The sequence below is a fragment of the Gordionus sp. m RMFG-2023 genome, chromosome 5 (genome assembly GCF_954871325.1).
Source record: "Gordionus sp. m RMFG-2023 chromosome 5, tfGorSpeb1-WG-v2, whole genome shotgun sequence".
Classification (NCBI taxonomy): Eukaryota; Metazoa; Nematomorpha; class Gordioida; order Chordodea; family Parachordodidae; genus Gordionus; species Gordionus sp. m RMFG-2023.
In genome coordinates, this window is record NC_088779.1 from 4,825,859 (window position 1) to 4,897,947 (window position 72,089).

At 28.0% G+C, this 72,089-nt stretch overlaps 2 protein-coding genes across 2 annotated transcripts; both read left to right on the plus strand.

The window, feature by feature from the left end:
- The first annotated feature begins 4,162 nt into the window (after window positions 1-4,162).
- LOC135929417 (uncharacterized) lies at window positions 4,163-46,919 on the plus strand. Its single transcript, XM_065465982.1, has 17 exons — window positions 4,163-4,495; window positions 18,778-19,637; window positions 32,875-32,941; window positions 33,115-33,477; window positions 33,921-34,037; window positions 35,713-35,886; window positions 36,927-37,361; window positions 37,592-37,707; window positions 39,181-39,334; window positions 39,512-39,623; window positions 39,782-40,002; window positions 40,843-40,914; window positions 41,550-41,670; window positions 42,679-42,893; window positions 43,402-43,677; window positions 43,897-43,948; window positions 44,646-46,919. Exons 1-17 carry the CDS (start codon window positions 4,369-4,371, stop codon window positions 46,816-46,818), a joined length of 5,655 nt encoding a protein of 1,884 aa, XP_065322054.1. The 5' UTR covers window positions 4,163-4,368; the 3' UTR covers window positions 46,819-46,919.
- Window positions 46,920-51,214: 4,295 nt separating this feature from the next.
- LOC135930093 (uncharacterized) lies at window positions 51,215-57,595 on the plus strand. Its single transcript, XM_065466879.1, has 7 exons — window positions 51,215-51,219; window positions 51,462-51,573; window positions 53,573-53,792; window positions 54,367-54,537; window positions 56,023-56,184; window positions 56,419-57,003; window positions 57,255-57,595. The coding sequence occupies exons 1-7, from the start codon at window positions 51,215-51,217 to the stop codon at window positions 57,593-57,595; spliced, it is 1,596 nt and encodes a 531-aa protein (XP_065322951.1).
- The last annotated feature ends 14,494 nt before the right edge of the window (window positions 57,596-72,089 follow it).

Here is a 72,089-nt window from a genome sequence, read left to right on the forward strand (position 1 = left end):
AAATCACCTTCTGATTTAGCTTTAACAACTTTTACCGCAAGTTGCTTATTAACAAAACCTATTGATATCGCTCACTCTCTTGTGGACCGTCGTACACTGAGGCATTAGATATATGGAGATCTTAAATACTTGTTGACGCCCCTTTACCTGCCACTTTTAAACAAAAGGAATGGGACATCCCTGTTGTTACCTACTCCGTCGAAACTGTACTATCAAGCATGCAACCCCTAGCTATGTGCACGAGTTCCTCGAGGCTATCCCTCATGCTAATCTTCAACTAAGCTAACCAAAAATTAACTTACTCATGCCATTGGAATCCGTTTTATTGCTCAATTACCCAACCTTACGTTTGTTCTGGATGTAATGTTCCCGTTGATTCGAAGGGACAACATAGCCCGCACTGTCGTTCATGCAAAGGACGTATTCCCAAACATAATCATTGTAATGCCATTATTCAACGTGCGCTGAAATCTGCGCAGATTCCATCGATCCTAGAACCTAGTGGTCCTTTTAGATCTGATGGAAAACATCCAAATGGCATTTTGGAAGAGAAATAATTTCTAGTTTGAGAGTATTCCTATTTAGATCCCCTACAAATCTTAGCACAATCATCTTAGACATTAAAGAGCTATACAAAATTAATAAATATTCGGAAATATGCAATGAATACATTTTTATATCCATAATCTTCTTTAACATTAGCCATTTTTGGTAGCCGTGCTTTAACCTTCTTCAAGGAACTAAGTTCTCTTATTCGTAAAATCACTGATGAACCCAGGGAAAGTTTTCACCTTAGGCAATGCTCTCCATTGTAATTCTAAATCGAATTACATCAGTTTCATTAGGAGCCTCCTTTCTATGGAGCTAACCAAACTTTTTTTTATAAATCCTTTTACCATACTTTATTTTATTTTGAATATAATAATCCTTACATATTTTGATTTTATGTTCTTATATTTTTAACATATGATGGATTAAAATTAATATTATATATAATTTATTTTATTATAATAAAGTTTAAAATTAATATAAATATTAAATTTTACCATAATTATTATCTAAATATTTAATAAATACAAATTAGTATTATTTTAGGTATATTAAATTAACATAAAAAAAAATGGACCATCATTCATTTGTAATGCTATGGAATAAAAAAAAATTAATTTAATAATGTTTAGGCAGTGAGTCAATTTGATTAATAAAAAACTATTAAATACCCTATTGTTTCAATTATAATAAAAATTAAATCATTATATTGAATACATTTTAACTAAATCAAACTTCAGGTCTCGATTATATTAGTTAATGAAGTAAAGTTAAATGAATAATAAATTTTATTTTTAATTTTTTAGTAATTAAATTAAATAAATTAAATGGTTTGATAGAAAAATGTAAATTTAATTCAAAAAAATTCGAAAGTAAATAAATCTTCACTCAGAGATTTAATTCATTTTTCCCCTGAGCTAATTAAAAGGTTAGATAAATTTTCAATTAACATAATTAATTAAATATCAGATTAATCATAAATTAATTTTTCTTTTCTTATGACCACTCGATTTAATCATCAAATTGTTTTCTTTTAATACTCAATTTTAATATAAATATTTACATATTATTTTTAAAATAGGGTAGAAAAGAATGCCCAAAATAGATCGTTTTTTGTTTATCTTAGAAGGAAAAGGATGCCCAGAAAAATTTAATCAGATTGGGGGAGGGCAAGAGGAAATTCTCCCTTCAGAATTTTATCTGTTCTTGTAAATATCATTTTAAGCTGATGAAAATCTACTCACCCCGACACCCCTTCCCACCTCCATTTCCCCCAAAAATGTATAAAATATATCATCATAAGGAAGAATTTGAAAAAAAGAAGTATTTTTTATGGAAATTTAATAGAGCCAAAGGCCTACAATAAAATTTATGGTGGAAAACTCCATCTAACAGTGCTTCCCCGCCATCCTTTACCAAAATCCTGGATACGCCTATGATACCCAGATTATAAAAAAAACACTTCTTTTTTTTTGCCAAATCAGAATATACCTTTATTTTAATTTGTCATTATACATATCCGATTTTGCGGGAAAGGAAAATAATCCAAATTCTTGTCCAATATCGCATTCTGACAGATAATTTTTAATTCTTCCATTTTTTTTAAAAAAACTACTCATCAAAATAATTTAGTAAGACAATAAAATTAAAAACATGCTTTCCCCAACTTCTTATTAATAAAACAGATTCAAACACAATATAAATAAACTAATTTTGCCCACTTTTACAATTTTTTTTTTATAAATAGGTAAGAAGTGTCATATAATTAATTGCGTTGAGGAACGAGATGAGCTAAACTTGCCGATCAATTGATTTTTTAATAACATAATATTTATAATAAAAACTAATTTTGCTTAATGTTAGTGTGACTTGATAATAAAAGAGCCGAAATTTTTTTAATATTCAATGAAAAATAAAAAATTATATAATTTATATATATATATTTAAAAAAATATATATTCATTATATTATGAAATATAAAAATAAATCATAAATAGGCGGTCATTATAATGTTGACCCCAGTTTGTTCCTTATGCTTGCCTGTGGGGGTGAAGCGAATATAATTTTGTTTTTGAAATATAATAAAATATAATAATACAAAATAGATAAAAAAAATTAAAATTAAAAAAACCTGCTTAAGTGAGCAACCAGTCCATCTTGTGCTCATTCATTTTCGTATTATCATGTTGGTGATATTAATTTATATTTTTAAATATTGATGATATTAATGTTTATATACCCTTATATATAACATTTATATTCCATAGTATACAACATAAATATGATAATAATATATTAATAATAATATAATGGATATTTTTTTTATTTTTTTTTAAAATACCATGCAAAAATATATGACCTTTTATGTTAGGAGAAAATAGGAATTCAATATCATTTTCCGTTTATGTGAAGATATAATTATATTTATAAGAAGAAAAAAATTTGAATTATTTATGGTGATTGGCACACCGATCCAGCCTGAAGAATGATTTTGAAGAAGACTGTTTACCTTCACTACCTATAAGTTATAAAGAGAATCCTGTAAAAGGAAATGATGTATAGGGGCAGTGAAGTTCTGCAAGGTCCAACTCTATTCCGACATGGCAGGGTAACATGTACGAAAAAAAAATACCGGCTTGAGATTTTGTGTTAACCTTGAATAGCGCAAATGACTTCTATCGGACACTATCTTAGACCCTGTTGGAGCATTAAAGAAAATTTTGTGAATAAGAATCTCAAATAAATAGGGATAGGGGCCCACGATTGGTACCTGAGATATCTGCGTATAACTTTAAAACAAGTAATTTGTTAATTTTAACGAATACAAAATATATTTTATTCGTAGAATAATTTTATATCCTCATTCAATCGAATTATTCAGATAATTTCAAATTACCTGAATTATTTATAATTTAATGGGTTCCTTGCGGAACTTTTTATTATTTTTGCGTTAAATCCTCTATATTTAAAAAAAAAATTAATAATTCATTTTTTTTGAAATATTTATAAAAGAACACAATTTTCTAATCAAATATTCGTCTAATCGAATGCGCGAATTCGAATATCACTATTTTTATGATTTAAGGTATAATTCTTTAGTAGGCTTCTGGATAATATATGAGGAGAGTCCCTGCTATCTCTCATTTTAAACTTGCTTGAGAGTAAATATTTTTTGTGCCTACCTTTTACATATAGAAGAAATTAGTACATTTTGCCCTTTATAAGCGACGCCAAATGGATAGTGTAGCTTCTCTTCTCTTCTCTTCTCTTCTCTTCTCTTCTCTTCTCTTCTCTTCTCTTCTCTTCTCTTCTTCTCTCTCTTCTCTTCTCTTCTCTTCTCTTCTCTTCTCTTCTCTTCTCTTCTCTTCTCTTCTCTGATTTTTAACATATATAGAAAACTGACCCATTTATTTTCTTTTAAATAATAATTAATTTACGTATTATTATCATTATTATTACCAAAAATAATAGCATATATAGATGTAATAATTATATTTAAAAAAAATATAATATTTCCATTATTTATTATCAATTTTTTAAAAAAATATTATTTTTATTTTTTTCCCGCAAAATTATATTTAATATTTATTTTTTTAAATGTAACATTTTTTTTTTAAAAAAAGGCATTTTTATAGATAAATTAAAAAAATTTGTTAAAATTAATAATAAAAAAAAATAATTTTTGCTATATCATATTTTATTTTTTTCTATGTACAAGAAGAGAGGAATCAGTATTAAATGGATTCAGAAATATTCAGTCAGGATAACATTTTCTTAGAAGCCCGAACTTCTACTCTGCCTGCCTAACCCCACCAAAATATGTATTATTTGAACAAATCTACCAATCATAATATCACTAACGATATTAGTTTTCGTAAATGGGAACAACTTAGATATATAGTAATCCTGTCATTCCTTGTGATGTTAAAATTCGCTAACTCAACGGGTAAAGATAAAATATGGATAGATTTATAGATTTTAAATACTGTAATTTAAAAGTTATAGTGGTATTTCTCTATGAAAGTAAAATTAAGATGAAATTTTGACAGATAATTAGAAATATTTTTTTTTGGTCCAGAATTGGAGTACTCCACTCGACATTTTCAAAATTTTTGATTTAGAATTGTATAATAACTATTTATTCTCAATATAAAATATATATAAATTAGATTAAGAAATATTAATTTTTGCCAAAGTTATAGCTCTGTCAAAATTGATCAATAAGGTTTTTCCTACTTTTTGATTTTAAACTTTAATGTTGATTTTCTCATTTTAAACATTTGCGCAAGGGGAGCACTCCAATTCTAGGCCGACGATATATTGGTTTTATTTTCCTACTGAACATGATTTGAGGACTGATTAAATTTTTTTTAAAAAAAATGAAAGAAAGAATAAGGAAAAGAAGATAGAAAGGAAATACATGAAGAAAGAAAGAAAAACTTAGGATTATAGGTAGAAATTTAAGCTCGATATACTATTTAAAAAATGTCATTTTTTTTCAAAATATATCATTTTTTGTTTGGAAGTGAATATTAATCAATGATGAATGGTTTAAAGGAATTTGCACAAAATAATTTTTAATTTAACCCCCCACTTTCGTGTATAAAAATATGTATATAAGTTGCTTTAATTATTATTATAATGTTGTATTTGCAATTTGTAAAAGGAAGAGTCCTATTTAAATCATTTTATATATAATAAATAAATTCAACTGTAAGCAGATTTTCAATCAATTGTAACGTCCTTTATTAATTCATTTTTTTTTTTAAAAATGATAAACCACGATAAGGCTGGGGTAAGTGGTATCCTTATGATACCACTTATTTTTTTTTTAAAATATTTTTGAAAAAATTATAAATTGTATTTTATTTTTTCCTATGTACTATACCTTCATTATCTTACAGATTTGGTTGCTATGCTAGAATAAATAATACAAGAGAATAATTCATTAGCCTTCTTTCTTGTGGATTTCATAATATTTTAAAACCATATACCTTATTAATTAATAGTCATTAATTATTTTTTTTAGCAATAAAATTATTCAAAATATTTCAAGATTATTAATTAAATAAGTCTTTAAAATTAATATTTCTGTTAATTTTTTTAAAAAAAATATTCTCAAGCTTTTTTTTAAAAAAATTAAAAAATATTTTATTATATTTTACCAGTGGATCTGGAAGTAGGGAATTCAGTAGCATCATTGGAGTAGGGGTGTGGGGTGGGAGGGGCTCAAAAACCCGCTTAAAAATTTAAAGAGCCCTCTGTAAATTTTGAATTTATTTTAAAAATATCGAAATAAGGGTCATTTAGTAATAAAAAAAAGGATATCATTTTTTAAAAATATTAGCCAAAAAAAATTTAGAATATCTAAAAATGAGCCTCCCCCTCTCCCCAAGATTGTAAAGGGTAAAGCCACTGATTAGATCTTGTTCCGTTCCGATCTTAGCAATAATTTCAGAACATTCCTAACTATATTTGCTAACGAACCCATTTTTTTTCATTAATCTTTCATCTACCATTAAAATCATAAGTAGAGGTGATGAGCGCAGCTCGGGTAAAAAGGTTTTTATGCCGTTGACGTGAGGCAATTTTTAAAAAATGACGGAACTCAATATTCTATCCCGAAAAAAAATATTACGTTAGCCTTAAGATTTTGCTCATGGGCGGCTCAAAGATTTGATCATTCTATGTTGGGCAAATATTTTTCTGGCTAAAATATTGAGTTAGTCCTTTTAAATAAACAACACTAGCGATAATTAGCTCAAATATTTTTACGAGCTGGGATTTAAGTTGGCCAATTTTTTTTTAAACTTATCATTAAACAACTTTATGCCTTTTCTAATTATGAAAAAAAAATTATTACTGGATGAGCCTGACAAGTTGTACAAAATTATTTTTCTAGCCTGACCAGATAATACAATTTAGTGGCCAGGTCGAACAACTTTTCAAATATTGTATCGATCTTTATATTATATTAATATTCTCTACTTAATTATCATTTTATATTTGCGCATCGGCTTTAGGGAGTTTTAGTGTGAAATAATACCTTTTCACTAGTTTATCGGGACTGCACGGAATGCAGTGTTTGATTTATTGACAAATGATTTCCTCATAAAACATCTTCTTTTTTTTTATTGTATTGGTTTATCACTACTTTCAACCAATAGGAAAGTTTCATTTAACCTCAAAGTTATACTTTATTACCTCCCTATGTCACGAACACAAAATAAGATAATTATATTTTAAAAAAATGTTTTACATGAACAATAAATTATAAAATTTGTTCTTAAAATATAAAATGATAAAATTTGCATTTTTGTAGATTTGGAAATCATTATAAAATATTCTGAAATTTGACGAATTTATAGCATTATTTTAAAAAGTTCAAAAAAGGAAGAAAATTAATTATAACGAAATTATAATTTATGGTTTCTTAGCAGCTGAGATGTAATCCCAAAATTTAGATAAACCAATAGATTGGAATATTTAAATATTTGGGTTTTCTCTCAGTGTATTTTTTTACATTATTTTCTTTCCATAAATTTTTTTAAATTATTTTTTTCTAGATATAAAGGGGGGGGGGGTCATAAAATGAAAAATAGTTCATAAGTTAGAATTTGGCAATTTAAAATTAACCCCCTTCCGCTCTTCCCAAATACTGAGCTACTCAAAAATTTAAATATTTTCTATTTAAAAAAATGCAAAGACTATGTCGTAGCATAGACGTTATCCAGGATTTTGCTAAGTGGGTCAAGACCCTGGGTCTGAACCTCGGATCTGTGCTCGGGGTTCCTGCTCAGAGCTGATTTGGTCGATTTTTAGACCCAAACCCCTGGGCTGTGTTTTACACAATTAACCAATTAACAAAACTAGGGGTGGGTATGGATAAGCACTATTAGATAAATTTTTTCTCCAAAAATTTTACTGGAGATCTTTTAGGTACACTTATTGTAGTGGACCTTTGGTTACATTAGATTTTTACAAAAAATAATTTTTGAGTTTTCACTTTTTTTTTTCTAAAAATTTTGAATTATTAGTATTAGTTATTTTAAAAAATTATTAACTTTTTATACTAATTTTTCTTACAAATTCTTCCTTATAATGATATATTGTATACATTGGGAGGGGGGGGGGGTGTTTGGGAGGGGGGGGAGGGATTTTTATTAGCTTAAAATGATATTTACGAGAACAGACAATTCGTTTATGAGCCTGTGTCGTAACTAGGATAATAAAGAAAGAATGAATTGAAAAATTTTGGTAGTTAATTAAATTATTTATGTAAGAATATCGATTTAAAATGTATATAAATTTTAATTCTTTATTTAAAAAAAATATTTCAAGCATAATTTAGCATTTATGATTAAAAAGAATTAAGTAACGAATTTCTATATTTTTTAAAAAATTATATCAAAATGTAATCTTAAAAAGAAAGGAAGGGGAAATAATTTTATTTATAAAGTAAAGATAACCCACTTACATTTTTTAAATGGAAATAAAAGTGTTGAGTGGGGGTACACATGGAACATTTTAATACCAAATTGATTTAATAATATTCTCCGTCAATTATAATTATATAAAAAAAATTTCGAGATATCTTTATTGAACAACTGGTCAATTTTTTTATAAAAATGATAATCTCTCAAACGAAGCGGAAATATAATTGAAAATAATCTTTTTTTATTATTTTTTTACAAAATGATTTTTAGAAATTAATTTTAATGACTATTGCATTCTTTTACCAAATTGTATTCGATGTTTTTTTTGTTTCCATTTAATTCTTTATTTCTTTTTTTTTGTAAATTTTTTTGTTCCATTAGAATTTCTCTAAAAAAGTGTTCTGAATGCTGGAAAATAGGTTCGACGTAAATAAAAAGGCTTCTATTTAATACAACCTATCAGAGACTAAACCTCACATAAATCATAGCGATTTAAGCCCTAACCCCCTCCTACTCCCTTCCCCCGTCAATTTTAGCAAATATATTGCTTCAGAATACCTTCTATACGTAGTGAAGTTATTTTTTTCTAGACCCCCCCCCCCCTAAACCAAGAATGCTGAGTCCCCCTTGTCACTAAATAACATAATAGATAATGTATGTTGACCTAATCAGCCATACGTCTCACTTTACTCAGTCCCGTTAAATGAATTTCTGCCCCGTGAAAAATAACGCGACCAAATGTCTCGCGAAATCAAAAAAAAATTAAATAATCTTGCTAAGTAGTTAATAAAATATATCTAGTTTATTTATGAAATTTAATAATAAATAAATGAATATTAAAAAATCAACTGTATAATATCATTCAAATTTTATTAAGTATCTGTTACTTTTTTTGCTACACAAAAATCGGAGAAAAAATAGAATACATTAGCGGTAACGTCATCGGCAATGCCACCCTACAAAAATTGAATGTTGATGACAGCAGAAAAATTTTGAACTATTGTCCGAAGTTTAAAATCGGAAACACCATCTTTAACCAATAATGCAACCCTATGATATTGAATCAATAACGACGAAGTGTTATAAATAGATCGACAAATAAGGTTTAAAAATAAAATTAAAGAAATAATGATCATCAAAAAATTCCGCAACTCATATTTTGAATATGGCGGGTCTGACTAAAAGACCTAAAATTTCCGTCCTCTCGCATCCATATTAGAGGGCATCTCTGGCATCTATGACCTAATCTATGATTTATAAAAAAAAATGATACGAACATATATTCCAACATTTTAAATTTAATAAAATATAACATCTTATTTTTGTAGAAAATAGAAAAAAGAAAGTTGTTTTTTTTGCTATAACTTTATCAAATAGCCATAAATAAAATCTATTATCGGCATAACTAGATGGGCATTGGAATAATATAATAATAAATGTATTATAAATAGGCTACTTATGGTATCACAACTCTATTTTTTTTTTAACGGAAGAAAAAAAAATTAATATTCATTCGTTGTTGTATAAATTCAATTATTAATTTTTCGTTAACAATTTTTTATTATATATAAAAAAAAGGGGATCTTTTTTATTTTCATATTAAAACTTTTGAATATATTTTGTTGAATTATCACCGATTAAAATTATAATATTATAAATAAATAATAAAATAATAGCCACTCATAATATTCCGGTAAAAATCCCATTAAATTTTCATTTCTTTCTTTCTTTCTTTCTTTCTTTCTTTCTTTCTTTCTTTCTTTCTTTCTTTCTTTCTTTCTTTCTTTCTTTCTTTCTTTCTTTCTTTCTTTTTGAGTTATTTTATTATCCATTTGTAACCCCACTTAAACGCTTCGCGATGAAAGTATACAAAATATGATAAAATTATAAAAAAATATATATTTACTTTTTATTTTGTTTTTTTCACCTCTAATTCGCCCTAACTGTGATTCAGGGTAAAGGAGATAAATAAACCTGTATCGAGAAATGAGAATGATTTTGGCCGAGTATTATAATGTTCTATATCCATATTTATTTTTGCATTAAAATAGCATAATCAAGAAACATGCATTTTTTAAAAAAATACCTTTTGAATATTTTTTTTGAAAAATGGAGATAGAACACTATAATATTCAACAGAGGATATGCCGTATCTGGATATGGAATCCGTGTGGAATTCGGAATCTCTCTATTTTGAAACATTTACTTAGACGAGATTTTTTTAAAAAAATTTTAAGTCAGATTTAGTCGGAAATATATTCCGTAATAACTGAAAAGCATTTTCGGCCAAATCAGATGTTTTCAAAATTAAGAACCGCCTTCAGTAAATTATTTAGATATTACGAAATCCTTATTGATTCCCATATCTCGATACCACATTTATATGCATATATAAGAGAGCCCATCAGATTTATTTTTCCAGATGCTTCCCGACGGAGCTAGAGAAATTTTCCACTAATCCAATCCGAGTATTATATTTGATTTATTTAGTCCGATTTGAAATATTATTTTAGAAAGGGGGTTTAACTCCGACACGGGTCGAATTTAAGTTTAAAAATAAATATCCGATCCGGCTTATTGGTAGAAAATTGATACTCAATCGAACAGAGCATGGTTGGCTCTAGTCTATAATAAACTTCTGTTTTTTTTTCGGAAACAATACTTTGGAAAATTTAAGATAATTTTTTTTTTAAATATACGAATTTATATTATGGGCTAGGAGGCAAGTACTTATAATATCGTACGGTAAGGGGGGGGGGTGTATGATACAAGCTCGTCTCATTAAAATTGAGTAGGGGATAATACTGCGCAAAAATTGAGCGTTTCAAATCTTTGCCTTGCAGGCGCAAATGCTGCATTTCAAATGGCCTCTAAATTGGTAAAATTACCGTTTGGTGTTAGCAACCATTTAAAAAAACGCAGACAGGTTTGCTCTTTCGCTTTGAAATAATATATAAAAATACTTACTTATATCCTCTAAAAAGGAATATTTAGAAATTAAAGAAATAAGAAGGCAGACGATAATATAATTTTTCAAAAACAAATCCTTTTTTTTTAGAACTTATGCTAATTTTGATATCCTCCCTTCTTCTGTTTAGAATGGATAGGGAGTTATATCGTTATTGGGGAGAGTTGTAAAAATGCCTAGGGAGAGGGAAGTGTAGCTTAGATTCAATATAATGAATAAAACGGGGATAGTCAATTCGAGTCGATTAATATAATCGGTCCTGATCCGTGAAATTGGGTTTATTAAGATTGCCAGGTCAAAATTTTCAAATTGCGGGAGAAATATGGAATTGCGGGAATCTCCCACTGATGGAGAGAAAGACCTGGCAACCTTGGCTACTATATGGCAAATAATCTTCATTTTATTCCTGTTTTTGTTCAAAAAAATTATTTTTGTCATATATAGCATAGCATGAATAAATTTTATGACATTTTCATTATGCTTCTTTCTTTCTTTTTTACCAAATGTATATATTTTTTATTTAGTTGTAAAAAATTTTTTTTATATAACTAAAAAATGATGTACAATATTTAAAACTTGTCTAATTTGGGCAAATTCTATTATTTTATTAGAAATTAATTTAAATGCGAATCTCCTTCGTTGGACACCTTCTAACAAAAATTTGCTCTAACTTGCCTTATTTGAGCAAAAATTATACCGTTCCTTCTTAACTGGCGCCCAAATTAGAAATCTTTATTATAATTTTTTTTTTTTAAAAAAAATAAATAAATCAATAACTTAGAAAACTGTGTTATTTTTACGATTTTTTCCCCCTAAAATTTTTGTGTCCTTTTCTGTAATCTATCCATCTAAAACCAAATTCGTAAAAATATTATAATCATGACAGAAAAACAGAAAACTATTTTTTTTTATTTTATTTTGGTAAAATATTTTTTATTTTTTAAAAAATAAAATAAAATTTTATGACAAAAAATATATTAATCGAAAAATTTTTTTTTATGTCGGAGAATAGTTGTTGAATAGGGCTCATTTTGAGCCGATTTTAAAAATTATGCACACCTTGATTGGCTCACAAGTGACACGATGGTTTGAACATCTGTTTATGAAATCTCGAGACTTGGGCAATATTTTTCTGGCTAAAATATTGAGTTAGCCGTTTTTAAAAATTCGAGCCGTTAGGCTAACTATTTTAGCAGAAAAAGATTTCCTCAGACCTCGAGATTTGGCTAGATAGATGCCCTAACCTTTGTGTGCTAATGCTAATACCATAAGCATCTTTCGGATTGCGTAATATTTTTTGAGTTAGTCCGTTTTTTTAAAAAAAAATCGGCTCAAATTCGTTGCCGAATACTAGTTGGAGACTTGGTTTTATGTGTTATAAAAATGGTTTCTAAGCTTTTTCCGGACACATGTTTTTAGTCAGAGAGCGTAGTTTCAAATTTTTCTGGTCGGAGGTTTTTTTTAGACCATTTTTCCGCCTAAATTTAATTGAAGGATTAAGCCCGCTTATTGTAGACTGTTTGAACATACATTTCTTTGAGAATAATTTTGGTTAATTCCTTTTATTTTTCCTGAAAGTTTTCATTTATAATCATCATTTCTAAAAGAAATAATTTATTAACTTTATACTTATTTTTTTAAAAAAAAATTAATCTTTATAATAAGATATTATATTCATTTTTGTGAGAATGGGAAGGGAAGTTTGTTAAGTAGTGTTGTTAAAAAGTCCTATTTGGGTCGATTGTCTGGTAATTAAAATGTATCTTCCTTTTTTTTTGATTGCGATTTATAGTTAAGTTCGATAACTATATCCTTGCTTTATGTCTCTTTTGATTCTAATAAATTGAATAGTTAAAAATGAAATATGGAAAGAGAGAAAGCGTTATATTTGAAGTAATAGGATTAGGTAGTACGAGATGTGGGGGGGGGGAAGAGAGTAGTCTTAAGATTCGGTGCGCCTACTAGCTCTTGGTAAGGATTAGAAAAAAGTAGCTTTGACCATTGAGGACTGATGAGGTATGGTTTACATTGAAAAATAAAGGAAAGTTTCTATATTGACATTTGCCTTTAACTCATGCTTTTTTTTATATTTTGAATTCTCTAAGGCTCATCTACCCCGACTACTCTAATATAAAGAATAAATTCTATATTAACATATGTCGCCTCGTTTATTTTTAGGTACTATCTATTGAGACAATAGTCAAAGCTACTCCTCTTAATCCTAACCCATAGCCAGAGCACCAAATCTTATGACTATCATCGTCCCCCCCCTCTCCACGTCACATAACTCTAATTAATTATATGACTTCAAATGCAACAGAAAGATAGATTGAATTTTATTTTGCCCCAATTTTAATCATGTTAATAATTTTTGGATGATTTATTGATTTTTTGGATGATGTATAAACTTGATAGTTATCGTATATACATTTTTTTTTCTCACAATCGTCATAAAATATCTAAAAATTTTATTTCTTTTAATTAATGTCATTTTTTTTTACAATATTTTCTTTTTCGACACCCTTTCTATTGTTCAATTTTTTGAATATATTTGTTTATTTCTTTTCGGCATTCCATTTCTTTATAACTTTTTCTCTTTTTCTTAAATATTAATCAAACTTATTAAATTTCTTAATTTTTTTAATTTTTTTTAAAAATTTTTACACATCTTAAGGTTTTCACCAATTTTTTAAATCAAACAAATATATCTCAATTTTTACACACATTTCAAAATTCTTGAATTTTAAATAATTTTCTTAAGTTTAATAAAAATTTTTAATTTTGTACAATTTTTTTTTATTTTCTAAATTTTACATAATTTCCTAAATTTTGCATAAATTTCTTATACACAATAATCTTTAAATTTAAATAAATTTCTTATATTTTTACACAATATAAAAAGTTATTAAATTTTTAACAAATTTCCCATATCTTTGAACTAAGTTTTTCTTAAAAGGTATTTTGCTATTTAATCTCTGGTATTCCTTTGAAAAGCTAGTTACACATTTTCTCTACAACATTAGCCAATTTTAATGATTAATAAAATTTACTGCTTATACTCTGGTTAAAATTATTTTAAGAATAAATTACATGTTTCCAATCAACTCCTGTCTCCCAAATAAAATTTGAAGAAAATAAATATTAATTATTTTATTCGTAATCTATATATTTTGGAACAATATTACTAAATGTCCTATAGGGAATTTGGATCCATAATGATTCAAATTCTCTCAATTAGGAATCATTTACAGAGGACAATTTTTTAAGGTTAAAATATCCTATTTAAATTCCAGCATGTATAAAGTAAAGTAAAAAACATTGGGGATTTCAGAAAAATTTTTAGACTCGCAATGCATATGAGGTATTCTATATTGCTGGAATAATAAGATCCCTATGGATTTCATATTCCCTTAACGACAAATACACTCACTTTTATTGTTTAAACTTTCGGGATATTTTTGATATTGTCTAAAATTATATGGTATGGTAGATATATTTTACACGTTTGCTGGCTGGAATCCATTTGCGGCAAAAATTAGATTTTTTTTTAATTAAAAAAAAGATAGAAGAAAGAAAGAAAGAAAGAAAGAAAGAAAGAAAGAAAGAAAGAAAGAAATACGCTCGCAATATCGACTAATTAATTATATACGAATTAGTAATTAATACACAAATGTTACATTATATTATATTACGGACATTGTCGGTAGCATATATGCCCCTTCCTTATTTATGATACATATTATGATTCCTTCCATATACACTAATTAACACATTAGCTCGATTATAATGATCACTTTCATTTGCCATTCTTACTTTTTTTTTAATCTGATGAAGATTTTATATATATATATATATATTTAAATATAAAAAATAAAGATTAAGATAAAGTAGATAGTAATAGAATTTTTTTTTTTTAAATATAAGATTAACCAATAATTTACTTTTTATTATACACAGAGGGAGCACAGGTATAATAAGAATATATAATATTTTTATTATAAAATATAATTAGTGTAGATACAATTTTTTTTCACGCTTAGGTAAATTTTTACTATTATACCGAAATTTTGGTTCATTTCTTTTTATTATCAATTTTAAATTTCTTATTGTTATATATTATATATATATAAAAAATTGCTTTTACAGTTTACTTTTCCTATGGTTAATTCTATCTTTGTTTGTATATATAAATTATAAATTGTATAATTATTTCTTTTTTTATAAAAATTCTTATTTTGCTATAATTATAAAGGAGAACAATTTTTCATACTTTTAATTATAAATTTAAATTTTAGTCTGTTTTCTATAAGTTTTTTGTTATCTTTAAAAAATTTAATAATATTTTTTTTAAAAAAAATGAAGTTAATAAGCAGATAGAAATCTAGTAATGTTGATATCTCTTTAGGTTAGGAAGGTAAACAGTTATTATTACTAGTTTAAAAAAAAGAAAATTTAAACAGATAAGATAAATAGGAGGGGGCCGGGGGTGGAGAGAAATGTCAGTAATCGAAATCCGTAAATTATGTACGGGAAAAAAAATTTCGGACTACGGGCCGGGTCTAAACCTCATTTTTGAAGAAAAACCCACAGGGTCATGCCTACCGACGTCTACTGTAGATACACATTTTATGGGCTAGTTTCGGTATTAAAAAATATATTGATTTTAATGAAAAATAATTTAAATGGAAGCTATTTATTCCGCTATGATTTTAAAATCAAATATCATAATATCCTACATTGTTTAATGTAATTTTAAGGGATCAGAGAGTGGGGGTTTAAAAAATGAATTTGTGTGTAAGGTGGTAAAGTATAAACTTCTCAGATTTATGAAATAAAAAAAAAATAACCCTCAAATTTCAAAGTGTTTTATGCGCAACGTGATGATTTAATGAAATATATTGACGATTAAATTAAAACCCATCCATATAAAAATATAATTTTTTACTGAGGATTTCTCACTCTCCTCCCCTTGGTTGTCAATAAATTACTGACCTATGCAGATCATCAGTCATTGCAAAAATAATTAAAATAAAGACAAAGCATTACTGAAATTTCTTTTATGTACATAATCCTTTTTGTTATTTTAATTATTTTTGCAAAGATTATAATTTTATATGGATATGGGTTTTAATTTAATCGTTATGTTTCATTAAATCATCACAACACTGTAATCGATAATTATCTTTTATCTCCTTTCTTATTTTCATCTTTTTTTTCTTTTTTATTTCATACGCAACATAGGACCAGCATGTCTGGCCCGAAACCCCGCTAGAAACGGGTGGTAAAATCTTAATTTTGAAAAAAAATCTGGACCGGTTTGAAAGAATGCAGATCCGGCTCATGTCGGACCTAAAAATCTATTTTTTTTGTTACAAAACTCGGGTCGGGAAACGATGAAATCCATTTGGATATCGCTAAAGTCGATATTTGAAGTATTGATATTTTTTTATACTTTTGATATAAAAGAATAATTTTATTATAAGAGAAGAAGGTCAAACGTTCTTCTTCCGTTAGGAACATTGTGAATCCCATACAACAGTGGCACCGTTTTTTTAGAGGCAAGTAGTATGGAAGTTATCACTAAAGAAAAACTTAAATTAAGCTAGCCTCTTCGAAATAAATTTGCTGACTATACTTATCTCTCATATTTGCTATTTTAGATTTTACGAATACCCTGTTTTTTTATGTTGTACGATAATTTTGGACCCATATACGATTCAGTCATTTGACTCTCCTTGCTTAAAAAAAATTCTCTTTTAGTTTTTGAGGACTTTTTCATCCTATGGGGATGTCGGGGTCGGCGAGATACCTCACTTTATAAACAAGATAAGGTTTCATAAATAATAATATTATCATTTTATTTATTTAATTTATTGGCGCAATCAATAGTTTAAACCTTTTTTTCTTCTTCTGAGGAATAGAAGATTTATATCCAGATAAGCCAGGGGTTCGTTATTTCCCTTTCGCCCTAAAATGTAACCGAAAGGGATTAATCGATCACTTTGATTGCTAATTGTCAATTCATTTTAGAGACAGCTAATGTCTTATTTAAATTTCGACAAATTAGCTCTAATTTTTATCTGCTTTTTTAAAATATATATATACAAAAAAATTGTATGAGGCTTTCAAATTTAAAAAAAAATATAGATATATACAAATTAAAATTATTATATACAAGTTTTCTAAACACATTATAAATTTATAATGGCATTATTAATACAAAATAAATTATATTTTAAAACAAATTCTTTATAATCATAATATTTTAATTTTTAAACTGCTAAAAGTTTTTTTTTAGAAACTAAACTTTACATAAATAACTGTAAAAAAAGAGAGGTTTAATAAACTTTTTATTAAAAAAAAAATATTAGGCTCTATCAAATATGCAACCAATTCATATTAAATTATATACATTTTATAACTTATATTAAAAATAAAAAAGTGAGATAATGAAATTTTTTAAATTAAAGAGAATTGAAGGAAGCAATAAGTGAAGTGAAGAAGATGGTGAATTAAAAGATAAAAAGAAATAATTTTAATGGAAAAAGATTAAATTAAAAATGAAATCTAAAAAAGTTTTTATTTGTTTTTTTTGGTAATTATTATAAATTAGGCACTATAACAATATTAAAATAATTAATTTTTTTTTTTGGAAAGAAAGAAAAATTTATTAATGAAGTAAAGTGTCAAAGAGATTGGTAGAATTTCGCGAGGAATGAAGGAAGTCTATTGGTTTGGTGATATGGATGAAACTTTTGTTTAAATTATTAATAAGTTCTCTTATTAATTAATATATTTTTTCCTAAAAGAGGGATTTCTTTTTTTGTGGTAGGTTTATTTATATAATATAATATGTAAAATTGAATTTTTTTTTCAAAATTAAATTGATTGTAATGATATTTTAATTTTAGTAAAGAAAGAAAGTAAGAAAAAATAGGCAACAATATGCTGCTCTGTAATAGATACATTCGTTTTTTAGTGTTAAATGAAGGAATTAACAAAATAATGAAAACATGGTGTATTTATTTGCTTTTCTAAGCTGACATTTTTCTAATAGATTTATTTAGATAGAGATGGGGGTGTGGGAGGTGGTGGTTAATGTACGCAACAAAGCTTTGTGGAGTAAGAATTTTGGAATATAAATTTTATTAAATAGCAAATTAGGAAAAAATTATATACTCTATATCATGTAATATTCTTAATTATATTAAAAATTTATTTAATTAAAATTATCATTATAAAAAAAAATTTTTTTAAAAATTAATTTTTTAGATATAAAATTCGTGATTAAATTATGCTTTTTTTTGAGTATGTTATAATAATTATTTTTCCGATAATAGGAAAATGAGTATTTTAGCCTCATTTTCCTATAAAAAATAATTAAAATTTGGTAATTAAAGAAAGTGCAATATGAAAAATGCGGTGTAATATGATTTCTTTTGTTAACAATACTTCAGTCTGCATAGGGATGATAAAGTGTCTTCTCCCTCGCGCGTCCTTTCAATTTTGAACAGGTCTTTCCCTTGGGTAAGAAAGAGGGATCTTAACGAACGTTCTAGCATTCTGATATCTTTTCAGAAGATTAAATTATATTAAAAACAATTATTTTTTTAGCAAAAATGAGAAAAATTTTTCATAAAATAAATAATTTAAAATGAAAGAAATAGAAATAAATTAAAAATTTACCTCCAGTCCAAAATGGGAGTATTATATATAGTTTTATAATAAGTTCTGAGTTATATAGGAAGAAATGAAAGGAAGGAAGTTGGTTATGACCCCTCTCTTTTTAAAAATAATGATAATTTTTTTTCTCGAAAATTTTAGATTTAGCACAATCATCCTCTCCAGTCATACTTCCACCACCAATCATGCCATTTTTGGACCCCGTAACAGAAAACGATGGGTTCTTATCTGATTCTTCTTTCAGTGGAGACAACATAGATGACGAGGAAGTTGAAAATGTTTTGTTGGTGGACAAGATTTATGCTAAATTATCGCCAAAATCCTTATCTTCGCCAAAACCCTCGGCAAAAAACCATCTTGACGGGAAATATCAAAATGATCAGAATCACCATAGAATAAATAAAGCTAATGCTAAACATTTAAAATCCTCTCCCGAGGAATCTAACAATGAATTTTTAGACTTGAGCGCATTAGCAAGCGATAAAGTGGAGTTACCGTGCCCGGCCCTCCAAGCCTATTTGCGCGTTAAACAAATGCTTCCTTACAAATCTAGATTTTTATCATCTTCGACGACTACTTTTTTACCACGATCAATATCTGGGCCAGTTTTGAATACCAAAAATAATGACAGCAAAACACCACGCTACAACGTCGTGGTAGACACCGATAACATAGTGACCAAATGGTTCAAATACGAACCTGGGCAAGATGGACTATCCGCGGACGAAAGATTGAACATGAGGCGTTTTGACAAACAGGAAGCCGATTATCTTCGCGGGAGAGTTGGAAACGGAAGATCCACGGGAGAGTCCCCAAAAAATATTCAAGGCAGTCGCGATAAGACTGTTAAAGGAAGTTTGAGCCCTATATACATAGTTCTCATACCTTATCCGCCTCATATCCGAACTGATTACATGAACAGGGCTTCTTTCACACCCCAAACTTCGGCGTTGACCATTTCTAATCTCACTATCCAAGATAAAGGAATATACATTTGCAAGGTAAAAAAAATAAAAGTAAAGAGAGAAAGAAAGAGAAAGAAAGAAAGAAAGAAAGAAAGAAAGAAAGAAAGAAAGAAAGAAAGAAAGAAGAAGAAATATTAGAAAATGTAGAGCAAAAGAGTTAGAGAGAAAAAGAAAAGAGAAAAATAAAGTAAAGAAGTAAAAAGAAAAGAAAAGTATTTGGGGGTCAATGATTTTATTTCAATTAATGCTTTTAATAAAATATTATTCGAATATATCTAACCTCAATTTTCCCTTAGAAAAGAAAAATAGTTATTAATTAGCGTAAATGATTTTGTATGCCATTTTTATAATAAATTCTCAAATAATGTATTATTTCTTTAATTTATTACCAATGCTTTTGGCCATATTATCATATCAAAATCAATTAAAGGCTTCTGAAATTTTGAAGATTCTTTCGTAAAAAAAAAAAATTGAAAAATTATTATTTAAAATTTGTTTATTATACTTACTAATTAGTGAAAAACACGGATTTTTTTATTGTGTTTAAAGATATATATTATTGGATAAATTGCTGCCTTAATTAATTGGCTAATCAAAAAATAAGTTTAATGCCTCCATTTCATTTGTATTTTAATATAATGTTATGTATATATTATATATAATTAAAAATTAAGAATTAAAAAACATATTTAGCAAAGAAGTTTGTTTTACATATTTTTTGACATTTACTACTTATTATTCTTATTAATGATCTGCATCGGGCCTAATTTTTCAAGCCCGGCCCAGACCGAATTTTTTTAAAAAAAAATTGAAAAATTATTATTTAAAATTTGTTTACTATACTTACTAATTAGTGAAAAACACGGATTTCTTTTTGTGTTTAAAGAAATATATTATTGAATAAATTGCTGCCTTAATTAATTGGCTAATCAAAAAATAAGTTTAATGCCTCCATTTCATTTGTATTTTAATATAATGTTATGTATATATATATATAATGAAAAATTAAGAATTAAAAAACATATTTAGCAGAGAAGTTTGTTTTACATTATTTTTTGACATTTACTACTTATTATTCTTATTCATCGGGCCTAATTTTTCAAGCCCGGCTCAGACCGAATTTTTTTAAAAAAAATTTGTCCTACCCGGCCCGATCTCGAACGAAACTAAATTTTATTTGTCCCGAAAAGCCCAACCCGAAGTCCACTCAGCCCGGCCCAAATTTATTTAAATTTAGAAAAATATGCTATTTTTATTTTGTCAGTCATACAAAATAATCAGAGGTTAATATAATTTTTTTTTGATTGTAAAAAAAAATTAATATCAAATATTTAAAAATTTAAAAATTTAAAGCCCCGAAATTTTTAAAAATATTAGGCTCGACAGTTGACACAGTCCGAACCGAAATTATTTTTTTAAAAATAAACCGGTTTCGTGCCGGAGACCGTGATTTGCAAATCTCTAATTCTTATTCTTAATTTAATATGGTCTTGATTGGGGATAGGGGCACGTACTTCCAAAAGGAACCATTTAAGACCAAAAAAAATTATATATATTACACATCACAAAAGGTAGTTTTGTTAATATTTAACTTTGCCTAACTCTCTGACTTAAACAAGCTAGCCTACAAAATTGAACCTAGACTTTCTAAGTTAAGCCTCTCTTAAGATAAAAACTTAGCTAAGCCGTTTGGGAATCGATCAAAAGTTTGGGCGATTTTAATAACAACTAGCAAAGAGATTTTATACGTTTTATAATATCAAAATATAATCGTTTTTGAGATGCCAATAGTTCGTTTTTTTTTTCGCAACTCAAGTGGAGCCCGCTTGCGTTTATATATTTCTCTTTAAAATGTCTTCGCGCTGTAGACTTAATGTATGTTAAAACTGATCGTATATCACATTTTCCGCTTTGCCTAGCGTTTTAAAATATCCCTCGAAGAAACTATGTTTATTTTTTTTCAGTCAATGGTGTCCCTTTTCAAAAATATATTTTTATCAATTTTAATTGATCGACAGAAGGACACCACGCAAGTGCATAACCCACGAATCATTTGAAGGAAAAATAAGTTAAAGTTATAAAAAATAAAAGCATTTTTATATTTAAAAAAAAGGTGAAAGACTCAAAAGGTCTACAATAAGTGGACCTTCAATAAAATTTATAGCGGATGCCCTCACCTAATAATGCATTGCCCCCTCCCCCCCCCCTCCATATATCTAGATACGCCTATGACATTACGTTTTTGAAAACAATTATGCTTTAAAAATATTATGCGGCTAAAAAAGGTTATATATATATAAAATGAGTGGCAACTAATACAGTAATATAATTATATGATTTGATGCTACTTATTACCATTATATTGATAAATAGCTTTCTTATAAAATTGTTTTAAAACTTTGCTGGTAATTATTGTAAAAATGGGATTCCCAATCATATTTGTATCTTACTTAATGTTCAGAGACTTGCAGAAGCCAATTTTATTTTAGGACTGACCTAACCTTCCAACCCCTTTTTAAGTTCGGCCCAAATTTTTTAAAAATATCGTGCTAGCCTAGCCCTGTGTTAGTATTTTGTAAATTGGTTTTAAACGTAATTGAAGAAAAATACGAAGGATGAAAATAGATGTTAAATGATGCATTATATGATTTTCCAATTGATTAATTGGTATGTATAAAATTCCCTTTTAAAAAATCGGCCGCATTCCTGCTCGGGTTTTGGAAATAAAAATCCCGGTTTGAAATTTTTGCAATACCCGGTCAAGTCGGGTACCGGTTTCGGTTCGACCTTTAAATCGCTTTAATTTCACCCAATCTTAAAAAAAACACAAATTTAACAGATAAAAAATGTAACAATCACTTTCTTTTGTCAATTAGTATCCCCCCCCCTCCCATTTTAATCAATTTGTTTTGTATTTTTTTTCCCTTTCAGATCCACCAAGAAAGACGGAAACATGTCATCGTAAAAAAAAATTACTTCCAATATTTTGATTAATAATATATTGTTTCAATATGATTTTTATTATATTTTTTTTTATGAATATTTTAAAATATTGTTAAGGAAGGAGAAAGAAAGACAAATAAATTTTCCTTTATCCTTTTTTTTATGCATTTGAATATGATAAAATGAGATTTTTTTTTAATAGTATTTTTTTTTTACTCTCTCACAAGACACAAATTTTTAATAGACGAATCAGATTGCTCTGAAATCGATTTGAATTTTAGTTGGGGAGAGATAGAAAAAAAAATTATAAATATATAAATAATTTCTTTTTTCTTAAACAAAATATATTGGTTATATTAATATGATACATTATGATGATCGATAATTGTGACCAAATTATTAAATAGGCTTGCGGTCAACTTGAAACATTTGGAAGGAAGGAAGGAAGTTATAAATACTTTCTATTCTAATTTACTTAAAATTTCGAAAGATTTTGCAAAACTGTTGATATTTATATATATATAATATATAATATATATCCTATATAATTTTACAAATTTAACGATTATATATATAAAAATATAATTATTTGAAAGTGAACACACTTCCCCAATTCTAACATCCCTATATTATCTAGTTTCATGCGTGTGGCCAGAAATTTGCAACTTAGAAGAATAGTTTATTTTTAAAATACCTAATTTCGCAAATTTTTTAGAACCTAGTGATTATAAAAACAATGACACTAAATAATCTGCAAAATTATCAAATATAATTTTTAAAAAGATAAATTTATCCTCAAAAATGCTGTTATAAATAATAAATATGTATATAACCCGCACATTTATGTTAAAAACTCAGTTTTGCCATTTTTGAAATCGGCTACCAGCATGAATGGAGCATTTAAATGTTTGCCGAAATAAATTTTCTACAAAAAGTAACTTTTTTTGAAAGCTTTGATTTATCTGACTTAAATTATCAAAATAGGAGGATAAAGATATTTATTATAATTATAATATTCTTCCCTAATGATGTTTATATTTGAACGATGGGGGATATCTTAGTACGAATCGAGGTAGGCAAATATCAAATTCACAATGCTTTAGTTTGAACTCTGTGCTTTCATATAATACTAAAATTTTCATCGATGATTTTTGAAGGGTATTGCATTAAATACTAATATATTTAACTGATTTGTTTATACATTCTACTTTAATGCAAAAAAAACAAAAATTGAATTTTGAGAAGATATTTTTTTTCTGACCATTCTGTCATTTCCACAAGAGCACTTATAATAGCCTTATCCAACTCCATAAAATAAGTGACTAGTTAATGGCGAAGGCTTTTATAAAAATATATTTGGCTCTAATGTGTAGGGGGGGGGATATTTCACCTATCCCTTTCTCCCGCTGACTACACGACGGTCTACTTTACTTGCTTATACAATTAATCATTGATTAATTGTATTGATGTTAAGTCTTTTTATAACGTAAAAAGAATTAGTGTTGTTAAACGGCTCAATTTGAGCCGATTTTAAAAAATGGCTAACTCAATATTTTATCCAGAAAAATATTATGCAAGTCTAAAGATTTTGCTCTTAGATGGTATTGCATTTGTGACCGCTTTTACGAATATTAGAATTATGATCCCTCAAATTTATGAATAATAGAATAACTAGCGACTGTTTTTTTTAAACTTTATTTGCATAAAACAATTTACAAAAACAAGAAAATGAATTTTATAATTTAAAAAAAAAATAATTATCAATCTTTCACGATTTTAAATCCCTATCTAAAAATATATTCAATTTTACAATAATAATAAATTCTATTCCCAAATAAGGTAATCATGACATCTCAAATTATTAACACAAAAAAAAAATGTTTATAATAAGAATGACGCGACGAAAACTAAAATAATTTTTTTTTCTTTCGCCTTCGTCTTCTTTTTCCTTTCCTTCCTCGTGATTGAACCCCGTCAATCACGACAGATGGCACATAGGATTGAACATCTATTGGCGAAATCTCGAAGCTTAAGGCAAAATTTTCAAAAATCGCCTTTTAACAACACTAAAAAAGAAACACTTTTTTGAGAGTGCTAAATTTATTTACTAAAATAATTAATTTTTTGAAAAAAGGAACAAAATAAATGAATGTAATTATAATATAGTTTAGTTGAGTGGTGGTCGACTATCTTTTATATTAATATAAGAATTTTCTCTCAAGGGATCCCAAGCTAATTGCAATATTAATTATAATCAGCAAATAATTGTGGTATAAAAAGTAGATAATTATATTTTATAATAATAAGATAAGCGAGAATAAATCAAATAATTTCACTTGTTCTACCTTAATTAAGTGTTTTCTGTCATCAAATTATATTTAAAAAAATAAAATAACATTTAAAATACTATAAATATTAATTAGTTTCTTATTTCGAAATAATAATGAAAAAGAAATTCTTGAAAACTGAACTAGCTCATTTCGAAGTTAAAATCTTGAGTTTTACCTGTTATAAAAATTGGAAGAAACATAATAATATTTATATTTCTTATGATTGATTAAAGGAAATTATGTTGTTTTATGACTACTGTCCTTAAAATATAGGGAAAAGAACACTAAATTATAACCCATGACCGCACCTCGGTGTTAAAATTATTTATTGTTGTAATTTTATAAAGTGTTGAATAGTGATCTCCCTTGACACCAAAATACGAAATATGATAAAGTACCCTCAATGTTTATATATAAATTTATTAAAATGATTTATACATTAATATTTCCGAAAAAAATTGAGGGAAAAAAAATACAATATTGAAAAATTATTATTATTATATATATAATATATATATACCTTTCGAAGAAAAGATATTAATATTTAAAAATAATTGATTTAGACAAATTAAAATTGTCTGGCTTTCCTATTTAAGCTTTACCCCTCATTCATAGATAGCGCAAATTCGAGACGAAGAATTCAAAAATACAGTATTTTGTATAAGGAAAGAAAGAAAAAAGGGAGGGAGGGAGAAAGAAAGAAGGAAGGAAGGAAGGAAGGAAGGAAGGAAGGAAGGAAGGAAGGAAGGAAGGAAGGAAGGAAGGAAGGAAGGAAGGAAGGAAGGAAAGAAGGAGAGAAAGAAAACTAACTGTGAATGAGGGGTTATTCATTCATCACCATACATTTTTAGGTTATAATTTATATTCTAAATATTATTTGTTCAAGTAAATTTTATGATTGGTGTCTTTCTTTTTTACCGAATTGGCTATTTATTTTATTTTTTTTAATTTTTAAGAGATGGATGATCAATTTTACTATCTATTCGATAAACTCCGGTAAATAAAATAGTAGAAGCAGGGCCATAACTATAGATTTTTTTTCTTGTTGAAGCACTATGGTGGGGGCCGGGCTCATAATTCCTTTTTTTGCGTGTGTATTTTGAGCAGGTATTGCATATATCGATCTAGTTTGACCGGAAGTTGCATAATATCCGTCATTCTTATCAGAAACCAGCAGGCTGCCGGAGACGACCTGGGCCCGGCCGAAATTTGTTTCTTCTACAAACGCGGTTAGAGCTTGGCCAAACATTTATAACACATTTAAAAATTGTATCATGTAATGCATATTTCCCATTTCATTTCTAAGCCATAATATCTTTCTTAAAAATGAAAATAACTGACAATATAACCAACCATCCACCTCAATTTAATTGGTCCTTATAAACTTTACTGTACTAGGAAACAAAATGGTTATTAATTTAGAGGGCGAATTTTTATAATTAATATATTATTTTCAAAACGCAGGCAGTAAAAAAAGAGTAAATTTATTTTAAAAATAAATCCGTACCGGGCCTGAAAATATAAAACTCAACCGCATCGACATTTTTTTAAACCCGGGTCGGGCCATGCAATTGGTACTTTTGCAGGTCTCATTTTTATGGTGGATTACTCCTCATTCACAGTGAATGAGGGGTAAGGAGATTAGAATATGAATTAGCTAATGAATAAACACATGCAATAATACGATAAAAAATATAAATAATTGGTAAATGACTAAATTAGGGTAATCTTAATCATAATTTATGTAATATTAAAAATTTATTTTTTTTACAATTCACTTCAAAGTCTCAAAAACGCAAAAAGCATTAATATTTCGTTCAGGGAAAGAAGGGGAATTTTGTGGAAGGGCCCTCCACCCTCCCCACATTTATGGTCCTGAGTAGAGAAGGATAAAGATAACACAAAAATTTTGCAAATTTTTATAGTTCAAATCAATATTTTTATCATTTTGATCTAAAATTTTACCTTAATTTTAAAAATTTCACCTTAATTTCAAAGAAATTCACTATAATAAATTATGTAAATAATGACATGAGAAATCTTTTAAATGGAAATAAAATCTCAAAAATATTTAATATATTTACTTATCTTACTTTACTTTTTTTTTAAAAACCATTTTAATAACTTAATTTAAAATTTTTTTTCTAAAAAATTGATTATTTTGAGGGTATAATTCATAAAAGAAAGGTAAAATATAAAAATAAGAAGATAATTTTTACCTCTTAAAATAAGTATATTACAAGATGATTAAAATAAAAGAAAACTTTTGAACTTTTAAAAGGTTTTATTTTATTAAACAAATTTATTATATAAATTTTAATTTCACATTTATGAAGGATGATAAATTTATTTGATAATGCGCAAAAAACAAACTCCCTAAATCATAGTGGGAAGGAAAGAAAGAAATAAAATATATAGAAATATTCTCGGCTTAATGTCATTTTCTTTACATTTATTTAAGAGTTTAAGAGACCCGAATGATAGGGTTAACTTAATTTTTTTTATATATATATCAGAAGCGAAATTATTACAAAATATTAAAATAAATATTCAGAATCACTTTGGTAGATAAATAAGGCACCACATGACAGAACTCACCATTATAAAAATGATGAATATTACATTCAACAAGGTTTATAAATAGTGAATATTTCAATCCAATTATAAAACGATTTCCCTAATATATTACATTTTTTTTATACACAATATGATTGAACCTCCTGCCTCTAGTTTAAAAATGTATATAGGAGACCGAGATTGAATGATCATAACTTCCCCTCCCCCCACCCTCCACAAAGTATAAAATAAATTTTAATAAAAAAAAAATATATTATTAATTCTTAGCGCTATTCTAAATTTTTAAACGAAATTTAAATCAAAAATATAGATCTCTACATCTATAATGCTTTATTGAGCTAGACCAATCTATACGAAAATTGGTTTTTGGAGTCAGCCAACAGTTGTGGTGTTGATTGTTAAGTGATATTTTTATTTTTAATCGCCGTTAACCGATTCCGAAAGCGGTTAAACGGACTTTATAGCTAAAGAACCATCACCTCAGCTTCGAGGTTTTCTTCGCTGAGATGATTCAGCCCAAGAGGCGTAGAAAAAAATGTATTGAACGCGATTTAACCCGATAACCCAAAATGTTACAAAAAAGAAATTTCGTATCAATTTAACTGAATTTATTCAAATTTTTTCTAATATAATCATATTTAGGTTATGATAAAATAATTTGTATATCACTTGAATTACCCGGCCGGGCATAGATAAAAAAAGGTGCCAAATTTACAGAGGACGATAACTTCGCCCTTTATTTCAAAAGGGGGTTTATGGCCACTATAGAAGATTTTAATCAACTTGGAACACTGGATTTTTTCTTAATGCTCACAATAAATTTTAAAAAAATTAATCCCCCCACCCTAGACGACCCAAAATATATATAATCCGAATATATTTACTATTTTAGTCAAGCCATGTAATATAGTTGAAATCCATTACTCAAAAATCTGTCTTCCTTTTTATTTTGTCCTTACGTTTTCTCATTAAATCAATAATTCATTTTTATACTTTTTATATTTGTTTTTTAAATACATACATTATATTTTTATAACGTTTTTTTAGTATTATGTATATGACTTGCAAGTGGTGTTGAGTGAATGAATGAGTAAAAATGATTATTATTTATAATGTAATATAATATAATCATAGACTTTATCACTTTATCTATGAATTTAAATATAATATCATATCAACCAAAAAATGAACATATATATTATACATTATAACTACATTATAATATATCATCATATTACATTATTATCATAAATTGTGTTGTGAATTTACAGGGGATTAAATAAGAGGAAGGAAGGATGGGTATTGTGTTTTAGTTTTAGTTTTAATTTATGTAATTCATCATTCTCGCTAAATTTTGTCATAATATATTACATAATATTGTGTAGAATCTATATAAATTAACATATACTATAATAAAATTTATTTATAGGTAGAATCGACTTTGAACTTTAAAGCCTTAAAAAATGGACTTTTCGGCTTATAAATAATTTATTTTCTTTTTTAATTTTAAAGGTTTGAACGGAAATAATCTAGTTGACCAGGACTATAATCAGCAATTTTTAGTATAAGAGGAGTGAGAGGACTGGAGAAATTTCATTTTGAAAATTTGTATATAATTATATGCTTTTGGGTCATATAAAAACATTGCGTTTTCCTAAAATATAGGCATATGAGGGGAAGGATACAACGTTTTGTCAAGATATATTATATCTAGTCTGCACTGGCCATTTAACTCGAGCCCACCCATTGTTTTTAAATAATTTATAACCTAAAACCCTTCCTCCCCCCCCCCTCCTCCAATTTTTTAAAATAATTTGATTGGTTGGTTATACCTTATATTTATTTTATTTTAATACTTTTAATTTTTAAACTGATAAAATATACAATATTATGAACTAACAAAAAAAAAAATTTTTTTTTAATAATTAAATTTACCCGCGCACCCAACTAATGCTTAAAAATTTTAAACCGGATTAAAAACCGTCCATTGTAGATCTCTAATATCTAATGGATAAAAAATTTGCCAAACTTTTGTTGGTAAAGGAATAGTTATTAATGGTAGAAAGGCACACTACCCCCTCTTTCCCGTAGACCGTAGTTAACACTCTTTAACATATATAAGAATACAATACTAAACGGTATAATTTTAATACCATTATATACCACTTCTCCCCTCTCTCTACATGCAAATTAAAAATTAGGCAGTAGTACATTTTATGATGGTCAAATGATATTTTGATAGTATTAATTAATGGTACACTTAATATTTTATTGAAATTTGGGATATGTCGACCAAACAGGTTAAAAATTTAAACAAGATTTAAAAAGTTTCCCTGCAAATTATATTGAATATAACTTACTAAAACGGTATTATACACGTTATTGATCATTTCTAGTTTTATATATAAAACATAGAATATTTATATATAACTTAATTATCTAGTAGAAAACATTCTGATCTTAAAATTTTCTAAAAAATCCTTTCGAGATATTTTTTATACATAAATGTTTTTGACATATTGTTGTAAAAAATACTACATTTCTTTGACGATTTATTAGTAGTTTAACAAATCTAAGCTATCTATCAACTAATATAAAGTCTAATATCCTTGTACATACATATAATAATTATACACATAAGTCAAAAAAGTTTACTTTTCTTTTAAATAACACTTTTTAAAGTATTATGTATTATATATTATTATATTTAATATACCAAATTTTAAGTCATATCGTGATTCATTAAAAATTGTCATAATATTTTATATCTATCATCTACCAAACAAGGGGAGGTGAATTTTAATGAGTGTCTTCCATGGTGCCAATATTAACGATTTATGTTTTAATATTTAATAATTCTTTTCAGATTATCTTATATAAAATGATGTAGTTTGGAATGTATAGAATAAAGTAAAATAAACATATAATTTAATATTTCAACAACCGACGTTAATTTGTTAAATATAAAACTTTGAGAATGGGGATTTTATATGTGCTTTTATTTTTTTGATATTGCTTATAAACCATTAAAAAATTCCTATTGCCGTATTATTCTTAGGAAGAATATGTGTAATATTTGTGTCGATGATTACATTTATATATAATTAATTATTTGATATAGCGATTTTTGATATTTGTTTAGAAATGTGTTTAATCGTTTCTAAAGTTTAATTATGAAATTGAGCTCTGCTCGCCGGACTAATAGTTTAAAAAAAAAAATAGCAATTAATATTGCCAAATTCTTTAAAATTGAAATGAAAATGAGAATTTTTATATTGACAAAGCAATTAGTAAATCTATAAATTTAATTTTATAAAAATGTGTTCAATTTATATATTTTTTTTACGCTTTTAAAATTTTGGAGTGGACTCGGGCCTAAAAAAATATTTACGAAAAAAAATTAACTTAACCAGGATAAAAATAATTGAATAAAATAATTGAATCGAAATTACGTGTATTAGGAATTATAACTATCGCAATTTAAACTGTAAGATAGGTCTAAAAACTGGCAGTTCAATATTCTCTACCTTATAAAAGTAATTTTTTTAGTGTCATATTTATTTACTTGATATAAAGTAGAAACTGGAATTCATAAAATATTGTATTATTCCTATTCGTCGAATGAGGATAATATCATTAGATTTCGATCTTCTAATTAAAAGAATCTAGTGTTATAAAACGGCTCCATTTAAAAAAAAAAAGATTATTATTAAGTATAATTTTTACACGATATCAATTTGTTTTCTATTCATTTAGGATCTTATAAATGAAGACCTAATAATGTTAGTAGATATAAATATAACTGATGATACTGGAAACGATAGTGAACAAAAACAATCATCTATATCTAATAAAAGAACGAAATACAGCAATAATATGTGAATTTTATATGAGCTATGAATGATAGCAAAAAGAGGGCTATATGTTATAAATGCAAAAAAAAATATTATCTCTTCCCAATTTTGATACCTCAGGATTATATCTCCATTTATAGTAAACGCGCTGTTCGGCCTTACCCAAGATTTTGCTCATAGATGACAGAAAGGTTTGGACATCTATTAAGGAAATCTCGAAGCTTGCAATTTTTTTTTGCTAAATTATTGTATTAGCCGTTTACACTTAAAAGTAGTGTTGTTAAACGGCTCGTTTTGAGCAGATTTTTAAAAACGGCTAACTCAATATTTCAGCCAGAAACATATTAAACAAGTCCGAAGATGGATGCTCATAGAAGGAACAAAGGTCTAGACATATATTATCGAAATCTTGAGGTATAGACCAAAAATTTTGAGTTACCCATTATAAAAAATCGGCTCAAAATGAGCCATTTAACAACACTACTTAAAAGAATCAATTAATTTGACGATATTACAAAAGAAAAGAAATTATGAGTGATAAAAAAAAAGACTGTAAGAAATATTTTAATTTTAAAAAAAATGGTAGAATGTTATTTTAAAATGAAGATTTAAATCGAATAATTGATAATTAGTATTCGTCGGTTACGAATATATATTCGTATTCATAAATAAAATCGGTTACGAGTTGAATAATTCAAAATATTAGTTTTTTGGGGGGGTTTTAATTTTTTTTTTTAAATTTATGACCTCTTTGAAGATAATTTGTATAAGTTGATCATGTAAACTGGTTATACCTTTTTCAACATATATATAAGGACGACAGGGATTATATTTATTTTCCTATTTTCTCAAATCAAATGTTTATATTAGTGATCTATCGGGCCTAATTTTTCAGGCCTGGCCCGGCCCGAATTTTTTTTTAAAAAGTTTTGCCGGCTCGGCCTAAACCCGAAATTATTTTTGAAAAAATTTGCCGGCCCGGCCCGAATATATTTAAATATAAAACTTAATTTTTATAATTACTCAAAATAAACGATATATGTTATATGGCAATCTAGTTTCTATAAAATAATATTAAATGTTTTCGTTTTTACATAAAAAATTCAACAAAAAATTGATAAATTTAGATATATTTAAAAAAATTTCTAAGACCCGACCAGGTCCCAATAATATTAAAGAATTTTAGGCCAGACCCAGCCCGAACCCAATTTTAGTTTTTAAAAAATTAATCTTTTTTATTATACCCATTTCCAAAATAAGATAAAAATTTTTGATAATTATTTAAAGGATGTTAAAATTAGTTGTACAAAACTATTAATATAAATTAAAATTCATTTTTTTGAAAGAAGGTAAATTGGGATCTTTGGGTGAGTAAGTAGAGGGAATTCACATATTATTTTATGAGTTTAATGAAATTAGCTAAAATTGCTCTAATTGCTATTTATTCTTAGTTATAATTGTATTATGAGAATGTTTTAATTTTTTTTTTAGCTGTTTAGAATAAAAATTTTAAGATGGATTTAGTTATATTATAAATTTATATTTAAATTTTGTATACAAAATTAAAAGATAATATACCTGAAAAAACCAGCAGAAACGCGAGGGCAAACGAGTTTCGTTAGACTATCCATCCAATGTATGCAAATATTAATGATTGTAGTACACTAAATTTTGTAATAGAATTTTTATAGAAAGAAAGAAAGAAAGAATATCCTAAATGTTGATATGATTTATTTGGGATCTGTCTTAAGTTAAAAAAAAGAATTATATATTTAAAAAAAGAATTAACTAAATATTTTTTTGAACTAGCTAAGCCCAAAATTATGGTCAGTGAGTCTTCTCCTTCTCACATTTACACTAGCTTGAATCAACAGGACATCGCTATGAGCTGCAATGCAACAGGGGTGCCAGCGCCTGATGTTTACTGGGTTAGGACCGACAAAGGACCGGATATAGATTTCAACCGACATTCCTTACTCTCAGCTTCGAGGATCATAAATTCTAAGGATGTTTTGGAAAAATCTGAGATGGGGTTATTGGATAGTATGAGTTACTCTAGTTCCACTTTGACTATACCCGTAATTACTAAGGCCCACGAAGGCGCCACTTACACCTGCGTAGCCAAGAATAAACGTGGTATAGATTTTATGGCTGTGAAACTTATTATAGCAGGTAAAAATAACAATCAAAAAAAAAATTAGCTTTCGAAAATACAAAATTGTGAAGATAAACTCTCATGAATGTTATAATGAATGCATTTGTTAAATAAACAATCACTAGTTGAAAAGGTTTAAAATAAATTATTTTGCATGTTATTTAATCACAACACACAAATTCCAAATTTGAGTTATATTAATTTTAGTAGGCAAATTAATTGGTATTCTTTGGATGGTGTGTTGAGATTTTATGCTTTGTTTCAACACATAATTATCATAAAATAAGATAGGTAAAGTAGTCAGAGTCATATTTTTCTAGTTACATATTATCTTTATTTCTTAATATTTTTAAAAAGAATATTTATTTTGATATTTTTTTTAAATAAACCTACAAATAAATACTTTATTAATTTTTTTTTATTATATACTTTATATATTTTTTTTCTCTCATCACTCCAGAACCACCGCAAATAGTTTCCCCGCCTAAAAATATGACTACCTTAGAAGGTTTGAGCGCTAAATTCGAATGCAAAGTTAAATCGTTCCCAAATAACGTTTCCTACGATTGGTACAAAGGTTTTGTTCTTATTTTTGGAAACTTATATTATCTTTATTAATCGATCAAATCACAAAAATCTACTATAGTTATAGGCATATAATTTACTTTAACTACTTAACAAGCCATAAAATAAGAGTAAATAATTGGTCTCGATCTTTGATTGCACAATATTAAGCTTACGAGCTTGCTTCTAGGTTTAAGTGGATTTAATATATATCAGCCCAATGTGAGCTTAATAATTAAAGTATAAACTGTTTTATATATAATTTGATAATTTAAAGATTTATTTTACTATTACTTGTTTTATTATTAAATATTTATAAACCACCCCTTAAACATTCATAGAATTGTAATAATTGATTAATATGACATTTTTATATGATATTCATTGAAATTCCCAAATTCATGAAATTATGGTTGTCGTAACGTTTTTAATTCTATTAAAATCAATTTCGGGAAGTGTTGTTAAATAAAAGCTTGGCCGATTTTTTTTTAAAAACGACTAAATCAAGGTTTTAGCCAAACAAACAGTGCCTATGCCTTGAGATTCTCTTATAAGATGGTAAAAATGTTTGACGAATTCTCGAAATTTAGACAATATGTATAATGGTATATATAATTTGTTTCTTCGTTAAATTGCGAATGTTTCTGTGCAGATGATAAGGTTCTAATAATTGCTTTTTTGGCAAAGTTTAATCCATAGAAGGTATCAATCTCTTAATGGTCACGGGGTCGTAGGGTATAAAACATATTTTGGTACTTAAATACGGACTTGGTGCCCCCATCTTTTTTTCACTCTCGTGAAGACGCTGGGAGATATCCACAATCCCCTATACATTAATTTTTATATATTCCTAAAAAAAAGATAAAATATAAAAACTTAATGCCTTAAATACAGAATATTGGGTTTAAAAAAATTGTTCTCCTTTACAAATTTATTCGAAGGGAGTTAGAACCATATAATAATCAAGAGAATATTATATTATGTTGTACGCAGCTATTTTTATACTTACATAGTGTTATTTTACTAAAAACATTAATATAGTGTCTTGACTTCATCTATTTAGTGTTGAAAAAGAACAGTATTTTTTTTATTATTCTTAAAAATTATAATACCAGGGTCTTTGCAAGCTGTAAAATTGAGCATATCGACGCAAAAGGCGACTCTGGTATCTAAGTAACCATTTAATAGTTTATAAAAATCAAAATCTGCATAGGAAGACTCCCTTTGAAAAAAACATATAGTCTTAAGCTGTGTTTTTTTACAGTTAAAAATGGTATTGTTAAACGGCTCGTTTTTTAAAAACGACTAACTCACTATTTTAGCTAAAGATATTAGGCAAGTCTGGAGATTTTGCTCATAGAAGAGGTAGAAATATTTGGATTCTATTAACTAAATTTCAAGGTTTGTGTCTTATTTTTTCGCTAAAATATTGGGTTAGCCATTTTTAAAAAAGAGCCCTTTAACAATACTAGTTTAAAAAGATGTTTAAACAAAAGATAACCTGTCTTTTAGGAAGTTGCTTTAGAAAAACGTATATCTAAATATATTAGAAATATTCTGTATTTTTGATGGAGTTAATTTAGTTCTTACGTGTTTTTGGCGCGAAAGTTACATTTCTATAATATAAAATGGAAATAGATTATACTAAAAAAATATTTTATAAATCAATTTTAAAAAAATCGCATCAGATGGGATCCTTATGACTTCGTTGCAAGACTTTTCCTCGCGATTCTCCATTTCAGCTTACTCGGGTTCTTTAACTATCAATCCGACGAAAAAAACCGATTCTGGTACCTATACCTGCTCTCCCGATAACAAAAACTCCCCCAGACCCTACGCCTCCGCCTATCTAAACATACAATGTAAGGAAGAAAATTACACATCTTCCTTCTTTTTATATCTCCTTATGTATAATTGAGGAGTTTTTGTTTCATTATTATAAATATAAATCTTTCTTTCTTTCTTTCTTTCTTTCTTTCTTTCTTTCTTTCTTTCTTTCTTTCTTTCTTTCTTTCTTTCTTTCTTTCTTTCTTTCTTTCTTTCTTTCTTTCTTTCTTTCTTTCTTTCTTTCTTTCTTTCTTTCTTCTTTTTCTTTCTTTCTTTCTTTCTTTCTTTCTTTCTTTCTTTCTTTCTATATGGAAGTAGACAGAAAGGGAGGGAAAAAAAATCTAAAAAATAATAAATAAACTCAAAATTTTGAAATACACAAGATCAGGTAAAAATTAAGATATATCATGCTAAACCCTTTACTCAAAAATAGTTGGAAAAATGTAAAATTAGACGGAAAAAAAGGTTTGAGCTTTATAAAATACTTTTAAAAGATATAAATGTAACCGAAAATTTAGAAAGATTAGATTAGAATTTTAGAAATGGGAGATAGAGATGTAAAATTGACCGAAATGAAAGGGAAATAAATTTATAAAAAAAAATCAAAATAATTATAGAGGGATTGTAAAAATACAAAAAGTAGACAAATGGGAAAATAACGGGAAAGTCCAAAATTGTAAAATACCCCTTAACCTTGAGAAAAGTTCATAAAATAAAAATTAGCTATTTAGTTTGTAAACTAACTAATTTAAACAAGCTAAGCTAGCTTTTTTAAACTAGCGCAGCTTCTAACTAGTTTAAAAACAAGCTAATTTTTCTAGCTAAGCAAGACTCTGGCTAGTACTTAAACTTGCTAAGCTTCTAGCAGTTTGTGAACCAGTTAGCTAGTTCGAAACTTCTGTATAGTTAATATAATAGCTACGTTTGTATATTAACTGTAACATACAAGACGTACTTAAAGCATTATTAACGGAAGCTAACAAATTAAATGTATTTCTAATACTATTATATATAATAAAGTTAAAAAAATATGGTTCGTAGTTATACATTAAAATTCAACTTAAATAAAAATTAGACCCAGCGACGATATCCCAAAACCGCCTGCAAAATCCTCAATACATACCCCGCAACATGTCCGGCATCATTAAGTGTCCCATCGATTCGAACCCTCCTTTGCAATTTGTTATATGGTCCAAGGATGGGAAGGTTTTAGATTATGCCTCTTATGCCAACCCAAGACCAAATCAAGAACGTGATAGATATGATAGTAACACTGGGAATGAGATCGAATACCACAAAAATGGGGAAGAAGGAAGGGATGTTGCTAAGAAATTTAAAAATAATTACATTGGAAATTACAAAAGCTTGTCCCATTTCGAGATATTGGTGAATGGTTCTTTATGGTTAGAAAGTGTGGACCCTTCCGTTCACGAAGGTATGTATAGCTGTACTCCATACAATAAGATCGGGACCTCTGGACCTTCCAAAGAGTTCAAGGTCTTGGTTAAAGGTAAATATATATAATGAAAATTTAATTCTTTTATAGGGATATTAATCTTAAAAATAATGAATTTGAACCTCATGGATCTTCCTATTTTTTAAAAAAAAATATAACTATGCTAATGAGAATAGTTTGAAATACAGATGGGACCTAAAATTCCCATAAAAGGGAAAATAAACATCTCATTTTCGATTTTTATTTATATATTTACAATAATGACAAAAAAAATATATCTTAAGATCCTCCTCTATTCGTTCACACACCAAATTTCATTTATAACATTAGAGCTGGCGAATCTTTGACATTACCTTGTTCAGCGATTGGCAATCCCAATCCTTTAGTTTTGTGGATGAGGGTAATTTAAGAAAAATTATAAATTTTGTCCTGTCTAATATTAAAAAAAAATTACGATCAATATTTTTGAATGGCATTTGACACCTCTAAATGAGTCCACTTTATGAAAGGGAGTATGAAAATCCCAAACTTCAAATTCCTTTTTTTTCCGATTTAAATACCCCCCCCCCTCCCCCTTCACTCCAAAATAATATTATATATGTTGATATAATAAAATAATACAGTTTAAAAAGAACATCGATATAATCTAACGTCTAACACCCCATTTTTTTTAAAACCCAGAAGCAGAATTTTCATCATTATTACCCATTAATTCCTCTATGGTAATATCCATTTCCGGCCAATCGTTCAGCGTGGGCGGCTCCAACAAGTTCCTCGAATTGTTACCATGGGATCCAACGCATTTCAAACAGTGCACTATAAATTGTATTGGTCGTTCCTTGTGTCAGTCATTCATCCCTCGTAATGTTGGCCATAGAGGGCATCGATTTGTAAATGATCCATCGAATGGCAATAATAGCATGTCCTCAACTGGTTTCTTCCTTGCCTCTGGACAAACGCGCCTAAATTTTCTTCGAAAGAAATTAAGACACCCCTCCTTCAAATATCTACTTTATAATCTTTTAATCACCCCTGTCTTTCTTCAAAATATTATACCCACCAACTTTTACACTCCTTCCCTCACCTTGCAATCGCTCATTTAACCCCCCTAATACGCTTTTTTCCTATATTTTTTTTTAATCAAATTTTTTTCCTTCCATCCTCCTATAACTTTATTTCTTTAATTTGCGACCCAGGATTAGCATTTTCCAGAAATGCCAGAATGGGAATATGAATTCTGAGTTGCATTATCTCAGAATATTACCAATAGTTGTCCCAAGATTTGAGGGAAAATGCTATCATTGCCATTCGAGGGACCATTTCCGTGATTGTTGCCCTCTAGGGTCTACAGTACGAGCGAGGAATGGCCGACACAATAGGCAACAATCAATTCGATTATAGTAATCCCTATTTCAATAGCCCGTTAAAAGAGGCGCTCGCCACTGTAGGGAAAAAACAGGAAGATTTGTCAGAGATCGATATCACTGATGCTGTGCTAGAAGATGTTTTTCATTAGAAACCTCCCCAAGTCTGCCCATGGCTTATAGTAAGCAGCTGTAGCTACTATACCCATATAAATCTCCGAAACAAAATACTCCCAGAAAAGGACATTTTTAAATTTGTTTACCACCCCCCCCCCCCCTTCATAAAAATAAATATAGTCTCTTGTCTTTATTGTACAAAAAGCATTAATCTTTATAATATAACTAAAAATTAAAATTTTTCCATATTATATTTTATACTCTTACCTATAAAAACAAAGCTAAAAAAAAGACACTAATTCCCCTTTAAAAAGGACCAATGCTTATATTTAAATTTTCTACGGGCTATCTACTAGTTATATATATTTATCAAAAATTATAAATATATAAAGGAAAGTGGTTCCGATTTGCCTATGGGCAGAACCTTCTTTTCAGCGGGAAATCTAACCATAACTTCAGTTCAGAAAGAAGATCATGGGCGTCTCTTATGCAGAGCTTCTAATAAGGTCGCCAGCATAACCTTGTTTGCCGATATTATGGTTTCAAGTTAGTTAATCTTTCTAAATACAAATTGAATATCAAAATATTTGTTAATTAATGAACCAATTTTGAAACAATATTAGTCAACTATTTTTAAACATTTAATTTATTTTTTTTGGCTGAGAGGAATAAATAAAATATTTTTCTAGCAATCTTATATATTTAAAAAAAAAAAAATTAAAGATACCTCTCCACATTCACCTTTTAACCTTTCCGTGAGGCCAAGTATCTACGGGGCTTATGTAACCTGGACACCGGGGTACGATGGGGGAAGCCCCGCCAGCTACATTGTTTGGTAAACTAAAACCGTATTAGAAATTGATTAGATGTACAATTATAAGGATATTTTTATATAATCTGATATCTTAACACTAATCCTCGATATTAGGGAAAGCGGGGAAATTTTAAAAGATTTTGATAAAACATGTATATATTTAAAAAATTAAAAATCAGGTATTCGAAAAGCTATACATTATCCGACATACAGAAGTCTTTCTCGTTGGGTGTCGACAACTCATTCATTTCACCGGAATCCTATGATTCAGTGAAAATGGATTCCACTTCCGGGCTCATAATAGACTTAGATCCTGATACCGAATATCTGTTTCAAGTTCAAGCTGTTAACGTATTTGGATATAGCGCTAAATCCGGGTCCATCATCGCTAAAACTAGAAGTATTTTAATTTGAGCATATACCTCTTACATAATACGATAAATAACTTAAGAATTACTATATTTTTTTTAAAATATAGAATAAGATAGGTATTATTCCTTTTACAACATTATTAAATCGTAATTTATATTAATAATTAAATAAGGTTAGTAAGATGGGGCTGATTAATCAATTTTTTTTTGAAAATTAGACCTAATTTGGTAAAAATAAAATTTAACCGGGCTGCAAAATTAGAACAAAACCGAACAAAGTTTTGGGAACAGAGGAGACCAGAGATTTAATACGTGTAGTTCAAACATTAACCTATTTTATACCCGGTGTTGTATGGCCATACTATTACATTTAAATAATTTATAATAATCATGAACTATAAAGATATATAATATATTTATAAACTTATCTAAACCAAGCTTGAACCCTTATTTATATCTAAACCTGAACTCGAAACGATATTATTTGCTTTGTTTCGATACTTATTATCTTTCTATTTATAATTATAAAATGGCCCCTTATATGCAAATATTTAAATTCCGATTGTGAGGATATCTACTTATATAAAATATTAAAAAATTTGATAGTAAGTAATGATTTCGGTTCAACGGAGTACCAAAAACGTTTTTTTACAATTACTTTTTTTTATTGGGCTAATTAATCGCTTTAATGAAAATAAATAGGGTATATGGTATAGCCATGTACATTTGGTGAAATTTCTTGACAAATTTATTCAATAGATAAGAAGTTAAGAGGATGGTGTGGCCATTCACCCCCGATTTATCTTAAGTCTCCCATACATATTTTTTAAAAAGACTAATTTAAAAAAATAAACGTTTAAAATAAATAGAAATTTCTCAAAGATTTTCAATGCCATCCATGCAAGGTTTGATTCAAAGAGCCGCCTCGTTCAACGTTAACGGTAAAAATATATTACAAAAATACAAATGGATTTGAAATTTTCAGAATAAGTTTACTCTAAGTCTAAGCATACTGAAAATACAATTTCGATAAGAAAATGCGTTGAAAAAAATTTAAGTACAAAAAACAGATGTTGCTAAAATCGCCACAACAATTTCACATATTCGCAAATTGTTTTTATTGCAATTACAATTCGATTTTAATTTAGTTTGTGCAATAGTGACCATTCCTGCATTTATATTTTTTTTCGATGATTCTTTGTAATCATGGCCATATTTAGCCCCGTAACCATAAATTTTCATATGAGAGAGAGAGGAATTTTTTTTTCTTCTTATTTTTAAATTAGGACAATTCATCTATTTTAGACCTTAAATTACTCGTATACAAACTCTTAATGGCTAATTTTGTTTTGAATTCACTAATTGCGCTGAGGGGGTGCAAAAAATGTTATGGATGGGTGAGAAATTCAAATGTCGCATGCCACCCCTCGCCCTGTAATCATTTATGAGTTATGACCCTAGAAACATTAGAGATATTATTTATTATGATAACGAATATATTGATGAATAATTATTCTTTACTATGCCTGGGCATGTTGAGAATAATTGGATTTTATTATAATGTTTTTTTTGACAGATGATGATAAAGTAAAGGCTCCCAAAATTTATAGGGCATATTTGAAGAAAGATACTTTTGTTCTAGAGTGGCAAAATGTCAAAAACATTTCTTACCCGCTGTTTTATATAATCGAATACAGGTGATAAATTTTTTTATTTTTTATTATAGTAATTTATTTCTTTATATATTGAAATAAACAATACATGGATAACGTGATTGATTAAACTTAACGGATAATGGAGATCACAGATAAGGTACAGAAAATAGCCCATTATACGGAAAAAGAGTTTAGGCATTGGTTGTAGAAGGTGCAGAAATAAAGAATTGGTTCGGGATTTGATTAAGGAAAGATTTGAGATTTTGAAACTGGCGCTGTAAATAGTATGAGACAGGAATGAATTTAAACTAATCGGATAAACGTTGATGGTACAGAAGATAGCCCATTATACGGAAAAAGAGTTCATGTATTGGTGGTAGAAGGTGCAGGAAAAAGAATCACCTCTAAAGAATTGGTTGGGGATTTGATTAAGTAAAGATTTGAGATTTTTGATACTGAAACTGGAAATAGTATAAGACAGGAATGAATGTTATGGAAGGAGTTTCTGACTGACTATAAAAATGTGTAGGAGATAAATAAGAAGATGGAATAATAAGTAATATATTGAACTCTGATGGATTTGTGGAAGCCAAGATTAACAAAAAAAATAATATATATTTTTAAATACTTAAAAAGAGATAAAAATAAGTACGGATAATGATATATATACCGTCGGCCGCCATTTGTCAAAGAAATACCTAATTTTATTAAAATATAATAAGGTCCACTTTTAATATTATATTAAACTTACAAATGCAATCCTTCCGATTTGCTACATATCAAACCCCACAGCCCGGAAATAACTAGTTAACTTCCGGCAAAACCGGTCCTTCCTAAGATTTCTGAATCAAAACTTTTGCGATTTAGCAACAGACTCCACTCGAAAACCATAATAAAAATACATAAAAAATTAACAATTTTCGACCCTATACATCATTACCCAAAAACTAACCCCCACTCCTTGTCTTTAAAAATTTGGAATTATTATAACAACTTATGATTTTATATTTAATTTTTAATATATTGTTCATCATTTCATTAATAATAAAGCTTCGGAGACGATTACGACAAAGATTGGCTAAAATTGAAGCCAGCCGTGCACTCCAATTTCAAGGATAATCAGCTGATAGCTGTAACAATCCCCAGGCACGAGATTCTAGCAAAAAATGGTGATCAAATACCAGATCGTATCAGATTCAGACTGAGAGGTTATACGTTGACATCTAAGAGCGAGCCTAGTGATATTATAGAAATAATGAATTTAGGTTTTTTAATACTTAAAATAAATAATTAATCATCGTTCGGATAAGGATTCATTTATGGTCGTCTTATAAGTTTCTCTTTGAGGAAACTTCTCTTTGTAACTTCTAGAAGTTTCCAAGTTAAAAGTTAAAAGCTTACCAAGAGTAACTTGAATATTATCATATTTTTTGATGGCTAATGAATGAGTTAAATGGCATAAAATATTTTTGATATTTCTTTTTCAATCTTATAACAGAAATCTAAGAAACGCCAAACAGCGCTACAGAGCCCATACTAAATTTCTAAGGGCCTCCTAAATTATTGGGAGAAGGCCAATAAGATTTTTAGTTAATGCAGAGGCCCAATAATTTACGTGATATACTTCTGTTTCTCACATTCAGTTTATCGTTATAAGTATATTTTTTGTGGAATAGATTATTTTTAGTTGATGTTTTGCATCTTCGCAATAGTTTAATATATGAATATTATATGGGGAAAAAATGTATACTAAAATATAATGCATTATGCAAGCTGCCAAGCCTAAATTGACGAAACCATTGATAGCTGGTATCATAAGCGGTGTATCCTTCTTCTTATTGGCTTCCACCTTGGTAATCATGATAATCATGCTTTACAGATCACGGGAAAGGAAGCGCAAATCTGGTCAAAGTGGGAGAGGGCCGATGTTAGAAAACAGTAGCAGTGCTGAAAGCTACCAGTCTATGCAATACGGTCGGCCCGTAGGTGTTCGTAAAGATATACATTCGAACGGAATAACTAACAAACCAAAGGGACACAAATTGAATGGTATATATGCAATAAATCATATTAAAAATCTAAATTATTTGAGATTAAGTATATCATTATATTATAATTAAAATTCGTCATATCTTTTATATGTATATCATTAATATAAGGTATATTTTGGTGATAGATCATTTTCCACCTAATATGAATTTGGAAATAAGTTATTTTAACATAATATGTAACAAATCTTATATTTTCTGAATTGATTTTTTTATTTAGGAAATGGTTCTATCTACCACAGACCTGAAATACTTTGCAATGACGATATAAAGTTTGTGAACCTGTATTCGTATTACACGTCTTATACAAATTTTATTTCATTTTTTAAAAAAATGTTAATTTAAATTTAAAAAATAAAATACTGCCGCTTTATAGGAGCCCAGGTAAATTACATATATATATATATACACCTCTTTCTAAATATTTAAAGCCTTTTTATGTTGTCTAATATGTTGATTTTTAAAAATATTCTTGACACTGATTATAGTTGGGTACTAGATCTACTTTTAACCTATTCCAAAAACGGTTATTCCAAATTTTAGCCCAAAATCACTCCGGGCAATTTATATACATATAAAAACATCTCACACTTTGAGAAAGCGAGAGTTAATTGACTCAGGTCTTAACGTTTCACCATATTTCTATGGCAGGCGCCTATAGATTTGCCTAACTAGACAATATTAGGCCTTTAGCAACTATACTGTGATATTTAATTTCTCTTCTTTTTTTCCTCCTAATTTATTACTCCCGTCCTACCTAGCTCATTGGAATTAGCTACGAGTTTTCTCGTTTAATTTAGAAATTAATATTATCAAATATACGTGTCTTAAGATACATTTAGTAAAAATTAACTAATTTACGTTAAATAACTATCGCAGATTCTGCAAAAAAATTTATAGCTAATTTTATTGAGCTAGGACCCGGTATTATAAAAATAAATTGATAAACCGACTTAAATTATATAATAGGAAACGAGTTATGCCGACACCTAAATCCTCAATCAATGGCAAATCACGCGGAACGAATAGCACACCTCCTGTCTCAGTACCCACCGCTGATGTACCCTCAACAAACTCCTCGGACAAGTGGTTGTGGCAATCATTCCTATTTGGCTCCCAAGGAAACTATGGTCTAAAAAGTGCAAAAAATTGGCTGAGACCGAGGAAAAAGGTAAATTTCTTAAGAAATTTGCAAGAAGAATCCGCACTGGCATGTTCTATAAAGTTTTTCGATTCTCTGCTTCATCGATCTTCGAAAGATGAGAATAACAAAGAGATCATGCAACCCAAAATCTTTGGCGAAGCCCTATTTCCTCCATCGCGACCTTTAAACGTGGTCAATAACCCCATGTGTTACGATGATACCTGTCGCGAGGCAGGATTTACTAATAACGAATATAATAAATATGATGATAATGATTACTGTGGTCATGTTAACAAATATAATATATACGATGATAATGGTCATGGTGACCAAATGACCAGAGATAATGTGTATATACAGATGAGTAAAAATCCCGCGTTGTCGAAGATTAATGATCGATCACGTACGCGTAAATACGAAACTTTAAGATGCGATTCGGGTCAGGGTAAAAAGAGATGCTTATTCAAATACAATAATTCCTTTAATAGTTTGAAGAATAGGCCAACAGCTGCGACGAAGAAAATTTTTAAATCAATTCTCCTATCAAACAATATTTATAACGGCACTGTCCATACGAAAGAAGATGGTTTTTCCATATATGAGCAACGTCGTCCGGTGACGAAATGTGAAACGGGGAGATTAGATGATAGCGGTGGTAATGGGAGAGTAACGAGTAGTAAAAAGATCGCGTTAACCGGAAACGGGTCCGCCATTTTGATCAATAAAGATATCGAGGGAAGAAAAAAAGCTCCCATCAGTTTACATAATGACAAATCTCGTTTGGAATTCAAATCTCACTTTAACTATAGAGAAGATCTTAACCACCATAAAGACATAAATTATAGAACCCGTAATGAAAATGAATTAATTGATGATGGTCAGGACATATTATCACCGGGTATTCCTCCCCTCTATAATAAATTGGAGGAAGATTTTAGCTGCCACTTGGAACAGCTCGATGACCTAAATTTCCAAAATAACAGCACACTAGAAACTTCGCTCTCCGACACCGCCGCACCATCTAACATTGAAATTGCGGACACGAACCCAAATTTTTGCGAAAAAAATCATAAAAAAGAAGAGTATCACCACTACGTGTCTAACTTTTATCACAATCGTCATTCTACACCGAAGGCACAGTACTACAAAAATTTTACAGTTAATTCCAGCCTCTACAAGTATATTTATAAAGATTTTGAGAAAGTCAATAAAACCAACAATCAAAACTGCCAGCCGCTTAACGTGAATCCGCTTAGCGTGAATGATTCTCGCCCACATCATTGTGATCCGGTTAACAGAATCGATTTACCTCCTCGAGATAGCATTTGTGACAAAATAGTTCTTTTGCGACACTTATCATACGAAAACCTATCCGCAGTAAAGCAAGGCAATAACATTGATAATAATCATAGCAACCATAAAAATACCAATGCGAATAGTGCTTGGTCTCGTAAATATTTCGGTGATGACCATTGGTTCCCCGCACCTCAAGCACACTTAGCGAATATGAACCAAATAGCTATTGCCGAAAAATATCACCGGCAAGAATCTCAAGTGCCAACGAACCCTTCCGCCATAGATGCCGACTCTCAAAAAAGTTACAACCTCATCATGCAAGCCCTTCCGAACCTGTTGAATTTTGAAAATTGTCATAGATATTCCAATGGAATCTTTATAGAGATAAAGAATAACAACGTTACGACACTCCCCGGTGACTTAATTACTGATAATAATATGATTTTATCGTCTCCCAAAAATAATATGGCTTCTCATTACGAAGAAATCCAGCCCGTTATACCCCTACGCAACATGGAAGATGAAGCCAATCATTTGTTTACGAAAGCTTACAACCAGTGTTCATTCCAACCCTACAACCAACATGGCACGGAATATGAAAAATCCTTCTTCAGAACCAGACTTTATCCCCAAATCGACCATGACAAAATATCCTTCACTGAATATGACCGGTTCGGCCAGTACTCATCTTCCTTAGTTTAGTGGAAATGTTTCGGCGGTTGTTCCTTCTATTATTATAAATACAATATTTACGCGGCAAAAAAAAATGGCATTTTTTAATACAGAGTATATATAACTTCTATTTTTATACTTTGTCTTATTATTTATTTAAAAAAATATACTATATGATTTACCAAGAAGAAAAATAATAAAAATTCAGGTTTCATTCAAATACTTTTTGCACTTATCAAGTATTATCATCTCTTGATGTATAATAGAGACACTGGAACCCCCCCCCCCACTATTAAATTTTTTTTATATATAATTTACTATTGATAATATAAATTCTTAAAATTTAAAAAAAACTACTATTTTTTACGTTTTTAATTTTTATATTACAATTTTGAAATAGAGTATATTTGGTTATTTTTATGGTCTAGTTGTCATATTCCTTTTGATGTCAATATCATTAGATATACCACAAGTATATTTGTTTGAATACTTTTTATACCGCTATTAAAATTAAATATTAAAGTATCAAAGCTACAACAACATCAAGTCTCGTATTTTAAAAGATGATACGATTTTAATGATAGTAAAAACTTATTTAGATTTTTTTTTAAATTGATTTTTGTGCTTCTTTGAATCTTCGTTTCATTTTGAATATTGGTATGAATATTAATAATTTTCGTATTTTGCTAAAAATTTATTTTATATTTATATAACTGTTTACAAAAATCTAAATGTTTTTATCTGCTATCCGCAGAAAGGTAGAATTTAGCGTGTAAAGATAATTTTATATAAATAGATGATATATTGCCGAAGATCTTATTTACCATCATTTTCTTTGCCCAATCGTTTGTTTTTCTTAAGTATATGGCTTTGTTCTTGCGCGTGAGCTTGGAATGATACGTTACGCAAAAAGAAAGTACTGTAACAAAATTTTTTTTTTTAGATTGATATCTCCTGGCACAATATTCCAGTTAACATAAAATCTTAAATAGAAATACATTTTTTAATCTTTTGGTTTTTTTTAGAGTTTGTCAAATATAAATTTTATCTAGGCATTATAATATTTTTTTTTTTACAATTTTCAGCTTTGCGATAGTTAAATTTTATATTTCACACACGTATAACAATAGGAAACGAGAACTAGTTATAACTGAGATAACTATAGGTGGGGAAAATTATTAAGCTTAGCCGACTAAATTAAAACATAACCAATTAAATTAGAGGGAAAACTGGCCAACCCGGGCAAGCCTGGAAATCGCCATTTAACGCGGAAGAAGAACTATAAAATGGCTACGACTAATAAATACACATAGTTAATTTTAACTAAGCTATCAGCCATTTCCATAGTGACTTTAAAAAAATTGAAGCTACAGAAAATAAGAAAAAGACTGACTTTAAAAAAAAAATTATAATTGACTTATGGGGTATTTAATCGTAGTCATTTTCTATGAACTAAAGTAACTCGCTACAGATAGTGTTGGTTAGCTTGTTTTAGTCAAAATAATTTTACGCATGCCTCTAGATTTCGTTAATGGATTTTTCAAACTTTTCTGCCATTTTATGATCAAGATCTCCAGGCTCGCCCAATATTTTATAACTAAAATATTGGATAAGTCGAGCTGTTTAACAACAGTAACCCTTAGATTTTCTTTTATAACCTATGTATTAGTCGATAGCCCCCTCCAAATATAACTGATAACTAAACTAACTCGTTAGTAGCTTCTTATATATAATATTTACGAAATTTCTTCTTCTTTATTTTGTTGTTGAAAATTTTAAATACCATTTGAATTCAAAATTGTATATGTGATGTAATGATATATAATAATACCTAGACTGACGATGCATTCATAATAATACCGAAAGAGTGGGTTGAATGCTAATCAGCTGGGCTCGCCATTTTGGTAACCCATAGAGTATAATTATTCTCATGTTAAAAACTACTGTTGATTTGAGAACTTGCTTCCTTATTATCTCGATGATCAAGGGCAATCTTTTAATAAAGTTTGTGTCAGGCATAGGAATAAATTGGTTTCTCGTTTAAAATTTTTGATAATGATATGCGTAATCAAAATGGTGTCCTCAGCTGTTTTCATTGATGTACACTTTTAATGAATACATCGTCTGTCTGGGTATTATTACGTGTCATTGATATTATGATATATTTGGATTTGATAAATACACTTCTAGTATCTTCTCCAAAATTGCTTTCGGATCCTTTATTATTAATATTTTTTTTGATGTTTTATGAATGAACTTATAATTGCGCTGATCGTGTATATTATTGAAAAGATTTGTTTCTAAATTCTTTATTTAAAGTTAGCACAAGATTTTCATTTTCTTAATTTTAGGAGTGTAGGAGGGGGAAAGGGAGGGGGGGGGTGGGGTTGGCAAATGAATGCTAAGGAACTCTAAATTAGATTTGAGCAAAACCAAAAATTTTCCTATACCATGTACCCCCCTTAATTTAAAATAAAAAAATGTTATAGGGAATTATTCAAATGAATGTCTAACTTTACCTTAAATTATAATAAGTAGCTTTTAATTAACTGTTTTGTTTGCAATTAAAAACATTACGATAATCAAGATTTTTGCAGTCTCATCATTGACAAGCGCCCTAAAAAAATGTTCTGTATGAAAGGAATAATATAGTTTCATTTTTTAAAAAGAAAAATAATAATTTCTTTTAAGAAATATCAACCACCATGCATGTTAACCGTCATTGTGTAATCTTTGATTATTTTCTAGTGGTAATTAGGTATATGAAACTTTAGAATCCCTGTTAGAAAGTAAATTCTGCCGAACTTTCACAAAGTTAATGGGGTAAACGATCGATTGGTTATAAAAGTCATAGAATATTTAATTAAAATAAAGATTATTTCTTTGTATATAAATTATTTTTAAAGTTATATCCAACTGCTCAGTTTAGAAAAAAAATTTAAAAATATCATTCGTATTTTTTTATAAGAAGGGCCATATCAAAAGTAGTATTTACAATCGTAAAATCGTTAAAATTATTTAAGTTTAATATATATGAAAGTATCTGTGGTATGTATTTGTTTTGTTTCACGAATTTATCGTCAAACCGGCATGCCGTTTATTCAATTAGATGGAAAAACGGAAGGAGCGGGAGGGATACTATCTCTATTTTCGGGAGTCGGTAGCCAGTAACGAGTCATTTTTTTTAAAGTCAGTGGCGAAGTTGAGAGTTAGGTTAGCCATTTTTTTAAATAATCAAGCAACATAATATTTACATTCCTCCCTAACCCTTAGTAAATGTTTCTAACTACGCCCTCCCCTAATTGTGTCTTTACCACACAAATGAACTGTAGAAGGGATGTAACAAGTGATTTATAATATTTATATATATCCTTGAATAATTTTTTGTTGATATTTTTTTAACAAAATAATATAGTTTATTTCGCTTTAATTACCTGTGCAACAATAATTACATTATACAAGATGGACTTAAAATGAAAATCAATTCATGTATTATAACTAAGTTTACTACTCAAAAAAAAATAAAAATTTCTCAAAATAACGTTTTTGGATGAGTTGGACTAGCTATAAAAGCTTTTTCAGGGAGAATATTATAGATCTGCTTATTAGCGACAATTTAAATTAATTTTAAAACAAGTATATTTTACATTTTATGATTCTAGCGAAATCTCTCACTTTTATTTTCTATTAACCGGCTAATTATTTAGTGAACCCATCAAAATGCGTTTCCCAAGAACTCTCACAAAAGATTTTTTTAACCGGCTAAAATGAGCAATTAAGGTTAGTTGCAAAAATTTCTTTCTTTCTATTTTTTTAGGGTATTTATGTATTATTTATTCAAAAATTTTTTTAATTTTTATTATAATTAAGATATTTTATTATATAAAAAAAAAATTGATTCTTTCAAAATCTTAACCTGCATTTTAAAATTTAATTTTTAAAAAATGATATATAATCTTAAATTTAGTTGTAAATTTTTCATTCGTCAAACATATCCATTCATTTATCAACGCATAAAATTGTATAAACGCAAATTTATTACCACCCTTCCCTCAAAGGAGTTGAAGCAGGCACAATCTTATTTTCGCTAAAATATAGATCTAATACATGATATATATTGTATATACCCGTTTTACTGGAGAAGATGTACTTCTATCTAGACAATAGCAATGATCAGTTCCATTTAAAGAGTAGTTAGGATTTATTGGTGTAAATAATGATAGAATCATTTATTGCCTATATTTCTAAGTATTTTACTATAAATTTATGTTTTTTTTTTCATATCTTATCTAAGTCCTTTCATCTTGGAATTTATTTATTTTCAACGTATCATTGTCGTGTTTCATAAAACTTTCCTTAGTCTTAGTTGGCTGTTCGATTTATTTTGTATATATTAGGGTTGGTTGAGTTAACCAATATGTATAATATGAAGTAAATAATTTTTTAGTATCAAAAATACACTAACCCAAAATCTGAACTCATTGAATACATCCCTCCTTGGTTGACCAGACCGCAACTTAGTGAACCCTCCTCTGTAGATTAATACATCACAGACCCTCATTAAATATATACAAATGGATACGATATACACATCCCTTAAATTTTTTTAAAAAGGAACAATATTTCGATCATGTGTTATACCCCTTAAATTCTTAAATTTTTTTTTATCTAAGCTACATCGGTGAGATATTAAACACATCCAATTCTTCCATCGTAGAAATAAGTATCTCAGCTGCAAATACTCTGGGAAAAATTCGCTGGAAGAATCCGGATGATCAATTCAATGTCGAAAATGATCATGATTTGTCCTACAATATAAATAATTATTCTTATTATTCATTGCTTTAATTTAAAATTTTTTTACCCCCTAAACACTCATTAATTGCAATATTTTTAAATTTATGTCAATCATGTAAAAATAAATATAATTTTTAAAAAAACAATTATTTAACCGGTTCGAAAGTATTTATAACGGTTTTATCATAACCGTTCACTTATGGTTCTGAAAATTTTAACGGATAAATTAAGGTTTTCGGTTCGGTTCCGACACCTTCTTTGGTAAAAATAAAGAAAAGGTTTTTTTTTATAAAGAAAAAAATTGAATGTATTTACATTTTTTAAAATTCAAAAGTATTATTTTTAAAAAAATATATATTTAATATAAACAAAAGCGTATATATTTTTTAAAAAAAAAAATTACGAAAATGAACTAGAAAATTATGTTTTTATGATATATTTTATAGTAATAAAAATAAAATCGGACATCTCATATTTAATATAACAAATTGGATGGAGAATTCTTCAATCATGTTGATGATCTGGTTCATATTAACTATAGTGAGTAATCAATATATATTTATTTATTATATAGTAAAATATATGTCGTATACAGAATTTAGATAGACCAATCTTTCAAATTGGCCATTTTTAAATTAAAAATCTTATTTGATCGGAAATGTATTCCAGGATGTATGGATACCCAGAACTTTTGGAACTATTCCTTCATTTGTTATAATATATATTTTTTTTAAAAAAATACACAAAAATCTCATGATAAATTGTTTGAAATTCGCAGTATGGGTTGGGTACTTTATATACAAACTGAAATATACTTCCACTTAAAGAGGACTTTTTTCATTATAAGATCAAATCGTGAATGATTTAAAAATTGTAATATTCTGAATCTCTATATATTCCACACCCAGTAACTTTACGATATATATATATATATACATTTAAAAAAATATATATTCTCCACGCAATATAATTACAAATATTGTGTTTAAATAATAATAAGACATATACACTTTTTATTGTAGCTGGGCAATGGTTAAAAATCGACTAATTTGTTTCAGTCTTCAGAAAATAAATCCCTTAGGTATTGAGGAATGAGAAAATTTATTTTTGCTTTCTTCAAAGTTACGCCATATTTTCAAAGAAAACTGAAGCTAAAGCTATAATTTTGTTCAGCCATCCGGGTAAGTAAAAATCGGCCAAAATTGATTTTTTAATTATTTAGATATAATTTTTACCATAAAATTCTCAACTAAAATAGTAAATAAATTGTATTAATGTTTATTAAGATATTCCCAAAGTTTCCAAAAATGATTATTACTAGAAGGTGCCATTGTATTTTTCAAAATAACTTATGCTAACATGTCTCTGTTTGATACATCTGTTGGATACGCGCATGTAAAATAAGCACTTTAGAAACCTAGTTTTTAACCGATAAATTCTCCTCACATCTGGATTTTTATGAAACATAACTCAACTTTGTTCATGCCACAATGAATAACAGATCTTCTTTGGCACGCGTGTATATTAAGCCAAATTATTCGATTTTAGGGAATTATCCTATTTAACCAATCAGTCACTGTTTTGCCTCCGACAGTTATAAGACCTATATAATAAGATTTTTTTTAAAAAAAATTTTACATCCAGTTCTCCAAAAAAATTTTTCGCCCTTTTACCTATTCATATATCACATATGTATGGCAAGATCCCTTATGACAATTTTGCCATTAAAATTTTAGTCATTTAAAATTTATAATGAAAAATCTATGGAAAAATTAATATAATTTATATAAGTTCAATAAGGTTAATGGTAAAATTTTCTAAATAGAATAGAATAAGTTTTCTACACGTGCTGGAATACATTTCAAGCAAAATTATAATGTTTAAATATTTAAGGTTGAAAAGATAACACATTTACGCTTACATATATATAACAAAATAATTAATATCCTTAAAATTTTTTTATAACTAACTCAATTATCCTAACAAGTATGTGAATAACTTGCTCGGCTATAGATTTGGGTCACATAACACCTCGGTGCTCATAGATCCACCAAAACGTTTAAAAATCGAAATAACCAAATCGAATCACGAGTCTTATAGTACAGATGATAAACTTCCTGAAAAATTTAAACGGCGCCAATTACGGGGAAAAAAATACAACGTAGGGCAAACATCAACAGATGCATACAATCCTGTCTACACGATAAGTTTTCCTTTAGTTTAAAAAATTTAAGGAAATGATAGGATTTAGATCGTCTCATTGGTCGACTTATTACTTAATAGCTGGCTATTTAGTTATTTAGTATCGATTAAATTGCCAAAAAAAGCAAGTGAAAATTTTTTTAAATAAAAAAGAAAGAAAATAACATAACCAAAAAACAAAAAAAACTATAAAAAATAACAATGCCACCAAATACTTAAATTAAAACAGACCAAAATAGGATGTTCTAGCTAAAAAAAAAGCTATTTAGTCTGTACTAAAAAGCGATTAGGTATCCAAATTACGAATCAGGACATAGACTTAATGGCTTAAAATTTTAGTTCTATTCTTTGTGTGTATTAACTTAAAAACAAAAACACTTATCTAAATGAGTTTACTTAGGATCAAAATAGAATATGAGTGAGCTATTGTGCATATATGATTTTTTAGAATAAGATATTTATGAACATTAATTTTAATAATTGGTTTTGAGGGCTCTAGCTTCGATTACTAACAAATTTATATATTATATACACATATAAGAAAGTATATAAACTAATAAAATATTCTTTTAACACAAGCTAAAATGGGACATTTAATACCAGTGAAGAAGCATTATGCAAATAATCAGAAGCGCAGTGAGCCCAGACACCACTCCCCACATCATCACACAGATGATGGAAATGAAGAAGAAAGAGCTGCTTATAGAAGTCGACACAAATCAAAACTAGAAGAAAAGGGCAAAGGAAGAGGTTATAATCATTTTTTATGAGAAATTTATATTGTTATGGGGGCTAGAGAGATTGGCCCAACTCCGGCTAATCAAGAATAATTTTTTATAATAGTCGATCCCATATCATAAATATTATAAAAGGTTTAAAAAATTTAAAAACTCCTGACAGGTCTGCCCCAAGAAAATATATTGTAAATGAGCCAAGGTTTTTAGCGGGACAGACCAAAGAGATCCCTAATAAGTGCGAACCCACCAGATTAAGGTTTTAGATCCTTTTTATAAATAATAATAAAATATATAAATTAAATGATATCTAGTATAGTTATAGATAAAAGTTGATAATATTTCATTTAAGTATATTCAAAAGTGTCATTTCATCTTTATATTCACAAATAAACCTTGTGGCTTAAGAGGCATGTAAAATGAGTTGAAAAATATATAGTTTTCTCACTTTACTACAAATTTTGCAGTTAGCACAATAGGGGGGGGGGGGGGCTTTTAAAAAATTTGAAGAATCCCAAAAATTTAAAAAAAAAAATACCTATAAAAAAATTAATTTTTGAAATTATTAGCTAAAGGAAAGTTAGGTTATTTCTAAAAAAATATAAATAATTTTAGAGCCTATATGATTGTAAAGGCTATCGACTCTACTGAATATTTGAAATCACGTTGCAATCGAGGAGAGGGTTAACCTTATGTTTTAAAAGTGTTGTTTTTGTTTTAAAATGTTCCAAATATATTTTATTTTTATTTTTGAGAGTTTCAGATGATATTTCATGTTTAATTTAAAATTATACATGATATATATATTCACTTACCTTTCGAATAATTATAATTGATAAGGTAAATATAATTCGCATCTTGCTGTCTCGGCCCCAGAACGGGTCGAAGAATGATATTATTTTAAAAAATCCTGTGCCAAACTGGAAATTTAAATTGTAGTTGAAGGGTAGGTGGGAGTCATGAAATTTTTTAAAAATTAAAAATCCGGGCCTGGCCGGGCCGATTTTAAAAAAAAAGGAAATAGGTTAAATCAAAATTAGAAAAGAAAAAGGAAAATCCGAATGAAAACTACTATCTACCCCCCCCCCTCCCCAATTTATTAAAGAGAAGAGAGCGTCTTTATAACTAGCTACATCTATTTCAATTTCTATGACGTCCAACTCTAACCCATTGGGTGAAAAATCCCTAATTATTTAGTTGGAAAATGATGGGTGGCATTTAATGCACATATTTTATTGATTCCCTTTCTAAAATAATTTGCAAAATTAAGTCAAAATTATCGAAATAACAAAATATCTAATAAAAGTTTTAGGGCCGCGCCCTAAAAAAGTATCAAAATAAAAAAGGGCAGACTAAAAAAGAAAAATTCTAAAAGTTCCCAATTTAGAAAAAAAAACAAAAAAATTAAACCCTGGCCCGACAAATTTTTTTTTAATATATAAATAATACGAATATTTATAGCTTTTTGAGAATAATAATTTATTATTTAACAAAAAAACAGAATATTACGAAAAAGAGACGACTTACAATAAGCAAGGACTTATTCACCACGAATACGACTCCCTCAAAGATATCCATAATGGGCCTCGCAATCCTCAATATGCCAGCAAAGGTTCATACAACCACGACGTAGATTCACATCCTTATCCCTATGATTCCCGGGGTCAATTAATTATATTTAAAAAAATAAATACGAATAAACTTTAAAAATAGGTGAAAAAAAAAATAGATTCTTAAACATAATATATATAGAAGATAACTAAACTATCTATCACAAATTGAGAAGTATTATACACTTTTTTTCATAAATTTTGGTAAAACTTTTTATAGTTTAGAGATGATATATAATTATATAAAATCGAGTTTGTATAACGTAATAACACGCATCTAAATATAGATTATGATCCAAGTTCTCATTATGCCTCTCACAAATCAAGAGGAAAAGGTAAATGGGGTTATCCCAAATATGAGAATGACTATGAGAAAAATGAAAGAGGCCATGGAAGGCCAATTCATCATAATTACCTTGAGGGATATGATGGCGACAAATATGGAGAGCTATCGGATAAGGGTTACGGCGATATAGTTTATGATAATGATAATGACAACGATGAAAATCATATTGATAGAGATTACTTTCGAGAGAAGTTCCAGAAGACCCTGAAGGAAAATAAGTTGGTCAAAGAGAAGATAGGCAAATACAACTTTATCAAACACGCATCCAAGGGGATAGCTAAAGGGGAAAAGAAAGGGATTAGAAAAGGTAAATATAGTCATCAAGATACTCATTCCTATCATCCCGACCTTCATGATCACTCTCAAGTAAACTATTATAATGGTAAAAAAAATGAAAATCAGCAGAAAGACATTGCTCATCATGATGGAAATTCTCGCCACCTCGAAATTGATTCCCGTAGAAGTTATAAGGGCACTACTCATACCCTTCCCGATTCAAGGGGCGGAGAAACGGACCAATATAACGGTTAATAAAAAAAAAAATTTTACTCTTATAAAATCTCTCTAGAATAAACCAAATTTCAAGATCATTGACACTAATCAATTAGTCTCCCATATAAGGTTTTAATATACAAATTTTTTGAATTATATTTTTATTATTGAAATAAATTAAGGAAAGATTCCTAAATTAATATTTAAAAAAAATAATCGAATAATCAATTTCTACCCAAACTATAAAAAGATAAAAAAATAGTTTCGCATATTTATTTTATCAAGTTAAGCGAAAACATGCTTACAATATAGATCCAGAGCTGACTCCTAGAAAAATAGGTGATTATGGCAACAATAGGGCATATAGGGACAAGGGAAAAGATAACCTTAAGCCTGTAAGTGGTGAATATGGTAAAATCGATCAGTCAAATCGTGATGATAAGATTAATGATAAGCATTATAGCGATAATGGTGGCAAGCGATACTTAATAGATCCCGCAACTTATTATTCCAGATACAGCGATTACAACAAACGATATCCCAAACTTATACTGGTTAAAAATAGGGACCTGGAAGTGGATAAGAAAAGAAAAAAGGGCCAGGAGCTCTTAAATTTGGGCGCCTAAAGGAAATAAATTGTTTTATAAGTTATATATATAATAATAGTAAATAAACAATGGTTATGTTTGTTGTTTAAAATTAAATATTGATAAATAAGTCAATTAAAATGTTTTCATTATTTAAAAAAAAAAAATACTGTTTATTCATTTGATATCAAGTTTCTAAAATGATCCTAATGCTTTGCTTTAAAAATAAAAGATGGACATTATTATTGGTTATCCTATAATCCTACCTATAACCATCCATATCATTTTTAATACCGCAATATAATAGCTTTTACCGTTATTTCATTTTAAGATTTTTATACACGAATAATTTTTTTTACGACAAAAAAAAATATATAGGCCAATATTCGAACTAAATAAAAGATAAATGAAACTTTAATCATTAAAAATGTTTCGGTATTCTTAAAAAAAAAACATGATTTATATCACAATAATAAATAAATGCATGAAATGAACACCATAAATAAACGTTAACGTTTATTTAAAGGTAAAACAAACATGAAGGAAGAATTTATTTATGACTTATATGGTTACCGATGAGTAGCGTTGTTTGAACTGCTCGATTTTGAGCCGATTTATAAAAACGGCTAACTCAATATTTTATCCATAAATATATACGCCAGCCTGAAGATTTTGGACATAGATGGCACAAGGGGAGGTTTAATCTATATTTTTCTGGCAAAAATATTAAGGCTGTTTTTAAAAAATCAGTTAAAATCGAGAAATATAACAATACTACTGATGAGTTTGTTAGTGGAGATAATTTGACTAAGTAAATTGAGGTTCGGTGACTCTTGGTGGCCTGGGTTGAAAATAAATTTATCGGTCCTTTAAAAAAAGTCACTCTATTTAGTAAAAAAAAATGTTTTTAAAACATAAAATAACAAATTACTTTGTCATTTTTAAAATGGAATAAGTGAATCAGAAGTTTAGTACAAAATAGGTAATGTTTATGCAAATATTAAAGTAATAAATGATGAAAATCAGCTAATGTTAAGCATAATTTATGCAAATACTAAAGTAATAAATGACGAAAATTAGCTCATGTAAAGCATAATTTATGTAATATATATACTTTTTAAAAATTATAATTAAGAAATTAAATTTGGCGTCCTTAAAATTCCTATTTACAAGGTTCTTATATTGCAATTCATTTGTGTTTAGATAATGTAGAATGATAAACTATTAAGTTTTCTTACTAAAGTTGATATCTTATTTCTATAATACAGGGTATTTTTATATATGCTATAGATGGCTGTGAGGTTGATACTCCCATTACTGTAAATGAAAATATTATAGATATAGTTATTTTGAATACATTAACTTATCATGATAAGAAAATATAAAATATGTATATATTATCTGATTTGACTCTTTTTTATATTAGCAGCCTCACATACGAAGACTTCTTGAATAAAATTGCGCACTTTTCGATATTAGCCAAAGTAAGTAAAATGTTTTTTCCAAGACAATTCTGATAGTTGTGGTTGTAGACATTTGCACGATCAAAGGGATGATTTTAAGCTTAAAAAGGTACCTTAATAGTTCTTGGAAATTTTAGAGAAGTCTGTTATGATACAAGAGAGCTTTCGACGTGAGGAAGAGTGGGGGGGGGGGTTAATATAAAATATCTTTTCTAGTCTTTATTCAGCTGCTAAAAGCTCTTAGAATATTCCATAAAATTTTATGTCTGTTTGATATGATTATTGCATAAATATCGATGGTTGTCTTAAATAAATTTAAAAACTTCTCTATTAACATGCAAGGAATAAATTGAGATTAATTAAGGGTGAGGAATTGTAAAGACAAGAGGACGTTTGGGCTCATGTTGTTAAGGTAGTTATGAAGAAGAAGCTATCTCACTTAAATAAAATTGGAGAGGGCATGGAGTATTTTTTTATTTATTTGAATTCCCATTTTTGCTCATTTGCACCTGGATGTCTCTAAGTATGATTTAGTATAGGGTGGTAAAAATAGTAAATTAGCTTAGCGTTGTAGTCTCTCGTTAAGAGGCTGTTTGTCTTCGGAAAGTTAATTGGAGCGATATCCTTACTATCCACTGCACCAAAAAATGTCTTGGTTGTGATCAAAGTTATACTCCCAGCCCTCTAATTCTTTTGCACATATGTTTTCCCCTATCACCATTGCCTGATTTATTTAGCTGCAAGACCTTATAATGTGTTTATAAAAGTAACATCATTGAGCTTTAATATATGGGAAATATCTGCAATTATGTAGAAAACTCAGAATATAATAGAGTTCGTGGACCCTTTGCAGGGCTTTCTTTCTCTGTCTTGGTATGGTGTCGCAAATATCTGAGGTTCTTGGTCTATACTGTCGGTTATACAGAGCGTTATATTAGGATGTTTATGCTGACTGGACTCCTCTGACATAAAAGACCTACTTTTCGGATTAGTATTTATTCGTTTGTCTCAGCATTTTAAGCTAATAGTGATGTTTGTAGGTCATAGATAGGAGTGTGATAAGAAATATTACACCAACTTTTATTATCGTTGAACATAGTGTTCGATTCTATATCTGTTGTTAATAGAATCTATTCCGTAGATATGGCCGGACTAAACAGATGCTTCGTTATCATTTTACAAAAAGAGATATTAAAAGGTATTTCTTTTTTAAAGGGGCTATTAATTAATATAATTTATATTCAATTTTCTAAGGGGCTTCGCCCCACATTATTTTTACTATAATTAATTATAAATGCATGTATTCGATAATCTAAATAATATCTAACACAAATATAGAATCTAACTCGGTTGTTTTACTCTCATCAAAAAAAAACCATAAATATACACATTATTTTAAAAAATTAGAAAATTTTTACAAGTTATGCTAAAAATGAATATTTATACAAATCACCTAAGTATTAGGTTTCATTTTAATGTGTGGGATCATCTAATAAAATTATAATTTATAAAATAATTATAAATAGAATGTCTTTTTTCATATAATATAAAATCTTTTTTTCACACTTTTGTTTTTGCTTATTGTATAGGAAGAAATTATAATAATAAAATGATCATGCCACAAGGAAAATAATATTTGTTTAAAATATGCCGTAAAATTCTTAATATTGCTATTTAATAGGCTCAACTTATTTAGAAATATTGGGCCAATTTTATTTGAATAATATTATTGCATTTTAAAAAATTAGTACTATCTTTGAAAAGGAAGTACTTTGGTACCTAAACAACCTAGCTCACTGGCTTTAAGCAGCGTCTACATGAGCGGGAGGGGTGGGAACAGTTTGCATAATATTTATTTGAGGAGGTAGGCTGCTTTAATGGGGGTAGGATAAATTTTTTGGGGGGTTATCTATTAAATTTTGAGATGAAATAGAACAAAATTTATTGCTGTAAAAATTAATACTTTTATTTTAGAAATAAATTATCGACCAAATCTATATATTGCAAACAATTATACACATTGTTTTCCAAATAAAACTTTCTGCTATCCTTTTTAATTTAAAAGGTTTAGATATATCAGTAAGCTCATAATGCCATAATAATTAATTCATTGTAAATAATGGAGGTTTTAATTGAATTTATTATCTAAAAAATAAATTATTTATATTCACAAAATATCGATAGTTGGTAGTAGAGATAGATTAATTTAAGTTATCCTTATAAATTCTCTGAAAAGAGTGTTAATATAATTATAAAGGTGAAAATAATAATAAAGAGACACCGCCGCCAAAGGTGTCGTGAATTATTTAGGGGGGTAGGCAAAGGTTTTTGAAGGGGGTTTGCATCCAGTGAAAATCCTGTCATGTAGACGCTGGCTCTAAGACTCGTATTTTGTTACATTCATTACTGTAATAACCTGCTTTTCTAATCTTATTCATTCTTAATTTATTATACCACAAGAAATGTTAAAATTAACCGCTTCTCGCTTAACGAGCAGGGAAAAATTGCTTCTCTATCCTTCATTATATATTGATAGTTGGCAGACTGACAAAGATGCAGTATTTGGTTAGGTCCAGGACGTTGATTTCCATTATTGGTACAGTTGCAAGCCTAGGTAGCGCTAGTTAATGCTACAATCACGTAAGAAGTTAGCAAAGCTTTAATGCTTCTTTATTGCATTAACCTGTTTAGAAATGGTCTTCATTTATCCATTAATTGGTTCAATTTTATAATCTGCGTGGGTAATATTAACCATAGTTTTTGTTCGAATCTTGTGAATACAATAAGATCTAGTGTAATTGCTAGAAAGAAGAAAAAAATAAATAATAAGATTAAATTTTATTTATTTTATATATGTTAATTTAAAAATTTACTCCTATGCCTTATGATTTTGTTCATAAATGGCAGAAAGAAATGGATATCTATTTGCCAAGTGATGAATCTTATATAATATTATTTAAAAATCGACCAAAAATGAGCTTGTTAGCAGCAATACTTGGCATAAGCATTGTACAATTTTTTAAAATTCGTTTTTTTAAACATTTCTTAATTATTAGTAGTATAATCATATTCATCAATTCATTTATCAGTTTTATTTAACAGCTGTAAAACGTTATTTTTGTTGTTATACAAAATTTATTGAACGTATATTCTTTTCCTTACAAATCTTTTTTATCATTGCCACACACATGTACATATCAATAATTATTCAATGACATAATATATATAAATTATGTAAAATACAATAATTATTCTCAATATAAACAAATTCAATAGGTAGATTCATATTACATTAATACAATTCTTACTATTCTGCATAACTTATATTTTTTTTGAATATAGATATATATATTATTGTTTGAAATTCAATTTAAATATTTTTATATTTTTTTTGCAATGTACATGTGTTATTTTTAGATAAATTTTAATTTATTTTTATCTTGATCATTCAAAAATTAGTTTATTTAATTAAAACTAGAAGGTAATTTTTTAGAATAGGGACATTTTTATATTAGTAGTGATTTCTATTATATTAATATAAACATTTGATTCTTAGAAGTGAATTCTTTAATAATCTATATTTATATTCAATAATACATTCAGGATATTGTTCTAAAGTTTAAAAAATTTTAGCTTTTATTGGTCTTCAATTAATTTTTATACATAGTAATGTTGTTTTTTTAAACTATATACATAGTTAGTTTTATATACTTCACAGGTAGTAGACATTTCTAAACCACCTAAATTGATGATATTATTAATTCCCCTAAAGCAATTTAACCCTACCCCCTCTAAGAAATTTTAAAACAATCTTGTATTCCCCACCCCATTGCCTGGCCATACTTTGTTACTAAATTTTTAACAACTGATTTGCTAAAAAAAAATTTAAATTCCATAAATTTAAATCACTTTATTTTTTTTATTGCTCAAAATTCTTTTGTTTTCACATTTTTGCTCCAAGGAGAGATCTTGATCAAATTGAAAATACTACCTATAAATAGTTACAGCTATAGTGAACTCATTGCCCATTTTATAAATTTTAAAATCATACAAAATCTCTTAAGCCATTTTAATTTTGGATCTATATTGAATTTTTAATTTATTTTGATAAATAAATATGGTTTTCTTTTATGCCATGAGTAGATTTGTTTGTCTTTTAAGAAGTCAAGATATTGTTTCTAAAATATTAAAGAAACTATTCAATGTTTATATGTTCATTTCATATCAAATCTATCACAATTCTTTTGACCTAGAATTTGGATGAAATTTTATATACAAACACATAACTAAAGCAGGGTTAAAATTTAACATCTTTGCAATTACATTAGGAGATATCAAGTGTCAATATAATTGGCTATTTTTACCTTAAAATATCCATAGAATATATGTTCTAGATTCGTTATTATTATAAGAATAACATAATAAAGGAATTTTAAGTAATAATAGTAAAAATTAATTGCATATTTAGTGTTTTTATTGATTTTGAAAGCCAAATATTGGCATTTTAATTTTTTTTTCATATAAGATATAGGTTAGTATTAATGATTAATCATTAAAATTTTGTAAAAAAAAAACCAGGAAAACCCATATATTTTACAAGGATTTTAAGCAATAGAATGGGGTTAAATCGACCGCCACATTAAAAAAAAAATATATATTTTTGTAAATTACTTTATTAGTTTATCCGAGATATAAATTTATACATTGTAAATTTTTTTAAAATGAGATGGATAAGAATACTATTACCGAATGATCCTTAATAAGATTAAACACCCCCATTTTTTAAAATAAAGTCAAAATAAAATATAAAATTAAACATGAAATTGTTTATAAATTGATTCTTTATCCATCAACGGAGAATGTATAACTGATGTAATTAGCTCGAATTATGTTAATTGATATTCCTCGTCTAAGGTAAATGTCTTAGTTTGTATTTTCGATGTTATTCGATGCCCTAGATCCATGGAGATATCTAGGGCATGCTGCCAAAGGAAGTTGGTGTTGTAGAATATGTATGAATTTATGGATGGAAGGTAAAACAGAAGAATATTTGGCAGATTCATTTCGTTTGGTTTCCACTATAACATAATGGTTTAGGTTGAAGGGTTACCACTCTTCTGTGGAATTTTGGATGAACCATCAGTACATTTATCATATGCATTGCAAAGTCTAGTCGGCTCAAGGGTTGAAGGAATTCCAACTGATTTTAAGGCACAAGATATAGTGTCATTACATTTTGTATGTCTTAGAAATCTATCCCTATATCGTTTGCAATGCAGAGAGTGGCGACCTATTACAGAGTGAACATGAGTATGGTATAACAATATCGCAATTAAGTCCAAATCCGATGGCATGACGTAGCTCATCGGTTGCAAGTAGTGAATCAAGATTACTTGAAGGGATTGCTTGATGTTCTACAGGGTGACTTCTTTAAAATGCGACAAAGTTGCTAACCAACCATAAATCACAGTCTCTGCAATAAAGTTGAAAAAGGCTACCAGGGAAGAGAACTTCCAAAGATCGATAGCCTGGAAGAGTAGAAGATTCGGTGTATCTGTGTCGTTAATTCGCTGATGATTGGGCCGCATGATAAACGCGTGTATATGAGGGCACTAATTCAAAGTTTTGACGGTGATTGTATTTCTCTTCCAGCTGCTTTGTGGTAGGATGGCTTGTAGCTAAGATAACAGACTTTAAGATAGAATATGTATACACTTTATTTTGATAATGATATTAGATTAATTATTTCTGCATGAGCAAATAGTTGAATGACATTTGATAAGCGCAAATTCATTTGACTTTTACAGCTGACTTCAATGTATGTACGTTTCTTTAAAAAAAAATAAAACTAATTGTTAAGCCAGGTTAGTCATTGAAAGTCATATGGTGGGATAGATGAGTCATTTTTAATTATTTTCTTCGAACACTTCAAAAGAATAAGCGACTAATTTTTTTTTGTAGTTTTTGTCGGAAAAAAAAGTGATATGCCCTCGTGGCACAATAACGAGACTCTTTATAAATATTTACATCCTCGCAAAAAAATAAATTGCGATTTTTCGAACATTTTTCCTTCTTTTAAAAAATAACGAAAAGAAAGTTCACCTTATATAATTATATATATATATATACACTCTCAAATCCTTTTTTTTTAAAGTTTCTCTTCGAAAAAAAATAGAATGAAGGAAAATCGAATTGTGTTCAAATGTTAAATTAGCACTATAAAAAGGGAACGATTTTGCTTTACCCTAAGGCTTCCTTTGTAGTAATTACCGCGATGTCAATTGAAGCCATGCCTAACTAACAAAGTACTTTAGCTATGAGTTCGCGTCGCTTGAAGCGACATCGCGGCAACTAATGAAGAGGTCTTACCTCTTCGAACACATAGTAATTTCTATCATCTGAAATTATTTGGAGAGTAAAAATCCCCATTACCCCAGTCCGAACTGACCCATTAAGTATTTTAAAAAAAGTTTTTTTTCGGCCCTGCCCATAAAATTATCTTTAACAAGTTGTTTCCCTTCCCCTGGTCAGAATTACTTAGGGGGGGGGGGCGTAAGTTTCTTAGTATCGAAACAGGTCGCTGTCTCTAAAATGATCTTATTTATTTTTCTATGTTAAGTTTAAAATCGCAATATGATGGTTAAACGTTCAATGTTATTTTGGAACTTACTACACCCTATCACGTATAAATTGGGAAAGTAGTGAGCTAAAATATCTCATTTTAGAGAATGTCATTCATATGATGGTTCACTCCAGGACCTCACTTTAAAATGTGCCTTTTAAGCAGCTGAGGCGCCCTAAAATAGTTTATAAAATCAAAAATTGCAAAACAAAAATCGAGTACGAATAAGTTACAATTTAAAAAAAAAACAAACAAAAATTTGAAACTTTTTGATTTTCGAAGAGTCGACTAATAACGTATTATTTTTTCATTTCCTTTTGCGAAATTATATAACGCTAACCAGAGGCTTCTACACCCTCTAACCCAATGGCGATATTGACCCCTTCTCTCCCACACCCTCACCAAATTAAAATTGGCATATGCCAACGCGTTAATTAATCCCCCACTCTTTTCAATTTCAAATCTTGAGTCATTACCCCCTCCCCCCATTCCCTTAACTCCATTTTAATAACTCCCTGAGGCTGGTGTTTTACTCAACACATCCAAGATATTCATAAGCGGGGCGAAGACTAAACTGTTAAATTTGCTAAGGAGGAATAAATTTCCCGCTCACTACACCTTGGTTACTCTAAAAATGGTGTTACTGTACTACTTTGCTAATATAGCAAACGCACTTTCATCCTCCCATATTTTTATTCTTATTATATAAAATAAAAGGTTCTATGTTTCTCGGTGATATGAATTTGATTATTTGTATACGTGTATCGTATAAATACGGTAATTCTATACTTAAATTTATTTTTTTTATTAATCCTTATGCTTAAAATGGAGTAGAAAATTTTTTTAAATAATATTTTATGAAAGTTTACGTTTTTTTTAAATATATTTTATTTCTTCTTTCCTATATTTATAATAAGATTATCCATGATAATACTAAGAGCTTTTAAAATAGATACATCAAATATATTTCATCTTCTATTTTTCGGAGTAGAATGATATAATTTTTTTTGCATAAGAATGGGGGCTTTGTTCTGATTTGAATTCGAAAAGGGAAGTAAAAGAAAGAAAGATAGAAATAAATAAAGAAAGAAAGATTAAAAGAATAAATGAAAGTTAGAGAAAAGGAAAATAAAGAAGGATTTTATTTTAATTGTGCCTTTATCGATTAATTTTTTTTTTAATGTCAACTTTTCATCAATTGTAACAATACTTTAGCATAATTTTCTAAAATTATTGATTATTTAAAAAAATATATATATATTAAAATTAAAAACTAACGCAATATTTTCATTTTGGTCACGTGGGAATTGACCGACTGACAAGACCTTAACAAAAGGCCATTTCATACAATAACAAAAAAAAGGAACGAATAATTATTATAGCACCTGTCAAGATTTTGAGCAAGCTTTTTTTGAATTTAAAATAGCTTCTCAAAGACGAATTCTTATTGGTTCGTAAAATTTGAGTCACGCGCGTAAGTGACGCAGTCGGACAAATTTTCTCTCTAACTAAACCTAGGCCGAAAATTTTAAAATTTGCCTTATCTTTATTTCTTGTCAAATTTGACAAGTTATTTAAATAAAATATGATTAAAATATTATATAAAAAAAACCATTTTTTTTTAAATATATCAACCATAACCCATATATCTCTATTAACTTTAAATCCTATAATATACTTATTTAACTTTAAATATATTTCATCCAATTAAAAAAATTTCCTTGAGTATGGGTTATTACCAAGATAGATAGAGCATTTCCATTTATTATCCTTTAAAAAAATGTCATTAAATTTTTTTTTTAAATATTGATTTTGAATGTTTAAAAAAAGATATTTATAATTAGCGCGCTTTTTGCATATTTTTTTTTTCCTCGGCGATAAAAAAAATATCCCTTGGTTTTAAAAATAATCTTTTATTTTTTAAAAAAAATTACAAATATTTTGGAATTATTAATTATATATGAAAAAAAGGGTTGAATGCACCGATTTATTGGGGAGAGGATGAAAAAATTAATAAAATAATTTTGTACATTTTCTCGTGGGACAAAATAGATATGGACAATGATTGTTTTATTATGATTTTTTCTAAGGGCTTTGGGAAGAAAAGATGCGAGTTTGGGAATATTAGAATCTTTCGCGGAATCAAAATTGGAGATTTTTCTATTCGTCAATATCTGTTCTGTACCCCCCCCCCCCCAAAGCCATTCTTCTTTTTCGAATGGTTAAATCAAAATTATTAAATTAATAGAACGGCGGGCGAATAAATTTGAACGAAAAAACCAATAGGCGGGCGTGGCGGGTTAATAAAATTTTTAAACAACGAGTGGGCAAGCTTGTTTGCTAATAAAATCCGTCTATTGCAGGCCTATAGTATAGAGTCTCTACCAGAAATGTATTTCCATGTATAGAGGATCTACTGGAAATGTATTCCAACAGGTTAGGGTTGTTAAACGGCCCGATACTGTATTACTTAAGCCTGGAGATTATGGTCGTAGGTGGCAGCAAGGTTTGGACCGGTATTTACCAAATCTCATGGCTTACATTATATTATTCTTATCTAAGATCTTAAATCTAGAAATTTTTAGAAATCGAGCCCACTACAACCAGATGTATAGTATTTTATCTACGCCTGTGAATTTTGGTACACTTTTACATTTGAACATTTGAAGTGTATTTATTCATTTATAATAAATTGTTTATATACAAATTTTATTTATTTTTTTCATATAAAAGTAAAATATTATAAATAAATCTTTCTAAAGTTTAAATTGTTTCGAAATTCGTAGGAGAGGGTAAGATATTCTTCTAACACTCTTGTTGTAAGATACATTTACCGTCAAATCAGTTACTTTTTCAAATTTAATAATTGACTTCGGTAAAAAGGATTTAGAATTTAAGAAACTATCCTCGGAGGATCCATATCTCTCCTAATCACGACATATATAAAATTTATTTTTTTTTTTTAAAAAAAATTTTTTTTATTTTCCGGCAATGTCTTATTTTTACAATTTTGAACTCTTTTTTAAGCGCGTTTTTTTAAATTTAAAAATCTGATTTTATCGGAAATATATTCTATCATGTTAGGAATACCTATCTTACGAATTGCGACAATTTTGTTGCTAACCTTTGAGTCCTTTATTATATTCATATAAAAATGGAAAATTTAATATAAATTGTTAAGTTTAAAAGTTCATGGGAAGATTGTCTGAAATTTATAGGGTGGGTATTCCAAACATAACGGTATACATTTGCGGTAAAATTAGATTTTTAAATTTTAAAAAAAGCGCTCAAAGAATGATTTAAAGTTGTAAAAATAACATATTGCAGGAGAAAAAAAACACACTGACGCTAAACATATATAATATTATCACATCTCCAATTAATAAAACGTTTTAAATAATAAAATATCATCTTTTTGTTAAAAGCTATATATTATTTATATTAAATTAATCATATTAATTTTATAGGTTATTTACCTGATTTTTTAAAAAAAATTTTTTTTAATCCGATTATCGATTGGCCTCTTTCAATCATTAATTTACTTTAAATTAAACTTGAACCTCCAAAATCCCTCCCCCTCCCCTTCTTTCTCATTTAAATCGATTTAATTATCATATTAAATATATAATAATATTATTTAATTATTGATAAAGAAAATATAAAAGCGGAAACTGAAAATGACCGGAAACTCACTTATTATACTCACTTGACAGGTGTCACTATTTTTTTGTTTTTCTTTTCCTCTCCATAATCACCTATGACTGCTGTCAACATTTTCAACATTTAATTTTTTTTTATCCAATATTATCATATTAATTAGAAACTAAAATGGCCGTCAATTTTCCATAAAATTTTCCCTAGGATTTCAATTTGACAATTTGATAATAGAAAAAAAGAGGTGACCTATTTTATAGAAGAAAAATTTTAGACGTAGAACTATCGGCTACGGTATATCGAAATCCCATATTGAAAAAAATTGCCCTTACAACACCCCGATTTATTTAAGTTTCTAACCATAACCCATATCACTCCTACACTTTAAAATAACCATAATTAATCCTTATAGATTCTTTTCCTATCCTATATTTCCTTACTTCAGTTCCATTTTTATTTTGATATCTTTCTATGTGTTATTTTTTTTCAATTTTCGTTCATTATTTTGTGCGCGTTTTTTTTTTAAATTTAAAAATCTGATTATACCGGAAATGTATTCCATTATGTTTGGAATACCTACATTACGAATTTCGGACAATTTTATCGCGAACTTTTGATCTCAATATAATTTATATTATTGGTTTTACCATAGATTTTTAACATAAATTATAAATAACTCTAAAGTTAAAGGTAAAATTATTTACGATTCCCTAATATAGGTATTCTAAACATGCTGGTTTCATAAACGCGCTTTAAAAAATGATTTTAAAGTTGAAAAAATAACAAATTTACCGATATTTCATCTATTAAAACATTTCCCTTCAATATGAACGTTCAAATCGAAGTTGAGTTATTATTTATCTTTTACAATCAAATTTGTATTCACAAAATATTACACATTAGCATTATAAATATGAATAAATATGAAAACGAGCCAGTTAGCTTGGAATAGGATATTTTAAATTCAAAATGAGGGGAAAAATAAAAAAATAAAAACAAATTCAAATTTTCAAAAATCGATTTTTTTTTAAAAAAAAAAACTTGCATAAAAGCCCCTCCTTTTATGTGCAGTTTTTTAAAAAAAATATAAAATGTTTATATAATTCTATCATACAAAATGGTAAATGTATGATGGCTTAGTAGATAAATATGTTAATCTAAAGTGCTGTGTATTATTATAATGGATATTTAAATGTTAAAATAGTTATCGTTATTTTTTGGTGCTTAGATTCACACTTTTAAATACGATGTTAATATAAATAGTATAATTCGAGAAATAGAAAAATTTATCTGGCGCCAATTAGAGCCATCCTTTTCGTAGGTCCGAGTTCCAACGAATTCGCCCAAAATTTTTACCTAACGCGGTCCGCTAAAACTGGCCCTGAGAATTAAAATTTTGAAATTAGGTTTCCATTTTCCCCAGGATTTTGACAAATATAAGTTATCAAATAATTTTAATTTCATATAGGTGATGTCCAAAAATATCAAAATAAATTTAATTTGAAAACTTAAAACTTTAGTCAACAAAAAAATTGCCAAATTTTAAAAACCTTATAACAAAAAAAATAAAATAAGGAAATAATAAATCCATATTTTTTTGTCAATATTGATTTTTGCCATTTTTAAGATCTCTAGTTACACTCAACTTCATTATTTATTATAATAAACTTCAAAATTTTTCGTAAATTCGAAAAATTGATTTAGGTCACTATTGTATTATTACATTAAAAATAGCCTATTTCTCTTTTTTTTTTCGTTTAAAGTTATGAAAGTTTATTAAATATATTTTTTTATATTTATGATCATAGTCTTTATATGATTTTCCAACTAATTAATTTATAAAATTTATGTAATTGAAATTAATTTTTTTTAAAACTCACCCGGGTTTGGATTATAATCTTTTAAAATTTTTCTTTAAGCCCAGCCCCTGATTTTATGGGCGGCCTGCATGTGTCTGATTTATATTCTATTTAGAAAAAAAAATTTAAATTTAATTTATAATTTCGATACTTAGAAGAGTATTCACGATAAGATTTCCTATAGAATCCCAGACGTTTTAAAATTAAAATATAAAAATTGTTGTATTAAGATCTCAAATCTTTAGTATCATTGGTTTGGTGATTTTTAAATATGAGCCATTTGCCAGGGACTCGGGTCTGTTGAGGCCCTCACCAGAGCGTTTACGTCATTTCTTTTCACCAGAGTACCGAAGAGTTATTAGGAATACTATGGGTGAGTCTGAGCATGAACAGATGGTATTCATTAGCGATGATGTATACCGGATTCCTTTTTTTTAAATAGTAAAAATAGAATGTTTTTCCGCAACTGGGAAAAACTATTTGTCCTCTTTGTTTAAGAGATCCATCGCAATCAAGATGGAACTAGTACTCATTTCTTTTACTATGGTAGATTAAGGCATTTTATAAATGAACGGAAGGGGGGGGGTGGGGGGGTTTAAACCATTTCGTCTACGTGTCTTTCAGCGGAATAAGGAGTAGGCGGGTGATAGATAAAAAGATTTTTGCGGGGGAGGAGAGGGGGTTGGACATTTTTTTGTTTCTCATAAAGATTCTGGATTAAGTTGCCCATTTTTTTGAACATATCCGAAAGTTTTGTTCGCTCACGGTAAATTTTAGCCATTTTGGATTCATCGCAAATCTGATTGGATAATTTAATTTTTTTTTCCATAAATTTTTTACAAATAAACTTACATTACCTTTTATAAAATATTGCTGATTGTTTTAACATCTTCAGGGGCGTAAAAATAAGACAAATTGGATTTTTGACCTAAAAA

What these genes read in the sequence shown, in the direction of transcription:
- LOC135929417 (XM_065465982.1), top strand. Translation starts at nt 4,369, where the DNA reads ATGTATTATTTGAACAAATCTACCAATCATAATATCACTAACGATATT. An exon ending in TTCCTACGATTGGTACAAAG is followed by an intron (nt 34,038 to 35,712) that starts GTTTTGTTCTTA and finishes AAATCGCATCAG; the next exon opens with ATGGGATCCTTATGACTTCG. An exon ending in CGCCTCGTTCAACGTTAACG is followed by an intron (nt 40,915 to 41,549) that starts GTAAAAATATAT and finishes TTTTTTTGACAG; the next exon opens with ATGATGATAAAGTAAAGGCT.
- LOC135930093 (XM_065466879.1), top strand. An exon ending in CAATCCTGTCTACACGATAA is followed by an intron (nt 53,793 to 54,366) that starts GTTTTCCTTTAG and finishes TTTTAACACAAG; the next exon opens with CTAAAATGGGACATTTAATA. An exon ending in AGAAAAGGGCAAAGGAAGAG is followed by an intron (nt 54,538 to 56,022) that starts GTTATAATCATT and finishes ACAAAAAAACAG; the next exon opens with AATATTACGAAAAAGAGACG.